Here is a 71,340-nt window from a genome sequence, read left to right on the forward strand (position 1 = left end):
CCTCAAGGATGCCCCCTTTCCCCTTGCCCTCTGTCCCCCAGCTCCCCAACTAACATCTACTGTGTGCTTCCCTCTGCTACTTTACTGCCACCCTGCTTCTGCCCTTCAGCCCTGAGGGCCCAGGGTCAGCCCAGCTGCCATCTCACCATCCAGAGGGGGACCTGCCCTAACCCCTGCCACCACACCCACACACACAGCCCTACACACACTCACGGGCTCCCCTGCCTGTAGCCTGCCTCTCAAACAGTCTCCTTCTGCCCCCTAGCCCCCTTACAGCCTGTGCCACGGCCCCCCACAGACACCTGGGCATCAGCAGCACAGACATGCAATCAGCTCCCCTCACCCCCACTCCATTTGCTCCAAGGTTGTCAAGAGTCTTTTTTTCATGCTGTAGGGGAGGGAGTTGAGACAGTCCAATGTCCTGGGGAGCAAGAACTGCAAACAGTCCATCTACAATGTAACATTTGGGTCTCCTGCCGCCCAATCCCTAGTGTGCTGTGCAGACCTTTGACTGGCAAATCACCCCATCTGAGCGTGAGATCTGGCTGGGCTAGTGGCTCTTTCTGTGGACTAAGAGACAGACAGACAGAGTTTTCAGGTTCAAAACCTATACTTTCCAGAAGATGGTCATTCACTTCGGCTTAAAAAAAAAAAAAAGAGGCTTTTTATTTTTTTCGCCCTGCCTGGGTAACCTGTCTGCTGCCTGTTTCAAAGTGAAAAAAGGGAAAAATCTTTTTTGGAGGGAAAAGGACCAAAATGCAGGCAGGTGGACTCCGTGGAGGGTGGATGAGGAGTTGCTCCTGCCCTGGCACTAGAGCCCCAGCTGCTGTTCCAGGTGCTCTCTGATACCAGACATCTCCGTGTGTCGTGTCATGACACTGTCTCCAGGACTGACCCTCAGGATAATGAGGATTCAAAACGAGGCAGGTCATATTGCCTTCAAAAGTAAATCCAGGGAGGTTTGGCGGTATGTCAGAGGGTTAAGGGCTTGTGGCGCTCACGAAAAGGGGACAGGTGGAAGGATCTGGTGTCTGGCCCCCAGACCGCCACCTGCCGGGGAGTCGCTTTACAGGGGGTGAAGCAGGTCTTTAGGAGTTCTATCTTTCTCTCCCACCCTGTATTTCCTCTGCTCTCTCCTTTTGTGTCTGTCAGATGCAAGGTCAGTAACAACAACAACAACAACAACAATAACCACCACAGTGACCAAGCAACAAGGGCAGCGAAAGGGGAACAAATGGAGTGCAGGAGCTGTGGATTATTCGTGGCGCAGGCACTCAGCTGTGGCAATAACCCCTTGAGGCAATCAATCCATAAATGAAGAAGTAATACAGGTAACAGAGACGTATATGTCCCTGTGTGTTTCCACTGAGTTAATGTAAATGCACTTTTAATTACTTCTTCATTTATTTATTACCTTGCCACGAGAATTTCTTTTCATTGCTAAAAAAAAGTGCCCCATCAAGGGTACCAGGTGGTGCCACACCCAGTTAAGCACTCATGTTACAATGCAGGAGGACTGGGCTTCAACACCCTGGTCCCCACCTGCCAGGGGAAATCTTTACAAGTGGTGCAGAAGTGCTGCAGGTGTTTCTCTCTGTGTCTCAAACTCTCTCTCCCTCCCTTCCCTCTCAATTCCTGTCTATTTATTCCAGTGAATAATCAAGAAAATAGAAAGTAAAAAAAGAAAAAGGAAAAGAAAATATTCCACGACTTCAATAGGGCTACTCAGGAAAACGCTTTCCTTCTTAAGATCCTCACAGCATTCCATATGCAGAAAGGCAAAGACACCATGTATTTTTTAACACAGATTTTATATTTATTTATTTATTTATTTATTTAGGTGCTTACTCATTTTTGTTATTGATGAATTAATTTTTTACATTTGACATTGACTAAGGATCTGACACCAGGGGTCTCCAGTACCCCTAGATGGTACTCTCCCTCTACAAAACCGATCCATTGACCTGTCCATCCATCCATCCACCCATCCATCCATCCATCCATCCATCCATCCATCCATCCATCCATCCAGCAGTCAACCAAGCTAAGTACAAAAGGAGATCTCTCCTTGAATGGTGAAGAGAATCCACGATGCACAGGTAGGTTGCAAAGGGGCCAGTTTGGCTGAATAGGGCAGAGAGGCTGAACCAGGGGATGTGTTGGGGCGTGTGGGTTTGGGTGGAGTGAGCCGGAGACCCTGTGAGCTGGGTCACATTAGGGGCAGGCAGGGGGTGGAAGGGGATGCAAACAGCTGTCACTGGAGAACCATCACAAGTGCTGGAGCTGGTGAGCAGGGCACCTGGAAGAGAGGACAGACAAAGGAGAGAAGCAAAGTGCAGAGGAGAGGAGAGGGGAGAGGATGGTGAGGACAGGAGAGGACAGGAGAGGACAGGAGTGGAGGGGACCTGAGAAACCTACCTAGACAAAGGCAGCATACAGACATCCAGGAAGGCAGGCAGGCATGCAGGCAGCTCTGGCCTGGGCTCCCTGGATCCCGGGCACACCTCCACCTGTCTTCTCTTGGCTGCCAGCCCTGAGGTCCCTCTTCGGTCAGCACTGTCTTCCCATCCTTCCGTCCCTCTGTGCCAGGGCCCAGGCGTCTGGGCGCTGTTGCCTGACCTAGTGGCAGGGCAGTTGGGCTACCCAGTGCCAGTGTGGCCAGCACAGATTGCCAGGGGCTAGGACATCACAGAGGGCTCCTGTGGTTGCTAGGCTACGGGGACCCTGCCCATCCAGTTGACCAGCAGCCATGACCCCCACGCTGAACTTGACCTGAGGGGTGGTGGCCAGCCACCAGAGCCAGAGCCCCAGGGCAAAGCAGGTGCTGGTCGGCCGGGCCAAGGGGCTATGGGCAGATTGGTGTGTGTCTGGGCATGGGGCTGGCATCTGACAGCCCAGGGCTGGGGACCAAGGTCCGCCAGGCCCCTGTCCCACCATGTGCACTGACACACAGTCTTGCTGACTGACTGACAGTTCCCGCCCCAGAGATACCCACACCAGGTCCCTGGGTGCCCTGAGCTGCCCCTGAGGGTTGGTGGGTGCCTGCCTGGACACATGCCTCCGTAATGGAGGCCTCTATTAATCCCGTTGCCTACTGACAGCTGCCCTCCTGCCCCTCCTCCTCCTCCTCCTCCTCTTCTTCCTCCTCCTCTTCTTCCTCCTCCTCCTCCTCCTCCTCCTCCTCCTCCACCTCCTCCTCTTCTTCCTCATCCTCAGAGGGACTCAATCAGGGCCCTTGGCCTAGGCAAGCCAGGGCTGCTGCTCTGGCTGCTGCAGCTTCTATCCAGTGGGTGGGTGCAGGAATCTGTTCCTGTCAGTCCCTGATTCCTGGGACCTTCCATGCCTCCAGCTCCCCCCACTCTCTAGTCCAGACCCCTCCTCAAGGATGCCCCCTTTCCCCTTGCCCTCTGTCCCCCAGCTCCCCAACTAACATCTACTGTGTGCTTCCCTCTGCTACTTTACTGCCACCCTGCTTCTGCCCTTCAGCCCTGAGGGCCCAGGGCCAGCCCAGCTGCCATCTCACCATCCAGAGGGGGACCTGCCCTAACCCCTGCCACCACACCCACACACACAGCCCTGCACACACTCACGGGCTCCCCTGCCTGTAGCCTGCCTCTCAAACAGTCTCCTTCTGCCCCCTAGCCCCCTTACAGCCTGTGCCACGGCCCCCCACAGACACCTGGGCATCAGCAGCACAGACATGCAATCAGCTCCCCTCACCCCCACTCCATTTGCTCCAAGGTTGTCAAGAGTCTTTTTTTCATGCTGTAGGGGAGGGAGTTGAGACAGTCCAATGTCCTGGGGAGCAAGAACTGCAAACAGTCCATCTACAATGTAACATTTGGGTCTCCTGCCGCCCAATCCCTAGTGTGCTGTGCAGACCTTTGACTGGCAAAAACACCCCATCTGAGCGTGAGATCTGGCTGGGCTAGTGGCTCTTTCTGTGGACTAAGAGACAGACAGACAGAGTTTTCAGGTTCAAAACCTATACTTTCCAGAAGATGGTCATTCACTTCGGCTTAAAAAAAAAAAAAAAAAAAAAGAGGCTTTTTATTTTTTTCGCCCTGCCTGGGTAACCTGTCTGCTGCCTGTTTCAAAGTGAAAAAAGGGAAAAATCTTTTTTGGAGGGAAAAGGACCAAAATGCAGGCAGGTGGACTCCGTGGAGGGTGGATGAGGAGTTGCTCCTGCCCTGGCACTAGAGCCCCAGCTGCTGTTCCAGGTGCTCTCTGATACCAGACATCTCCGTGTGTCGTGTCATGACACTGTCTCCAGGACTGACCCTCAGGATAATGAGGATTCAAAACGAGGCAGGTCATATTGCCTTCAAAAGTAAATCCAGGGAGGTTTGGCGGTATGTCAGAGGGTTAAGGGCTTGTGGCGCTCACGAAAAGGGGACAGGTGGAAGGATCTGGGGTCTGGCCCCCAGACCGCCACCTGCCGGGGAGTCGCTTTACAGGGGGTGAAGCAGGTCTTTAGGAGTTCTATCTTTCTCTCCCACCCTGTATTTCCTCTGCTCTCTCCTTTTGTGTCTGTCAGATGCAAGGTCAGTAACAACAACAACAACAACAACAACAACAATAACCACCACAGTGACCAAGCAACAAGGGCAGCGAAAGGGGAACAAATGGAGTGCAGGAGCTGTGGATTATTCGTGGCGCAGGCACTCAGCTGTGGCAATAACCCCTTGAGGCAATCAATCCATAAATGAAGAAGTAATACAGGTAACAGAGACGTATATGTCCCTGTGTGTTTCCACTGAGTTAATGTAAATGCACTTTTAATTACTTCTTCATTTATTTATTACCTTGCCACGAGAATTTCTTTTCATTGCTAAAAAAAAGTGCCCCATCAAGGGTACCAGGTGGTGCCACACCCAGTTAAGCACTCATGTTACAATGCAGGAGGACTGGGCTTCAACACCCTGGTCCCCACCTGCCAGGGGAAATCTTTACAAGTGGTGCAGAAGTGCTGCAGGTGTTTCTCTCTGTGTCTCAAACTCTCTCTCCCTCCCTTCCCTCTCAATTCCTGTCTATTTATTCCAGTGAATAATCAAGAAAATAGAAAGTAAAAAAAGAAAAAGGAAAAGAAAATATTCCACGACTTCAATAGGGCTACTCAGGAAAACGCTTTCCTTCTTAAGATCCTCACAGCATTCCATATGCAGAAAGGCAAAGACACCATGTATTTTTTAACACAGATTTTATATTTATTTATTTATTTATTTAGGTGCTTACTCATTTTTGTTATTGATGAATTAATGTTTTACATTTGACATTGACTAAGGATCTGACACCAGGGGTCTCCAGTACCCCTAGATGGTACTCTCCCTCTACAAAACCGATCCATTGACCTGTCCATCCATCCATCCACCCATCCATCCATCCATCCATCCATCCATCCAGCAGTCAACCAAGCTAAGTACAAAAGGAGATCTCTCCTTGAATGGTGAAGAGAATCCACGATGCACAGGTAGGTTGCAAAGGGGCCAGTTTGGCTGAATAGGGCAGAGAGGCTGAACCAGGGGATGTGTTGGGGCGTGTGGGTTTGGGTGGAGTGAGCCGGAGACCCTGTGAGCTGGGTCACATTAGGGGCAGGCAGGGGGTGGAAGGGGATGCAAACAGCTGTCACTGGAGAACCATCACAAGTGCTGGAGCTGGTGAGCAGGGCACCTGGAAGAGAGGACAGACAAAGGAGAGAAGCAAAGTGCAGAGGAGAGGAGAGGGGAGAGGATGGTGAGGACAGGAGAGGACAGGAGAGGACAGGAGTGGAGGGGACCTGAGAAACCTACCTAGACAAAGGCAGCATACAGACATCCAGGAAGGCAGGCAGGCATGCAGGCAGCTCTGGCCTGGGCTCCCTGGATCCCGGGCACACCTCCACCTGTCTTCTCTTGGCTGCCAGCCCTGAGGTCCCTCTTCGGTCAGCACTGTCTTCCCATCCTTCCGTCCCTCTGTGCCAGGGCCCAGGCGTCTGGGCGCTGTTGCCTGACCTAGTGGCAGGGCAGTTGGGCTACCCAGTGCCAGTGTGGCCAGCACAGATTGCCAGGGGCTAGGACATCACAGAGGGCTCCTGTGGTTGCTAGGCTACGGGGACCCTGCCCATCCAGTTGACCAGCAGCCATGACCCCCACGCTGAACTTGACCTGAGGGGTGGTGGCCAGCCACCAGAGCCAGAGCCCCAGGGCAAAGCAGGTGCTGGTCGGCCGGGCCAAGGGGCTATGGGCAGATTGGTGTGTGTCTGGGCATGGGGCTGGCATCTGACAGCCCAGGGCTGGGGACCAAGGTCCGCCAGGCCCCTGTCCCACCATGTGCACTGACACACAGTCTTGCTGACTGACTGACAGTTCCCGCCCCAGAGATACCCACACCAGGTCCCTGGGTGCCCTGAGCTGCCCCTGAGGGTTGGTGGGTGCCTGCCTGGACACATGCCTCCGTAATGGAGGCCTCTATTAATCCCGTTGCCTACTGACAGCTGCCCTCCTGCCCCTCCTCCTCCTCCTCCTCTTCTTCCTCCTCCTCTTCTTCCTCCTCCTCCTCCTCCTCCTCCTCCTCCACCTCCTCCTCTTCTTCCTCATCCTCAGAGGGACTCAATCAGGGCCCTTGGCCTAGGCAAGCCAGGGCTGCTGCTCTGGCTGCTGCAGCTTCTATCCAGTGGGTGGGTGCAGGAATCTGTTCCTGTCAGTCCCTGATTCCTGGGACCTTCCATGCCTCCAGCTCCCCCCACTCTCTAGTCCAGACCCCTCCTCAAGGATGCCCCCTTTCCCCTTGCCCTCTGTCCCCCAGCTCCCCAACTAACATCTACTGTGTGCTTCCCTCTGCTACTTTACTGCCACCCTGCTTCTGCCCTTCAGCCCTGAGGGCCCAGGGCCAGCCCAGCTGCCATCTCACCATCCAGAGGGGGACCTGCCCTAACCCCTGCCACCACACCCACACACACAGCCCTGCACACACTCACGGGCTCCCCTGCCTGTAGCCTGCCTCTCAAACAGTCTCCTTCTGCCCCCTAGCCCCCTTACAGCCTGTGCCACGGCCCCCCACAGACACCTGGGCATCAGCAGCACAGACATGCAATCAGCTCCCCTCACCCCCACTCCATTTGCTCCAAGGTTGTCAAGAGTCTTTTTTTCATGCTGTAGGGGAGGGAGTTGAGACAGTCCAATGTCCTGGGGAGCAAGAACTGCAAACAGTCCATCTACAATGTAACATTTGGGTCTCCTGCCGCCCAATCCCTAGTGTGCTGTGCAGACCTTTGACTGGCAAAAACACCCCATCTGAGCGTGAGATCTGGCTGGGCTAGTGGCTCTTTCTGTGGACTAAGAGACAGACAGACAGAGTTTTCAGGTTCAAAACCTATACTTTCCAGAAGATGGTCATTCACTTCGGCTTAAAAAAAAAAAAAAAAAAAAAGAGGCTTTTTATTTTTTTCGCCCTGCCTGGGTAACCTGTCTGCTGCCTGTTTCAAAGTGAAAAAAGGGAAAAATCTTTTTTGGAGGGAAAAGGACCAAAATGCAGGCAGGTGGACTCCGTGGAGGGTGGATGAGGAGTTGCTCCTGCCCTGGCACTAGAGCCCCAGCTGCTGTTCCAGGTGCTCTCTGATACCAGACATCTCCGTGTGTCGTGTCATGACACTGTCTCCAGGACTGACCCTCAGGATAATGAGGATTCAAAACGAGGCAGGTCATATTGCCTTCAAAAGTAAATCCAGGGAGGTTTGGCGGTATGTCAGAGGGTTAAGGGCTTGTGGCGCTCACGAAAAGGGGACAGGTGGAAGGATCTGGGGTCTGGCCCCCAGACCGCCACCTGCCGGGGAGTCGCTTTACAGGGGGTGAAGCAGGTCTTTAGGAGTTCTATCTTTCTCTCCCACCCTGTATTTCCTCTGCTCTCTCCTTTTGTGTCTGTCAGATGCAAGGTCAGTAACAACAACAACAACAACAATAACCACCACAGTGACCAAGCAACAAGGGCAGCGAAAGGGGAACAAATGGAGTGCAGGAGCTGTGGATTATTCGTGGCGCAGGCACTCAGCTGTGGCAATAACCCCTTGAGGCAATCAATCCATAAATGAAGAAGTAATACAGGTAACAGAGACGTATATGTCCCTGTGTGTTTCCACTGAGTTAATGTAAATGCACTTTTAATTACTTCTTCATTTATTTATTACCTTGCCACGAGAATTTCTTTTCATTGCTAAAAAAAAGTGCCCCATCAAGGGTACCAGGTGGTGCCACACCCAGTTAAGCACTCATGTTACAATGCAGGAGGACTGGGCTTCAACACCCTGGTCCCCACCTGCCAGGGGAAATCTTTACAAGTGGTGCAGAAGTGCTGCAGGTGTTTCTCTCTGTGTCTCAAACTCTCTCTCCCTCCCTTCCCTCTCAATTCCTGTCTATTTATTCCAGTGAATAATCAAGAAAATAGAAAGTAAAAAAAGAAAAAGGAAAAGAAAATATTCCACGACTTCAATAGGGCTACTCAGGAAAACGCTTTCCTTCTTAAGATCCTCACAGCATTCCATATGCAGAAAGGCAAAGACACCATGTATTTTTTAACACAGATTTTATATTTATTTATTTATTTATTTAGGTGCTTACTCATTTTTGTTATTGATGAATTAATGTTTTACATTTGACATTGACTAAGGATCTGACACCAGGGGTCTCCAGTACCCCTAGATGGTACTCTCCCTCTACAAAACCGATCCATTGACCTGTCCATCCATCCATCCACCCATCCATCCATCCATCCATCCATCCATCCAGCAGTCAACCAAGCTAAGTACAAAAGGAGATCTCTCCTTGAATGGTGAAGAGAATCCACGATGCACAGGTAGGTTGCAAAGGGGCCAGTTTGGCTGAATAGGGCAGAGAGGCTGAACCAGGGGATGTGTTGGGGCGTGTGGGTTTGGGTGGAGTGAGCCGGAGACCCTGTGAGCTGGGTCACATTAGGGGCAGGCAGGGGGTGGAAGGGGATGCAAACAGCTGTCACTGGAGAACCATCACAAGTGCTGGAGCTGGTGAGCAGGGCACCTGGAAGAGAGGACAGACAAAGGAGAGAAGCAAAGTGCAGAGGAGAGGAGAGGGGAGAGGATGGTGAGGACAGGAGAGGACAGGAGAGGACAGGAGTGGAGGGGACCTGAGAAACCTACCTAGACAAAGGCAGCATACAGACATCCAGGAAGGCAGGCAGGCATGCAGGCAGCTCTGGCCTGGGCTCCCTGGATCCCGGGCACACCTCCACCTGTCTTCTCTTGGCTGCCAGCCCTGAGGTCCCTCTTCGGTCAGCACTGTCTTCCCATCCTTCCGTCCCTCTGTGCCAGGGCCCAGGCGTCTGGGCGCTGTTGCCTGACCTAGTGGCAGGGCAGTTGGGCTACCCAGTGCCAGTGTGGCCAGCACAGATTGCCAGGGGCTAGGACATCACAGAGGGCTCCTGTGGTTGCTAGGCTACGGGGACCCTGCCCATCCAGTTGACCAGCAGCCATGACCCCCACGCTGAACTTGACCTGAGGGGTGGTGGCCAGCCACCAGAGCCAGAGCCCCAGGGCAAAGCAGGTGCTGGTCGGCCGGGCCAAGGGGCTATGGGCAGATTGGTGTGTGTCTGGGCATGGGGCTGGCATCTGACAGCCCAGGGCTGGGGACCAAGGTCCGCCAGGCCCCTGTCCCACCATGTGCACTGACACACAGTCTTGCTGACTGACTGACAGTTCCCGCCCCAGAGATACCCACACCAGGTCCCTGGGTGCCCTGAGCTGCCCCTGAGGGTTGGTGGGTGCCTGCCTGGACACATGCCTCCGTAATGGAGGCCTCTATTAATCCCGTTGCCTACTGACAGCTGCCCTCCTGCCCCTCCTCCTCCTCCTCCTCTTCTTCCTCCTCCTCTTCTTCCTCCTCCTCCTCCTCCTCCTCCTCCTCCACCTCCTCCTCTTCTTCCTCATCCTCAGAGGGACTCAATCAGGGCCCTTGGCCTAGGCAAGCCAGGGCTGCTGCTCTGGCTGCTGCAGCTTCTATCCAGTGGGTGGGTGCAGGAATCTGTTCCTGTCAGTCCCTGATTCCTGGGACCTTCCATGCCTCCAGCTCCCCCCACTCTCTAGTCCAGACCCCTCCTCAAGGATGCCCCCTTTCCCCTTGCCCTCTGTCCCCCAGCTCCCCAACTAACATCTACTGTGTGCTTCCCTCTGCTACTTTACTGCCACCCTGCTTCTGCCCTTCAGCCCTGAGGGCCCAGGGCCAGCCCAGCTGCCATCTCACCATCCAGAGGGGGACCTGCCCTAACCCCTGCCACCACACCCACACACACAGCCCTGCACACACTCACGGGCTCCCCTGCCTGTAGCCTGCCTCTCAAACAGTCTCCTTCTGCCCCCTAGCCCCCTTACAGCCTGTGCCACGGCCCCCCACAGACACCTGGGCATCAGCAGCACAGACATGCAATCAGCTCCCCTCACCCCCACTCCATTTGCTCCAAGGTTGTCAAGAGTCTTTTTTTCATGCTGTAGGGGAGGGAGTTGAGACAGTCCAATGTCCTGGGGAGCAAGAACTGCAAACAGTCCATCTACAATGTAACATTTGGGTCTCCTGCCGCCCAATCCCTAGTGTGCTGTGCAGACCTTTGACTGGCAAAAACACCCCATCTGAGCGTGAGATCTGGCTGGGCTAGTGGCTCTTTCTGTGGACTAAGAGACAGACAGACAGAGTTTTCAGGTTCAAAACCTATACTTTCCAGAAGATGGTCATTCACTTCGGCTTAAAAAAAAAAAAAAAAAAAAGAGGCTTTTTATTTTTTTCGCCCTGCCTGGGTAACCTGTCTGCTGCCTGTTTCAAAGTGAAAAAAGGGAAAAATCTTTTTTGGAGGGAAAAGGACCAAAATGCAGGCAGGTGGACTCCGTGGAGGGTGGATGAGGAGTTGCTCCTGCCCTGGCACTAGAGCCCCAGCTGCTGTTCCAGGTGCTCTCTGATACCAGACATCTCCGTGTGTCGTGTCATGACACTGTCTCCAGGACTGACCCTCAGGATAATGAGGATTCAAAACGAGGCAGGTCATATTGCCTTCAAAAGTAAATCCAGGGAGGTTTGGCGGTATGTCAGAGGGTTAAGGGCTTGTGGCGCTCACGAAAAGGGGACAGGTGGAAGGATCTGGGGTCTGGCCCCCAGACCGCCACCTGCCGGGGTGTCGCTTTACAGGGGGTGAAGCAGGTCTTTAGGAGTTCTATCTTTCTCTCCCACCCTGTATTTCCTCTGCTCTCTCCTTTTGTGTCTGTCAGATGCAAGGTCAGTAACAACAACAACAACAACAATAACCACCACAGTGACCAAGCAACAAGGGCAGCGAAAGGGGAACAAATGGAGTGCAGGAGCTGTGGATTATTCGTGGCGCAGGCACTCAGCTGTGGCAATAACCCCTTGAGGCAATCAATCCATAAATGAAGAAGTAATACAGGTAACAGAGACGTATATGTCCCTGTGTGTTTCCACTGAGTTAATGTAAATGCACTTTTAATTACTTCTTCATTTATTTATTACCTTGCCACGAGAATTTCTTTTCATTGCTAAAAAAAAGTGCCCCATCAAGGGTACCAGGTGGTGCCACACCCAGTTAAGCACTCATGTTACAATGCAGGAGGACTGGGCTTCAACACCCTGGTCCCCACCTGCCAGGGGAAATCTTTACAAGTGGTGCAGAAGTGCTGCAGGTGTTTCTCTCTGTGTCTCAAACTCTCTCTCCCTCCCTTCCCTCTCAATTCCTGTCTATTTATTCCAGTGAATAATCAAGAAAATAGAAAGTAAAAAAAGAAAAAGGAAAAGAAAATATTCCACGACTTCAATAGGGCTACTCAGGAAAACGCTTTCCTTCTTAAGATCCTCACAGCATTCCATATGCAGAAAGGCAAAGACACCATGTATTTTTTAACACAGATTTTATATTTATTTATTTATTTATTTAGGTGCTTACTCATTTTTGTTATTGATGAATTAATGTTTTACATTTGACATTGACTAAGGATCTGACACCAGGGGTCTCCAGTACCCCTAGATGGTACTCTCCCTCTACAAAACCGATCCATTGACCTGTCCATCCATCCATCCACCCATCCATCCATCCATCCATCCATCCATCCATCCATCCATCCATCCATCCATCCAGCAGTCAACCAAGCTAAGTACAAAAGGAGATCTCTCCTTGAATGGTGAAGAGAATCCACGATGCACAGGTAGGTTGCAAAGGGGCCAGTTTGGCTGAATAGGGCAGAGAGGCTGAACCAGGGGATGTGTTGGGGCGTGTGGGTTTGGGTGGAGTGAGCCGGAGACCCTGTGAGCTGGGTCACATTAGGGGCAGGCAGGGGGTGGAAGGGGATGCAAACAGCTGTCACTGGAGAACCATCACAAGTGCTGGAGCTGGTGAGCAGGGCACCTGGAAGAGAGGACAGACAAAGGAGAGAAGCAAAGTGCAGAGGAGAGGAGAGGGGAGAGGATGGTGAGGACAGGAGAGGACAGGAGAGGACAGGAGTGGAGGGGACCTGAGAAACCTACCTAGACAAAGGCAGCATACAGACATCCAGGAAGGCAGGCAGGCATGCAGGCAGCTCTGGCCTGGGCTCCCTGGATCCCGGGCACACCTCCACCTGTCTTCTCTTGGCTGCCAGCCCTGAGGTCCCTCTTCGGTCAGCACTGTCTTCCCATCCTTCCGTCCCTCTGTGCCAGGGCCCAGGCGTCTGGGCGCTGTTGCCTGACCTAGTGGCAGGGCAGTTGGGCTACCCAGTGCCAGTGTGGCCAGCACAGATTGCCAGGGGCTAGGACATCACAGAGGGCTCCTGTGGTTGCTAGGCTACGGGGACCCTGCCCATCCAGTTGACCAGCAGCCATGACCCCCACGCTGAACTTGACCTGAGGGGTGGTGGCCAGCCACCAGAGCCAGAGCCCCAGGGCAAAGCAGGTGCTGGTCGGCCGGGCCAAGGGGCTATGGGCAGATTGGTGTGTGTCTGGGCATGGGGCTGGCATCTGACAGCCCAGGGCTGGGGACCAAGGTCCGCCAGGCCCCTGTCCCACCATGTGCACTGACACACAGTCTTGCTGACTGACTGACAGTTCCCGCCCCAGAGATACCCACACCAGGTCCCTGGGTGCCCTGAGCTGCCCCTGAGGGTTGGTGGGTGCCTGCCTGGACACATGCCTCCGTAATGGAGGCCTCTATTAATCCCGTTGCCTACTGACAGCTGCCCTCCTGCCCCTCCTCCTCCTCCTCCTCTTCTTCCTCCTCCTCTTCTTCCTCCTCCTCCTCCTCCTCCTCCTCCTCCTCCTCCTCCACCTCCTCCTCTTCTTCCTCATCCTCAGAGGGACTCAATCAGGGCCCTTGGCCTAGGCAAGCCAGGGCTGCTGCTCTGGCTGCTGCAGCTTCTATCCAGTGGGTGGGTGCAGGAATCTGTTCCTGTCAGTCCCTGATTCCTGGGACCTTCCATGCCTCCAGCTCCCCCCACTCTCTAGTCCAGACCCCTCCTCAAGGATGCCCCCTTTCCCCTTGCCCTCTGTCCCCCAGCTCCCCAACTAACATCTACTGTGTGCTTCCCTCTGCTACTTTACTGCCACCCTGCTTCTGCCCTTCAGCCCTGAGGGCCCAGGGCCAGCCCAGCTGCCATCTCACCATCCAGAGGGGGACCTGCCCTAACCCCTGCCACCACACCCACACACACAGCCCTGCACACACTCACGGGCTCCCCTGCCTGTAGCCTGCCTCTCAAACAGTCTCCTTCTGCCCCCTAGCCCCCTTACAGCCTGTGCCACGGCCCCCCACAGACACCTGGGCATCAGCAGCACAGACATGCAATCAGCTCCCCTCACCCCCACTCCATTTGCTCCAAGGTTGTCAAGAGTCTTTTTTTCATGCTGTAGGGGAGGGAGTTGAGACAGTCCAATGTCCTGGGGAGCAAGAACTGCAAACAGTCCATCTACAATGTAACATTTGGGTCTCCTGCCGCCCAATCCCTAGTGTGCTGTGCAGACCTTTGACTGGCAAAAACACCCCATCTGAGCGTGAGATCTGGCTGGGCTAGTGGCTCTTTCTGTGGACTAAGAGACAGACAGACAGAGTTTTCAGGTTCAAAACCTATACTTTCCAGAAGATGGTCATTCACTTCGGCTTAAAAAAAAAAAAAAAAAAAGAGGCTTTTTATTTTTTTCGCCCTGCCTGGGTAACCTGTCTGCTGCCTGTTTCAAAGTGAAAAAAGGGAAAAATCTTTTTTGGAGGGAAAAGGACCAAAATGCAGGCAGGTGGACTCCGTGGAGGGTGGATGAGGAGTTGCTCCTGCCCTGGCACTAGAGCCCCAGCTGCTGTTCCAGGTGCTCTCTGATACCAGACATCTCCGTGTGTCGTGTCATGACACTGTCTCCAGGACTGACCCTCAGGATAATGAGGATTCAAAACGAGGCAGGTCATATTGCCTTCAAAAGTAAATCCAGGGAGGTTTGGCGGTATGTCAGAGGGTTAAGGGCTTGTGGCGCTCACGAAAAGGGGACAGGTGGAAGGATCTGGGGTCTGGCCCCCAGACCGCCACCTGCCGGGGAGTCGCTTTACAGGGGGTGAAGCAGGTCTTTAGGAGTTCTATCTTTCTCTCCCACCCTGTATTTCCTCTGCTCTCTCCTTTTGTGTCTGTCAGATGCAAGGTCAGTAACAACAACAACAACAACAACAATAACCACCACAGTGACCAAGCAACAAGGGCAGCGAAAGGGGAACAAATGGAGTGCAGGAGCTGTGGATTATTCGTGGCGCAGGCACTCAGCTGTGGCAATAACCCCTTGAGGCAATCAATCCATAAATGAAGAAGTAATACAGGTAACAGAGACGTATATGTCCCTGTGTGTTTCCACTGAGTTAATGTAAATGCACTTTTAATTACTTCTTCATTTATTTATTACCTTGCCACGAGAATTTCTTTTCATTGCTAAAAAAAAGTGCCCCATCAAGGGTACCAGGTGGTGCCACACCCAGTTAAGCACTCATGTTACAATGCAGGAGGACTGGGCTTCAACACCCTGGTCCCCACCTGCCAGGGGAAATCTTTACAAGTGGTGCAGAAGTGCTGCAGGTGTTTCTCTCTGTGTCTCAAACTCTCTCTCCCTCCCTTCCCTCTCAATTCCTGTCTATTTATTCCAGTGAATAATCAAGAAAATAGAAAGTAAAAAAAGAAAAAGGAAAAGAAAATATTCCACGACTTCAATAGGGCTACTCAGGAAAACGCTTTCCTTCTTAAGATCCTCACAGCATTCCATATGCAGAAAGGCAAAGACACCATGTATTTTTTAACACAGATTTTATATTTATTTATTTATTTATTTAGGTGCTTACTCATTTTTGTTATTGATGAATTAATGTTTTACATTTGACATTGACTAAGGATCTGACACCAGGGGTCTCCAGTACCCCTAGATGGTACTCTCCCTCTACAAAACCGATCCATTGACCTGTCCATCCATCCATCCACCCATCCATCCATCCATCCATCCATCCATCCAGCAGTCAACCAAGCTAAGTACAAAAGGAGATCTCTCCTTGAATGGTGAAGAGAATCCACGATGCACAGGTAGGTTGCAAAGGGGCCAGTTTGGCTGAATAGGGCAGAGAGGCTGAACCAGGGGATGTGTTGGGGCGTGTGGGTTTGGGTGGAGTGAGCCGGAGACCCTGTGAGCTGGGTCACATTAGGGGCAGGCAGGGGGTGGAAGGGGATGCAAACAGCTGTCACTGGAGAACCATCACAAGTGCTGGAGCTGGTGAGCAGGGCACCTGGAAGAGAGGACAGACAAAGGAGAGAAGCAAAGTGCAGAGGAGAGGAGAGGGGAGAGGATGGTGAGGACAGGAGAGGACAGGAGAGGACAGGAGTGGAGGGGACCTGAGAAACCTACCTAGACAAAGGCAGCATACAGACATCCAGGAAGGCAGGCAGGCATGCAGGCAGCTCTGGCCTGGGCTCCCTGGATCCCGGGCACACCTCCACCTGTCTTCTCTTGGCTGCCAGCCCTGAGGTCCCTCTTCGGTCAGCACTGTCTTCCCATCCTTCAGTCCCTCTGTGCCAGGGCCCAGGCGTCTGGGCGCTGTTGCCTGACCTAGTGGCAGGGCAGTTGGGCTACCCAGTGCCAGTGTGGCCAGCACAGATTGCCAGGGGCTAGGACATCACAGAGGGCTCCTGTGGTTGCTAGGCTACGGGGACCCTGCCCATCCAGTTGACCAGCAGCCATGACCCCCACGCTGAACTTGACCTGAGGGGTGGTGGCCAGCCACCAGAGCCAGAGCCCCAGGGCAAAGCAGGTGCTGGTCGGCCGGGCCAAGGGGCTATGGGCAGATTGGTGTGTGTCTGGGCATGGGGCTGGCATCTGACAGCCCAGGGCTGGGGACCAAGGTCCGCCAGGCCCCTGTCCCACCATGTGCACTGACACACAGTCTTGCTGACTGACTGACAGTTCCCGCCCCAGAGATACCCACACCAGGTCCCTGGGTGCCCTGAGCTGCCCCTGAGTGTTGGTGGGTGCCTACCTGGACACATGCCTCCGTAATGGAGGCCTCTATTAATCCCGTTGCCTACTGACAGCTGCCCTCCTGCCCCTCCTCCTCCTCCTCCTCTTCTTCCTCCTCCTCTTCTTCCTCCTCCTCCTCCTCCTACTCCTCCTCCACCTCCTCCTCTTCTTCCTCATCCTCAGAGGGACTCAATCAGGGCCCTTGGCCTAGGCAAGCCAGGGCTGCTGCTCTGGCTGCTGCAGCTTCTATCCAGTGGGTGGGTGCAGGAATCTGTTCCTGTCAGTCCCTGATTCCTGGGACCTTCCATGCCTCCAGCTCCCCCCACTCTCTAGTCCAGACCCCTCCTCAAGGATGCCCCCTTTCCCCTTGCCCTCTGTCCCCCAGCTCCCCAACTAACATCTACTGTGTGCTTCCCTCTGCTACTTTACTGCCACCCTGCTTCTGCCCTTCAGCCCTGAGGGCCCAGGGCCAGCCCAGCTGCCATCTCACCATCCAGAGGGGGACCTGCCCTAACCCCTGCCACCACACCCACACACACAGCCCTGCACACACTCACGGGCTCCCCTGCCTGTAGCCTGCCTCTCAAACAGTCTCCTTCTGCCCCCTAGCCCCCTTACAGCCTGTGCCACGGCCCCCCACAGACACCTGGGCATCAGCAGCACAGACATGCAATCAGCTCCCCTCACCCCCACTCCATTTGCTCCAAGGTTGTCAAGAGTCTTTTTTTCATGCTGTAGGGGAGGGAGTTGAGACAGTCCAATGTCCTGGGGAGCAAGAACTGCAAACAGTCCATCTACAATGTAACATTTGGGTCTCCTGCCGCCCAATCCCTAGTGTGCTGTGCAGACCTTTGACTGGCAAAAACACCCCATCTGAGCGTGAGATCTGGCTGGGCTAGTGGCTCTTTCTGTGGACTAAGAGCCAGACAGACAGAGTTTTCAGGTTCAAAACCTATACTTTCCAGAAGATGGTCATTCACTTCGGCTTAAAAAAAAAAAAAAAAAAAAAAGAGGCTTTTTATTTTTTTCGCCCTGCCTGGGTAACCTGTCTGCTGCCTGTTTCAAAGTGAAAAAAGGGAAAAATCTTTTTTGGAGGGAAAAGGACCAAAATGCAGGCAGGTGGACTCCGTGGAGGGTGGATGAGGAGTTGCTCCTGCCCTGGCACTAGAGCCCCAGCTGCTGTTCCAGGTGCTCTCTGATACCAGACATCTCCGTGTGTCGTGTCATGACACTGTCTCCAGGACTGACCCTCAGGATAATGAGGATTCAAAACGAGGCAGGTCATATTGCCTTCAAAAGTAAATCCAGGGAGGTTTGGCGGTATGTCAGAGGGTTAAGGGCTTGTGGCGCTCACGAAAAGGGGACAGGTGGAAGGATCTGGGGTCTGGCCCCCAGACCGCCACCTGCCGGGGAGTCGCTTTACAGGGGGTGAAGCAGGTCTTTAGGAGTTCTATCTTTCTCTCCCACCCTGTATTTCCTCTGCTCTCTCCTTTTGTGTCTGTCAGATGCAAGGTCAGTAACAACAACAACAACAACAATAACCACCACAGTGACCAAGCAACAAGGGCAGCGAAAGGGGAACAAATGGAGTGCAGGAGCTGTGGATTATTCGTGGCGCAGGCACTCAGCTGTGGCAATAACCCCTTGAGGCAATCAATCCATAAATGAAGAAGTAATACAGGTAACAGAGACGTATATGTCCCTGTGTGTTTCCACTGAGTTAATGTAAATGCACTTTTAATTACTTCTTCATTTATTTATTACCTTGCCACGAGAATTTCTTTTCATTGCTAAAAAAAAGTGCCCCATCAAGGGTACCAGGTGGTGCCACACCCAGTTAAGCACTCATGTTACAATGCAGGAGGACTGGGCTTCAACACCCTGGTCCCCACCTGCCAGGGGAAATCTTTACAAGTGGTGCAGAAGTGCTGCAGGTGTTTCTCTCTGTGTCTCAAACTCTCTCTCCCTCCCTTCCCTCTCAATTCCTGTCTATTTATTCCAGTGAATAATCAAGAAAATAGAAAGTAAAAAAAGAAAAAGGAAAAGAAAATATTCCACGACTTCAATAGGGCTACTCAGGAAAACGCTTTCCTTCTTAAGATCCTCACAGCATTCCATATGCAGAAAGGCAAAGACACCATGTATTTTTTAACACAGATTTTATATTTATTTATTTATTTATTTAGGTGCTTACTCATTTTTGTTATTGATGAATTAATGTTTTACATATGACATTGACTAAGGATCTGACACCAGGGGTCTCCAGTACCCCTAGATGGTACTCTCCCTCTACAAAACCGATCCATTGACCTGTCCATCCATCCATCCACCCATCCATCCATCCATCCATCCATCATCCAGCAGTCAACCAAGCTAAGTACAAAAGGAGATCTCTCCTTGAATGGTGAAGAGAATCCACGATGCACAGGTAGGTTGCAAAGGGGCCAGTTTGGCTGAATAGGGCAGAGAGGCTGAACCAGGGGATGTGTTGGGGCGTGTGGGTTTGGGTGGAGTGAGCCGGAGACCCTGTGAGCTGGGTCACATTAGGGGCAGGCAGGGGGTGGAAGGGGATGCAAACAGCTGTCACTGGAGAACCATCACAAGTGCTGGAGCTGGTGAGCAGGGCACCTGGAAGAGAGGACAGACAAAGGAGAGAAGCAAAGTGCAGAGGAGAGGAGAGGGGAGAGGATGGTGAGGACAGGAGAGGACAGGAGAGGACAGGAGTGGAGGGGACCTGAGAGACCTACCTAGACAAAGGCAGCATACAGACATCCAGGAAGGCAGGCAGGCATGCAGGCAGCTCTGGCCTGGGCTCCCTGGATCCCGGGCACACCTCCACCTGTCTTCTCTTGGCTTCCAGCCCTGAGGTCCCTCTTCGGTCAGCACTGTCTTCCCATCCTTCCGTCCCTCTGTGCCAGGGCCCAGGCGTCTGGGCGCTGTTGCCTGACCTAGTGGCAGGGCAGTTGGGCTACCCAGTGCCAGTGTGGCCAGCACAGATTGCCAGGGGCTAGGACATCACAGAGGGCTCCTGTGGTTGCTAGGCTACGGGGACCCTGCCCATCCAGTTGACCAGCAGCCATGAACCCCACGCTGAACTTGACCTGAGGGGTGGTGGCCAGCCACCAGAGCCAGAGCCCCAGGGCAAAGCAGGTGCTGGTCGGCCGGGCCAAGGGGCTATGGGCAGATTGGTGTGTGTCTGGGCATGGGGCTGGCATCTGACAGCCCAGGGCTGGGGACCAAGGTCCGCCAGGCCCCTGTCCCACCATGTGCACTGACACACAGTCTTGCTGACTGACTGACAGTTCCCTCCCCAGAGATACCCACACCAGGTCCCTGGGTGCCCTGAGCTGCCCCTGAGGGTTGGTGGGTGCCTGCCTGGACACATGCCTCCGTAATGGAGGCCTCTATTAATCCCGTTGCCTACTGACAGCTGCCCTCCTGCCCCTCCTCCTCCTCCTCTTCTTCCTCCTCCTCTTCTTCCTCCTCCTCCTCCTCCTCCTCCTCCTCCTCCTCCTCCACCTCCTCCTCTTCTTCCTCATCCTCAGAGGGACTCAATCAGGGCCCTTGGCCTAGGCAAGCCAGGGCTGCTGCTCTGGCTGCTGCAGCTTCTATCCAGTGGGTGGGTGCAGGAATCTGTTCCTGTCAGTCCCTGATTCCTGGGACCTTCCATGCCTCCAGCTCCCCCCACTCTCTAGTCCAGACCCCTCCTCAAGGATGCCCCCTTTCCCCTTGCCCTCTGTCCCCCAGCTCCCCAACTAACATCTACTGTGTGCTTCCCTCTGCTACTTTACTGCCACCCTGCTTCTGCCCTTCAGCCCTGAGGGCCCAGGGCCAGCCCAGCTGCCATCTCACCATCCAGAGGGGGACCTGCCCTAACCCCTGCCACCACACCCACACACACAGCCCTGCACACACTCACGGGCTCCCCTGCCTGTAGCCTGCCTCTCAAACAGTCTCCTTCTGCCCCCTAGCCCCCTTACAGCCTGTGCCACGGCCCCCCACAGACACCTGGGCATCAGCAGCACAGACATGCAATCAGCTCCCCTCACCCCCACTCCATTTGCTCCAAGGTTGTCAAGAGTCTTTTTTTCATGCTGTAGGGGAGGGAGTTGAGACAGTCCAATGTCCTGGGGAGCAAGAACTGCAAACAGTCCATCTACAATGTAACATTTGGGTCTCCTGCCGCCCAATCCCTAGTGTGCTGTGCAGACCTTTGACTGGCAAAAACACCCCATCTGAGCGTGAGATCTGGCTGGGCTAGTGGCTCTTTCTGTGGACTAAGAGACAGACAGACAGAGTTTTCAGGTTCAAAACCTATACTTTCCAGAAGATGGTCATTCACTTCGGCTTAAAAAAAAAAAAAAAAAAAAAGAGGCTTTTTATTTTTTTCGCCCTGCCTGGGTAACCTGTCTGCTGCCTGTTTCAAAGTGAAAAAAGGGAAAAATCTTTTTTGGAGGGAAAAGGACCAAAATGCAGGCAGGTGGACTCCGTGGAGGGTGGATGAGGAGTTGCTCCTGCCCTGGCACTAGAGCCCCAGCTGCTGTTCCAGGTGCTCTCTGATACCAGACATCTCCGTGTGTCGTGTCATGACACTGTCTCCAGGACTGACCCTCAGGATAATGAGGATTCAAAACGAGGCAGGTCATATTGCCTTCAAAAGTAAATCCAGGGAGGTTTGGCGGTATGTCAGAGGGTTAAGGGCTTGTGGCGCTCACGAAAAGGGGACAGGTGGAAGGATCTGGGGTCTGGCCCCCAGACCGCCACCTGCCGGGGAGTCGCTTTACAGGGGGTGAAGCAGGTCTTTAGGAGTTCTATCTTTCTCTCCCACCCTGTATTTCCTCTGCTCTCTCCTTTTGTGTCTGTCAGATGCAAGGTCAGTAACAACAACAACAACAACAATAACCACCACAGTGACCAAGCAACAAGGGCAGCGAAAGGGGAACAAATGGAGTGCAGGAGCTGTGGATTATTCGTGGCGCAGGCACTCAGCTGTGGCAATAACCCCTTGAGGCAATCAATCCATAAATGAAGAAGTAATACAGGTAACAGAGACGTATATGTCCCTGTGTGTTTCCACTGAGTTAATGTAAATGCACTTTTAATTACTTCTTCATTTATTTATTACCTTGCCACGAGAATTTCTTTTCATTGCTAAAAAAAAGTGCCCCATCAAGGGTACCAGGTGGTGCCACACCCAGTTAAGCACTCATGTTACAATGCAGGAGGACTGGGCTTCAACACCCTGGTCCCCACCTGCCAGGGGAAATCTTTACAAGTGGTGCAGAAGTGCTGCAGGTGTTTCTCTCTGTGTCTCAAACTCTCTCTCCCTCCCTTCCCTCTCAATTCCTGTCTATTTATTCCAGTGAATAATCAAGAAAATAGAAAGTAAAAAAAGAAAAAGGAAAAGAAAATATTCCACGACTTCAATAGGGCTACTCAGGAAAACGCTTTCCTTCTTAAGATCCTCACAGCATTCCATATGCAGAAAGGCAAAGACACCATGTATTTTTTAACACAGATTTTATATTTATTTATTTATTTATTTAGGTGCTTACTCATTTTTGTTATTGATGAATTAATGTTTTACATATGACATTGACTAAGGATCTGACACCAGGGGTCTCCAGTACCCCTAGATGGTACTCTCCCTCTACAAAACCGATCCATTGACCTGTCCATCCATCCATCCACCCATCCATCCATCCATCCATCCATCATCCAGCAGTCAACCAAGCTAAGTACAAAAGGAGATCTCTCCTTGAATGGTGAAGAGAATCCACGATGCACAGGTAGGTTGCAAAGGGGCCAGTTTGGCTGAATAGGGCAGAGAGGCTGAACCAGGGGATGTGTTGGGGCGTGTGGGTTTGGGTGGAGTGAGCCGGAGACCCTGTGAGCTGGGTCACATTAGGGGCAGGCAGGGGGTGGAAGGGGATGCAAACAGCTGTCACTGGAGAACCATCACAAGTGCTGGAGCTGGTGAGCAGGGCACCTGGAAGAGAGGACAGACAAAGGAGAGAAGCAAAGTGCAGAGGAGAGGAGAGGGGAGAGGATGGTGAGGACAGGAGAGGACAGGAGAGGACAGGAGTGGAGGGGACCTGAGAGACCTACCTAGACAAAGGCAGCATACAGACATCCAGGAAGGCAGGCAGGCATGCAGGCAGCTCTGGCCTGGGCTCCCTGGATCCCGGGCACACCTCCACCTGTCTTCTCTTGGCTTCCAGCCCTGAGGTCCCTCTTCGGTCAGCACTGTCTTCCCATCCTTCCGTCCCTCTGTGCCAGGGCCCAGGCGTCTGGGCGCTGTTGCCTGACCTAGTGGCAGGGCAGTTGGGCTACCCAGTGCCAGTGTGGCCAGCACAGATTGCCAGGGGCTAGGACATCACAGAGGGCTCCTGTGGTTGCTAGGCTACGGGGACCCTGCCCATCCAGTTGACCAGCAGCCATGACCCCCACGCTGAACTTGACCTGAGGGGTGGTGGCCAGCCACCAGAGCCAGAGCCCCAGGGCAAAGCAGGTGCTGGTCGGCCGGGCCAAGGGGCTATGGGCAGATTGGTGTGTGTCTGGGCATGGGGCTGGCATCTGACAGCCCAGGGCTGGGGACCAAGGTCCGCCAGGCCCCTGTCCCACCATGTGCACTGACACACAGTCTTGCTGACTGACTGACAGTTCCCTCCCCAGAGATACCCACACCAGGTCCCTGGGTGCCCTGAGCTGCCCCTGAGGGTTGGTGGGTGCCTGCCTGGACACATGCCTCCGTAATGGAGGCCTCTATTAATCCCGTTGCCTACTGACAGCTGCCCTCCTGCCCCTCCTCCTCCTCCTCTTCTTCCTCCTCCTCTTCTTCCTCCTCCTCCTCCTCCTCCTCCTCCTCCTCCTCCTCCTCCACCTCCTCCTCTTCTTCCTCATCCTCAGAGGGACTCAATCAGGGCCCTTGGACTAGGCAAGCCAGGGCTGCTGCTCTGGCTGCTGCAGCTTCTATCCAGTGGGTGGGTGCAGGAATCTGTTCCTGTCAGTCCCTGATTCCTGGGACCTTCCATGCCTCCAGCTCCCCCCACTCTCTAGTCCAGACCCCTCCTCAAGGATGCCCCCTTTCCCCTTGCCCTCTGTCCCCCAGCTCCCCAACTAACATCTACTGTGTGCTTCCCTCTGCTACTTTACTGCCACCCTGCTTCTGCCCTTCAGCCCTGAGGGCCCAGGGCCAGCCCAGCTGCCATCTCACCATCCAGAGGGGGACCTGCCCTAACCCCTGCCACCACACCCACACACACAGCCCTGCACACACTCACGGGCTCCCCTGCCTGTAGCCTGCCTCTCAAACAGTCTCCTTCTGCCCCCTAGCCCCCTTACAGCCTGTGCCACGGCCCCCCACAGACACCTGGGCATCAGCAGCACAGACATGCAATCAGCTCCCCTCACCCCCACTCCATTTGCTCCAAGGTTGTCAAGAGTCTTTTTTTCATGCTGTAGGGGAGGGAGTTGAGACAGTCCAATGTCCTGGGGAGCAAGAACTGCAAACAGTCCATCTACAATGTAACATTTGGGTCTCCTGCCGCCCAATCCCTAGTGTGCTGTGCAGACCTTTGACTGGCAAAAACACCCCATCTGAGCGTGAGATCTGGCTGGGCTAGTGGCTCTTTCTGTGGACTAAGAGACAGACAGACAGAGTTTTCAGGTTCAAAACCTATACTTTCCAGAAGATGGTCATTCACTTCGGCTTAAAAAAAAAAAAAAAAGAGGCTTTTTATTTTTTTCGCCCTGCCTGGGTAACCTGTCTGCTGCCTGTTTCAAAGTGAAAAAAGGGAAAAATCTTTTTTGGAGGGAAAAGGACCAAAATGCAGGCAGGTGGACTCCGTGGAGGGTGGATGAGGAGTTGCTCCTGCCCTGGCACTAGAGCCCCAGCTGCTGTTCCAGGTGCTCTCTGATACCAGACATCTCCGTGTGTCGTGTCATGACACTGTCTCCAGGACTGACCCTCAGGATAATGAGGATTCAAAACGAGGCAGGTCATATTGCCTTCAAAAGTAAATCCAGGGAGGTTTGGCGGTATGTCAGAGGGTTAAGGGCTTGTGGCGCTCACGAAAAGGGGACAGGTGGAAGGATCTGGGGTCTGGCCCCCAGACCGCCACCTGCCGGGGAGTCGCTTTACAGGGGGTGAAGCAGGTCTTTAGGAGTTCTATCTTTCTCTCCCACCCTGTATTTCCTCTGCTCTCTCCTTTTGTGTCTGTCAGATGCAAGGTCAGTAACAACAACAACAACAACAATAACCACCACAGTGACCAAGCAACAAGGGCAGCGAAAGGGGAACAAATGGAGTGCAGGAGCTGTGGATTATTCGTGGCGCAGGCACTCAGCTGTGGCAATAACCCCTTGAGGCAATCAATCCATAAATGAAGAAGTAATACAGGTAACAGAGACGTATATGTCCCTGTGTGTTTCCACTGAGTTAATGTAAATGCACTTTTAATTACTTCTTCATTTATTTATTACCTTGCCACGAGAATTTCTTTTCATTGCTAAAAAAAAGTGCCCCATCAAGGGTACCAGGTGGTGCCACACCCAGTTAAGCACTCATGTTACAATGCAGGAGGACTGGGCTTCAACACCCTGGTCCCCACCTGCCAGGGGAAATCTTTACAAGTGGTGCAGAAGTGCTGCAGGTGTTTCTCTCTGTGTCTCAAACTCTCTCTCCCTCCCTTCCCTCTCAATTCCTGTCTATTTATTCCAGTGAATAATCAAGAAAATAGAAAGTAAAAAAAGAAAAAGGAAAAGAAAATATTCCACGACTTCAATAGGGCTACTCAGGAAAACGCTTTCCTTCTTAAGATCCTCACAGCATTCCATATGCAGAAAGGCAAAGACACCATGTATTTTTTAACACAGATTTTATATTTATTTATTTATTTATTTATTTAGGTGCTTACTCATTTTTGTTATTGATGAATTAATGTTTTACATTTGACATTGACTAAGGATCTGACACCAGGGGTCTCCAGTACCCCTAGATGGTACTCTCCCTCTACAAAACCGATCCATTGACCTGTCCATCCATCCATCCACCCATCCATCCATCCATCCATCCATCCAGCAGTCAACCAAGCTAAGTACAAAAGGAGATCTCTCCTTGAATGGTGAAGAGAATCCACGATGCACAGGTAGGTTGCAAAGGGGCCAGTTTGGCTGAATAGGGCAGAGAGGCTGAACCAGGGGATGTGTTGGGGCGTGTGGGTTTGGGTGGAGTGAGCCGGAGACCCTGTGAGCTGGGTCACATTAGGGGCAGGCAGGGGGTGGAAGGGGATGCAAACAGCTGTCACTGGAGAACCATCACAAGTGCTGGAGCTGGTGAGCAGGGCACCTGGAAGAGAGGACAGACAAAGGAGAGAAGCAAAGTGCAGAGGAGAGGAGAGGGGAGAGGATGGTGAGGACAGGAGAGGACAGGAGAGGACAGGAGTGGAGGGGACCTGAGAAACCTACCTAGACAAAGGCAGCATACAGACATCCAGGAAGGCAGGCAGGCATGCAGGCAGCTCTGGCCTGGGCTCCCTGGATCCCGGGCACACCTCCACCTGTCTTCTCTTGGCTTCCAGCCCTGAGGTCCCTCTTCGGTCAGCACTGTCTTCCCATCCTTCCGTCCCTCTGTGCCAGGGCCCAGGCGTCTGGGCGCTGTTGCCTGACCTAGTGGCAGGGCAGTTGGGCTACCCAGTGCCAGTGTGGCCAGCACAGATTGCCAGGGGCTAGGACATCACAGAGGGCTCCTGTGGTTGCTAGGCTACGGGGACCCTGCCCATCCAGTTGACCAGCAGCCATGACCCCCACGCTGAACTTGACCTGAGGGGTGGTGGCCAGCCACCAGAGCCAGAGCCCCAGGGCAAAGCAGGTGCTGGTCGGCCGGGCCAAGGGGCTATGGGCAGATTGGTGTGTGTCTGGGCATGGGGCTGGCATCTGACAGCCCAGGGCTGGGGACCAAGGTCCGCCAGGCCCCTGTCCCACCATGTGCACTGACACACAGTCTTGCTGACTGACTGACAGTTCCCTCCCCAGAGATACCCACACCAGGTCCCTGGGTGCCCTGAGCTGCCCCTGAGGGTTGGTGGGTGCCTGCCTGGACACATGCCTCCGTAATGGAGGCCTCTATTAATCCCGTTGCCTACTGACAGCTGCCCTCCTGCCCCTCCTCCTCCTCCTCTTCTTCCTCCTCCTCTTCTTCCTCCTCCTCCTCCTCCTCCTCCTCCTCCTCCTCCTCCTCCACCTCCTCCTCTTCTTCCTCATCCTCAGAGGGACTCAATCAGGGCCCTTGGACTAGGCAAGCCAGGGCTGCTGCTCTGGCTGCTGCAGCTTCTATCCAGTGGGTGGGTGCAGGAATCTGTTCCTGTCAGTCCCTGATTCCTGGGACCTTCCATGCCTCCAGCTCCCCCCACTCTCTAGTCCAGACCCCTCCTCAAGGATGCCCCCTTTCCCCTTGCCCTCTGTCCCCCAGCTCCCCAACTAACATCTACTGTGTGCTTCCCTCTGCTACTTTACTGCCACCCTGCTTCTGCCCTTCAGCCCTGAGGGCCCAGGGCCAGCCCAGCTGCCATCTCACCATCCAGAGGGGGACCTGCCCTAACCCCTGCCACCACACCCACACACACAGCCCTGCACACACTCACGGGCTCCCCTGCCTGTAGCCTGCCTCTCAAACAGTCTCCTTCTGCCCCCTAGCCCCCTTACAGCCTGTGCCACGGCCCCCCACAGACACCTGGGCATCAGCAGCACAGACATGCAATCAGCTCCCCTCACCCCCACTCCATTTGCTCCAAGGTTGTCAAGAGTCTTTTTTTCATGCTGTAGGGGAGGGAGTTGAGACAGTCCAATGTCCTGGGGAGCAAGAACTGCAAACAGTCCATCTACAATGTAACATTTGGGTCTCCTGCCGCCCAATCCCTAGTGTGCTGTGCAGACCTTTGACTGGCAAAAACACCCCATCTGAGCGTGAGATCTGGCTGGGCTAGTGGCTCTTTCTGTGGACTAAGAGACAGACAGACAGAGTTTTCAGGTTCAAAACCTATACTTTCCAGAAGATGGTCATTCACTTCGGCTTAAAAAAAAAAAAAAAAAGAGGCTTTTTATTTTTTTCGCCCTGCCTGGGTAACCTGTCTGCTGCCTGTTTCAAAGTGAAAAAAGGGAAAAATCTTTTTTGGAGGGAAAAGGACCAAAATGCAGGCAGGTGGACTCCGTGGAGGGTGGATGAGGAGTTGCTCCTGCCCTGGCACTAGAGCCCCAGCTGCTGTTCCAGGTGCTCTCTGATACCAGACATCTCCGTGTGTCGTGTCATGACACTGTCTCCAGGACTGACCCTCAGGATAATGAGGATTCAAAACGAGGCAGGTCATATTGCCTTCAAAAGTAAATCCAGGGAGGTTTGGCGGTATGTCAGAGGGTTAAGGGCTTGTGGCGCTCACGAAAAGGGGACAGGTGGAAGGATCTGGGGTCTGGCCCCCAGACCGCCACCTGCCGGGGAGTCGCTTTACAGGGGGTGAAGCAGGTCTTTAGGAGTTCTATCTTTCTCTCCCACCCTGTATTTCCTCTGCTCTCTCCTTTTGTGTCTGTCAGATGCAAGGTCAGTAACAACAACAACAACAACAATAACCACCACAGTGACCAAGCAACAAGGGCAGCGAAAGGGGAACAAATGGAGTGCAGGAGCTGTGGATTATTCGTGGCGCAGGCACTCAGCTGTGGCAATAACCCCTTGAGGCAATCAATCCATAAATGAAGAAGTAATACAGGTAACAGAGACGTATATGTCCCTGTGTGTTTCCACTGAGTTAATGTAAATGCACTTTTAATTACTTCTTCATTTATTTATTACCTTGCCACGAGAATTTCTTTTCATTGCTAAAAAAAAGTGCCCCATCAAGGGTACCAGGTGGTGCCACACCCAGTTAAGCACTCATGTTACAATGCAGGAGGACTGGGCTTCAACACCCTGGTCCCCACCTGCCAGGGGAAATCTTTACAAGTGGTGCAGAAGTGCTGCAGGTGTTTCTCTCTGTGTCTCAAACTCTCTCTCCCTCCCTTCCCTCTCAATTCCTGTCTATTTATTCCAGTGAATAATCAAGAAAATAGAAAGTAAAAAAAGAAAAAGGAAAAGAAAATATTCCACGACTTCAATAGGGCTACTCAGGAAAACGCTTTCCTTCTTAAGATCCTCACAGCATTCCATATGCAGAAAGGCAAAGACACCATGTATTTTTTAACACAGATTTTATATTTATTTATTTATTTATTTAGGTGCTTACTCATTTTTGTTATTGATGAATTAATGTTTTACATTTGACATTGACTAAGGATCTGACACCAGGGGTCTCCAGTACCCCTAGATGGTACTCTCCCTCTACAAAACCGATCCATTGACCTGTCCATCCATCCATCCACCCATCCATCCATCCATCCATCCATCCATCCATCCAGCAGTCAACCAAGCTAAGTACAAAAGGAGATCTCTCCTTGAATGGTGAAGAGAATCCACGATGCACAGGTAGGTTGCAAAGGGGCCAGTTTGGCTGAATAGGGCAGAGAGGCTGAACCAGGGGATGTGTTGGGGCGTGTGGGTTTGGGTGGAGTGAGCCGGAGACCCTGTGAGCTGGGTCACATTAGGGGCAGGCAGGGGGTGGAAGGGGATGCAAACAGCTGTCACTGGAGAACCATCACAAGTGCTGGAGCTGGTGAGCAGGGCACCTGGAAGAGAGGACAGACAAAGGAGAGAAGCAAAGTGCAGAGGAGAGGAGAGGGGAGAGGATGGTGAGGACAGGAGAGGACAGGAGAGGACAGGAGTGGAGGGGACCTGAGAAACCTACCTAGACAAAGGCAGCATACAGACATCCAGGAAGGCAGGCAGGCATGCAGGCAGCTCTGGCCTGGGCTCCCTGGATCCCGGGCACACCTCCACCTGTCTTCTCTTGGCTGCCAGCCCTGAGGTCCCTCTTCGGTCAGCACTGTCTTCCCATCCTTCCGTCCCTCTGTGCCAGGGCCCAGGCGTCTGGGCGCTGTTGCCTGACCTAGTGGCAGGGCAGTTGGGCTACCCAGTGCCAGTGTGGCCAGCACAGATTGCCAGGGGCTAGGACATCACAGAGGGCTCCTGTGGTTGCTAGGCTACGGGGACCCTGCCCATCCAGTTGACCAGCAGCCATGACCCCCACGCTGAACTTGACCTGAGGGGTGGTGGCCAGCCACCAGAGCCAGAGCCCCAGGGCAAAGCAGGTGCTGGTCGGCCGGGCCAAGGGGCTATGGGCAGATTGGTGTGTGTCTGGGCATGGGGCTGGCATCTGACAGCCCAGGGCTGGGGACCAAGGTCCGCCAGGCCCCTGTCCCACCATGTGCACTGACACACAGTCTTGCTGACTGACTGACAGTTCCCGCCCCAGAGATACCCACACCAGGTCCCTGGGTGCCCTGAGCTGCCCCTGAGGGTTGGTGGGTGCCTGCCTGGACACATGCCTCCGTAATGGAGGCCTCTATTAATCCCGTTGCCTACTGACAGCTGCCCTCCTGCCCCTCCTCCTCCTCCTCCTCCTCTTCTTCCTCCTCCTCTTCTTCCTCCTCCTCCTCCTCCTCCTCCTCCTCCTCCACCTCCTCCTCTTCTTCCTCATCCTCAGAGGGACTCAATCAGGGCCCTTGGCCTAGGCAAGCCAGGGCTGCTGCTCTGGCTGCTGCAGCTTCTATCCAGTGGGTGGGTGCAGGAATCTGTTCCTGTCAGTCCCTGATTCCTGGGACCTTCCATGCCTCCAGCTCCCCCCACTCTCTAGTCCAGACCCCTCCTCAAGGATACCCCCTTTCCCCTTGCCCTCTGTCCCCCAGCTCCCCAACTAACATCTACTGTGTGCTTCCCTCTGCTACTTTACTGCCACCCTGCTTCTGCCCTTCAGCCCTGAGGGCCCAGGGCCAGCCCAGCTGCCATCTCACCATCCAGAGGGGGACCTGCCCTAACCCCTGCCACCACACCCACACACACAGCCCTACACACACTCACGGGCTCCCCTGCCTGTAGCCTGCCTCTCAAACAGTCTCCTTCTGCCCCCTAGCCCCCTTACAGCCTGTGCCACGGCCCCCCACAGACACCTGGGCATCAGCAGCACAGACATGCAATCAGCTCCCCTCACCCCCACTCCATTTGCTCCAAGGTTGTCAAGAGTCTTTTTTTCATGCTGTAGGGGAGGGAGTTGAGACAGTCCAATGTCCTGGGGAGCAAGAACTGCAAACAGTCCATCTACAATGTAACATTTGGGTCTCCTGCCGCCCAATCCCTAGTGTGCTGTGCAGACCTTTGACTGGCAAAAACACCCCATCTGAGCGTGAGATCTGGCTGGGCTAGTGGCTCTTTCTGTGGACTAAGAGACAGACAGACAGAGTTTTCAGGTTCAAAACCTATACTTTCCAGAAGATGGTCATTCACTTCGGCTTAAAAAAAAAAAAAAAAAAAAGGGCTTTTTATTTTTTTCGCCCTGCCTGGGTAACCTGTCTGCTGCCTGTTTCAAAGTGAAAAAAGGGAAAAATCTTTTTTGGAGGGAAAAGGACCAAAATGCAGGCAGGTGGACTCCGTGGAGGGTGGATGAGGAGTTGCTCCTGCCCTGGCACTAGAGCCCCAGCTGCTGTTCCAGGTGCTCTCTGATACCAGACATCTCCGTGTGTCGTGTCATGACACTGTCTCCAGGACTGACCCTCAGGATAATGAGGATTCAAAACGAGGCAGGTCATATTGCCTTCAAAAGTAAATCCAGGGAGGTTTGGCGGTATGTCAGAGGGTTAAGGGCTTGTGGCGCTCACGAAAAGGGGACAGGTGGAAGGATCTGGGGTCTGGCCCCCAGACCGCCACCTGCCGGGGAGTCGCTTTACAGGGGGTGAAGCAGGTCTTTAGGAGTTCTATCTTTCTCTCCCACCCTGTATTTCCTCTGCTCTCTCCTTTTGTGTCTGTCAGATGCAAGGTCAGTAACAACAACAACAACAACAACAATAACCACCACAGTGACCAAGCAACAAGGGCAGCGAAAGGGGAACAAATGGAGTGCAGGAGCTGTGGATTATTCGTGGCGCAGGCACTCAGCTGTGGCAATAACCCCTTGAGGCAATCAATCCATAAATGAAGAAGTAATACAGGTAACAGAGACGTACATGTCCCTGTGTGTTTCCACTGAGTTAATGTAAATGCACTTTTAATTACTTCTTCATTTATTTATTACCTTGCCACGAGAATTTCTTTTCATTGCTAAAAAAAAGTGCCCCATCAAGGGTACCAGGTGGTGCCACACCCAGTTAAGCACTCATGTTACAATGCAGGAGGACTGGGCTTCAACACCCTGGTCCCCACCTGCCAGGGGAAATCTTTACAAGTGGTGCAGAAGTGCTGCAGGTGTTTCTCTCTGTGTCTCAAACTCTCCCTCCCTTCCCTCTCAATTCCTGTCTATTTATTCCAGTGAATAATCAAGAAAATAGAAAGTAAAAAAAGAAAAAGGAAAAGAAAATATTCCACGACTTCAATAGGGCTACTCAGGAAAACGCTTTCCTTCTTAAGATCCTCACAGCATTCCATATGCAGAAAGGCAAAGACACCATGTATTTTTTAACACAGATTTTATATTTATTTATTTATTTATTTAGGTGCTTACTCATTTTTGTTATTGATGAATTAATGTTTTACATTTGACATTGACTAAGGATCTGACACCAGGGGTCTCCAGTACCCCTAGATGGTACTCTCCCTCTACAAAACCGATCCATTGACCTGTCCATCCATCCATCCACCCATCCATCCATCCATCCATCCATCCATCCATCCATCCAGCAGTCAACCAAGCTAAGTACAAAAGGAGATCTCTCCTTGAATGGTGAAGAGAATCCACGATGCACAGGTAGGTTGCAAAGGGGCCAGTTTGGCTGAATAGGGCAGAGAGGCTGAACCAGGGGATGTGTTGGGGCGTGTGGGTTTGGGTGGAGTGAGCCGGAGACCCTGTGAGCTGGGTCACATTAGGGGCAGGCAGGGGGTGGAAGGGGATGCAAACAGCTGTCACTGGAGAACCATCACAAGTGCTGGAGCTGGTGAGCAGGGCACCTGGAAGAGAGGACAGACAAAGGAGAGAAGCAAAGTGCAGAGGAGAGGAGAGGGGAGAGGATGGTGAGGACAGGAGAGGACAGGAGAGGACAGGAGTGGAGGGGACCTGAGAAACCTACCTAGACAAAGGCAGCATACAGACATCCAGGAAGGCAGGCAGGCATGCAGGCAGCTCTGGCCTGGGCTCCCTGGATCCTGGGCACACCTCCACCTGTCTTCTCTTGGCTGCCAGCCCTGAGGTCCCTCTTCGGTCAGCACTGTCTTCCCATCCTTCCGTCCCTCTGTGCCAGGGCCCAGGCGTCTGGGCGCTGTTGCCTGACCTAGTGGCAGGGCAGTTGGGCTACCCAGTGCCAGTGTGGCCAGCACAGATTGCCAGGGGCTAGGACATCACAGAGGGCTCCTGTGGTTGCTAGGCTACGGGGACCCTGCCCATCCAGTTGACCAGCAGCCATGACCCCCACGCTGAACTTGACCTGAGGGGTGGTGGCCAGCCACCAGAGCCAGAGCCCCAGGGCAAAGCAGGTGCTGGTCGGCCGGGCCAAGGGGCTATGGGCAGATTGGTGTGTGTCTGGGCATGGGGCTGGCATCTGACAGCCCAGGGCTGGGGACCAAGGTCCGCCAGGCCCCTGTCCCACCATGTGCACTGACACACAGTCTTGCTGACTGACTGACAGTTCCCGCCCCAGAGATACCCACACCAGGTCCCTGGGTGCCCTGAGCTGCCCCTGAGGGTTGGTGGGTGCCTGCCTGGACACATGCCTCCGTAATGGAGGCCTCTATTAATCCCGTTGCCTACTGACAGCTGCCCTCCTGCCCCTCCTCCTCCTCCTCCTCCTCTTCTTCCTCCTCCTCTTCTTCCTCCTCCTCCTCCTCCTCCTCCTCCTCCTCCACCTCCTCCTCTTCTTCCTCATCCTCAGAGGGACTCAATCAGGGCCCTTGGCCTAGGCAAGCCAGGGCTGCTGCTCTGGCTGCTGCAGCTTCTATCCAGTGGGTGGGTGCAGGAATCTGTTCCTGTCAGTCCCTGATTCCTGGGACCTTCCATGCCTCCAGCTCCCCCCACTCTCTAGTCCAGACCCCTCCTCAAGGATGCCCCCTTTCCCCTTGCCCTCTGTCCCCCAGCTCCCCAACTAACATCTACTGTGTGCTTCCCTCTGCTACTTTACTGCCACCCTGCTTCTGCCCTTCAGCCCTGAGGGCCCAGGGCCAGCCCAGCTGCCATCTCACCATCCAGAGGGGGACCTGCCCTAACCCCTGCCACCACACCCACACACACAGCCCTACACACACTCACGGGCTCCCCTGCCTGTAGCCTGCCTCTCAAACAGTCTCCTTCTGCCCCCTAGCCCCATTACAGCCTGTGCCACGGCCCCCCACAGACACCTGGGCATCAGCAGCACAGACATGCAATCAGCTCCCCTCACCCCCACTCCATTTGCTCCAAGGTTGTCAAGAGTCTTTTTTTCATGCTGTAGGGGAGGGAGTTGAGACAGTCCAATGTCCTGGGGAGCAAGAACTGCAAACAGTCCATCTACAATGTAACATTTGGGTCTCCTGCCGCCCAATCCCTAGTGTGCTGTGCAGACCTTTGACTGGCAAAAACACCCCATCTGAGCGTGAGATCTGGCTGGGCTAGTGGCTCTTTCTGTGGACTAAGAGACAGACAGACAGAGTTTTCAGGTTCAAAACCTATACTTTCCAGAAGATGGTCATTCACTTCGGCTTAAAAAAAAAAAAAAAAAAAGGGCTTTTTATTTTTTTCGCCCTGCCTGGGTAACCTGTCTGCTGCCTGTTTCAAAGTGAAAAAAGGGAAAAATCTTTTTTGGAGGGAAAAGGACCAAAATGCAGGCAGGTGGACTCCGTGGAGGGTGGATGAGGAGTTGCTCCTGCCCTGGCACTAGAGCCCCAGCTGCTGTTCCAGGTGCTCTCTGATACCAGACATCTCCGTGTGTCGTGTCATGACACTGTCTCCAGGACTGACCCTCAGGATAATGAGGATTCAAAACGAGGCAGGTCATATTGCCTCCAAAAAGTAAATCCAGGGAGGTTTGGCGGTATGTCAGAGAGTTAAGGGCTTGTGGCGCTCACGAAAAGGGGACAGGTGGAAGGATCTGGTGTCTGGCCCCCAGACCGCCACCTGCCGGGGAGTCGCTTTACAGGGGGTGAAGCAGGTCTTTAGGAGTTCTATCTTTCTCTCCCACCCTGTATTTCCTCTGCTCTCTCCTTCTGTGTCTGTCAGATGCAAGGTCAGTAACAACAACAACAACAACAATAACCACCACAGTGACCAAGCAAGAAGGGCAGCGAAAGGGGAACAAATGGAGTGCAGGAGCTGTGGATTATTCGTGGCGCAGGCACTCAGCTGTGGCAATAACCCCTTGAGGCAATCAATCCATAAATGAAGAAGTAATACAGGTAACAGAGACGTATATGTCCCTGTGTGTTTCCACTGAGTTAATGTAAATGCACTTTTAATTACTTCTTCATTTATTTATTACCTTGCCACGAGAATTTCTTTTCATTGCTAAAAAAAAGTGCCCCATCAAGGGTACCAGGTGGTGCCACACCCAGTTAAGCACTCATGTTACAATGCAGGAGGACTGGGCTTCAACACCCTGGTCCCCACCTGCCAGGGGAAATCTTTACAAGTGGTGCAGAAGTGCTGCAGGTGTTTCTCTCTGTGTCTCAAACTCTCTCTCCCTCCCTTCCCTCTCAATTCCTGTCTATTTATTCCAGTGAATAATCAAGAAAATAGAAAGTAAAAAAAGAAAAAGGAAAAGAAAATATTCCACGACTTCAATAGGGCTACTCAGGAAAACGCTTTCCTTCTTAAGATCCTCACAGCATTCCATATGCGGAAAGGCAAAGACACCATGTATTTTTTAACACAGATTTTATATTTATTTATTTATTTATTTAGGTGCTTACTCATTTTTGTTATTGATGAATTAATGTTTTACATTTGACATTGACTAAGGATCTGACACCAGGGGTCTCCAGTACCCCTAGATGGTACTCTCCCTCTACAAAACCGATCCATTGACCTGTCCATCCATCCATCCACCCATCCATCCATCCATCCATCCATCCATCCATCCATCCATCCATCCAGCAGTCAACCAAGCTAAGTACAAAAGGAGATCTCTCCTTGAATGGTGAAGAGAATCCACGATGCACAGGTAGGTTGCAAAGGGGCCAGTTTGGCTGAATAGGGCAGAGAGGCTGAACCAGGGGATGTGTTGGGGCGTGTGGGTTTGGGTGGAGTGAGCCGGAGACCCTGTGAGCTGGGTCACATTAGGGGCAGGCAGGGGGTGGAAGGGGATGCAAACAGCTGTCACTGGAGAACCATCACAAGTGCTGGAGCTGGTGAGCAGGGCACCTGGAAGAGAGGACAGACAAAGGAGAGAAGCAAAGTGCAGAGGAGAGGAGAGGGGAGAGGATGGTGAGGACAGGAGAGGACAGGAGAGGACAGGAGTGGAGGGGACCTGAGAAACCTACCTAGACAAAGGCAGCATACAGACATCCAGGAAGGCAGGCAGGCATGCAGGCAGCTCTGGCCTGGGCTCCCTGGATCCCGGGCACACCTCCACCTGTCTTCTCTTGGCTGCCAGCCCTGAGGTCCCTCTTCGGTCAGCACTGTCTTCCCATCCTTCCGTCCCTCTGTGCCAGGGCCCAGGCGTCTGGGCGCTGTTGCCTGACCTAGTGGCAGGGCAGTTGGGCTACCCAGTGCCAGTGTGGCCAGCACAGATTGCCAGGGGCTAGGACATCACAGAGGGCTCCTGTGGTTGCTAGGCTACGGGGACCCTGCCCATCCAGTTGACCAGCAGCCATGACCCCCACGCTGAACTTGACCTGAGGGGTGGTGGCCAGCCACCAGAGCCAGAGCCCCAGGGCAAAGCAGGTGCTGGTCGGCCGGGCCAAGGGGCTATGGGCAGATTGGTGTGTGTCTGGGCATGGGGCTGGCATCTGACAGCCCAGGGCTGGGGACCAAGGTCCGCCAGGCCCCTGTCCCACCATGTGCACTGACACACAGTCTTGCTGACTGACTGACAGTTCCCGCCCCAGAGATACCCACACCAGGTCCCTGGGTGCCCTGAGCTGCCCCTGAGGGTTGGTGGGTGCCTGCCTGGACACATGCCTCCGTAATGGAGGCCTCTATTAATCCCGTTGCCTACTGACAGCTGCCCTCCTGCCCCTCCTCCTCCTCCTCCTCCTCTTCTTCCTCCTCCTCTTCTTCCTCCTCCTCCTCCTCCTCCTCCTCCTCCACCTCCTCCTCTTCTTCCTCATCCTCAGAGGGACTCAATCAGGGCCCTTGGCCTAGGCAAGCCAGGGCTGCTGCTCTGGCTGCTGCAGCTTCTATCCAGTGGGTGGGTGCAGGAATCTGTTCCTGTCAGTCCCTGATTCCTGGGACCTTCCATGCCTCCAGCTCCCCCCACTCTCTAGTCCAGACCCCTCCTCAAGGATGCCCCCTTTCCCCTTGCCCTCTGTCCCCCAGCTCCCCAACTAACATCTACTGTGTGCTTCCCTCTGCTACTTTACTGCCACCCTGCTTCTGCCCTTCAGCCCTGAGGGCCCAGGGCCAGCCCAGCTGCCATCTCACCATCCAGAGGGGGACCTGCCCTAACCCCTGCCACCACACCCACACACACAGCCCTACACACACTCACGGGCTCCCCTGCCTGTAGCCTGCCTCTCAAACAGTCTCCTTCTGCCCCCTAGCCCCCTTACAGCCTGTGCCACGGCCCCCCACAGACACCTGGGCATCAGCAGCACAGACATGCAATCAGCTCCCCTCACCCCCACTCCATTTGCTCCAAGGTTGTCAAGAGTCTTTTTTTCATGCTGTAGGGGAGGGAGTTGAGACAGTCCAATGTCCTGGGGAGCAAGAACTGCAAACAGTCCATCTACAATGTAACATTTGGGTCTCCTGCCGCCCAATCCCTAGTGTGCTGTGCAGACCTTTGACTGGCAAAAACACCCCATCTGAGCGTGAGATCTGGCTGGGCTAGTGGCTCTTTCTGTGGACTAAGAGACAGACAGACAGAGTTTTCAGGTTCAAAACCTATACTTTCCAGAAGATGGTCATTCACTTCGGCTTAAAAAAAAAAAAAAAAAAGGGGCTTTTTATTTTTTTCGCCCTGCCTGGGTAACCTGTCTGCTGCCTGTTTCAAAGTGAAAAAAGGGAAAAATCTTTTTTGGAGGGAAAAGGACCAAAATGCAGGCAGGTGGACTCCGTGGAGGGTGGATGAGGAGTTGCTCCTGCCCTGGCACTAGAGCCCCAGCTGCTGTTCCAGGTGCTCTCTGATACCAGACATCTCCGTGTGTCGTGTCATGACACTGTCTCCAGGACTGACCCTCAGGATAATGAGGATTCAAAACGAGGCAGGTCATATTGCCTTCAAAAGTAAATCCAGGGAGGTTTGGCGGTATGTCAGAGGGTTAAGGGCTTGTGGCGCTCACGAAAAGGGGACAGGTGGAAGGATCTGGGGTCTGGCCCCCAGACCGCCACCTGCCGGGGAGTCGCTTTACAGGGGGTGAAGCAGGTCTTTAGGAGTTCTATCTTTCTCTCCCACCCTGTATTTCCTCTGCTCTCTCCTTTTGTGTCTGTCAGATGCAAGGTCAGTAACAACAACAACAACAACAATAACCACCACAGTGACCAAGCAACAAGGGCAGCGAAAGGGGAACAAATGGAGTGCAGGAGCTGTGGATTATTCGTGGCGCAGGCACTCAGCTGTGGCAATAACCCCTTGAGGCAATCAATCCATAAATGAAGAAGTAATACAGGTAACAGAGACGTATATGTCCCTGTGTGTTTCCACTGAGTTAATGTAAATGCACTTTTAATTACTTCTTCATTTATTTATTACCTTGCCACGAGAATTTCTTTTCATTGCTAAAAAAAAGTGCCCCATCAAGGGTACCAGGTGGTGCCACACCCAGTTAAGCACTCATGTTACAATGCAGGAGGACTGGGCTTCAACACCCTGGTCCCCACCTGCCAGGGGAAATCTTTACAAGTGGTGCAGAAGTGCTGCAGGTGTTTCTCTCTGTGTCTCAAACTCTCTCTCCCTCCCTTCCCTCTCAATTCCTGTCTATTTATTCCAGTGAATAATCAAGAAAATAGAAAGTAAAAAAAGAAAAAGGAAAAGAAAATATTCCACGACTTCAATAGGGCTACTCAGGAAAACGCTTTCCTTCTTAAGATCCTCACAGCATTCCATATGCGGAAAGGCAAAGACACCATGTATTTTTTAACACAGATTTTATATTTATTTATTTATTTATTTAGGTGCTTACTCATTTTTGTTATTGATGAATTAATGTTTTACATTTGACATTGACTAAGGATCTGACACCAGGGGTCTCCAGTACCCCTAGATGGTACTCTCCCTCTACAAAACCGATCCATTGACCTGTCCATCCATCCATCCACCCATCCATCCATCCATCCATCCATCCATCCATCCAGCAGTCAACCAAGCTAAGTACAAAAGGAGATCTCTCCTTGAATGGTGAAGAGAATCCACGATGCACAGGTAGGTTGCAAAGGGGCCAGTTTGGCTGAATAGGGCAGAGAGGCTGAACCAGGGGATGTGTTGGGGCGTGTGGGTTTGGGTGGAGTGAGCCGGAGACCCTGTGAGCTGGGTCACATTAGGGGCAGGCAGGGGGTGGAAGGGGATGCAAACAGCTGTCACTGGAGAACCATCACAAGTGCTGGAGCTGGTGAGCAGGGCACCTGGAAGAGAGGACAGACAAAGGAGAGAAGCAAAGTGCAGAGGAGAGGAGAGGGGAGAGGATGGTGAGGACAGGAGAGGACAGGAGAGGACAGGAGTGGAGGGGACCTGAGAAACCTACCTAGACAAAGGCAGCATACAGACATCCAGGAAGGCAGGCAGGCATGCAGGCAGCTCTGGCCTGGGCTCCCTGGATCCCGGGCACACCTCCACCTGTCTTCTCTTGGCTGCCAGCCCTGAGGTCCCTCTTCGGTCAGCACTGTCTTCCCATCCTTCCGTCCCTCTGTGCCAGGGCCCAGGCGTCTGGGCGCTGTTGCCTGACCTAGTGGCAGGGCAGTTGGGCTACCCAGTGCCAGTGTGGCCAGCACAGATTGCCAGGGGCTAGGACATCACAGAGGGCTCCTGTGGTTGCTAGGCTACGGGGACCCTGCCCATCCAGTTGACCAGCAGCCATGACCCCCACGCTGAACTTGACCTGAGGGGTGGTGGCCAGCCACCAGAGCCAGAGCCCCAGGGCAAAGCAGGTGCTGGTCGGCCGGGCCAAGGGGCTATGGGCAGATTGGTGTGTGTCTGGGCATGGGGCTGGCATCTGACAGCCCAGGGCTGGGGACCAAGGTCCGCCAGGCCCCTGTCCCACCATGTGCACTGACACACAGTCTTGCTGACTGACTGACAGTTCTCGCCCCAGAGATACCCACACCAGGTCCCTGGGTGCCCTGAGCTGCCCCTGAGGGTTGGTGGGTGCCTGCCTGGACACATGCCTCCGTAATGGAGGCCTCTATTAATCCCGTTGCCTACTGACAGCTGCCCTCCTGCCCCTCCTCCTCCTCCTCCTCCTCTTCCTCCTCCTCTTCCTCCTCCTCCTCCTCCTCCTCCTCCTCCTCCTCCACCTCCTCCTCTTCTTCCTCATCCTCAGAGGGACTCAATCAGGGCCCTTGGCCTAGGCAAGCCAGGGCTGCTGCTCTGGCTGCTGCAGCTTCTATCCAGTGGGTGGGTGCAGGAATCTGTTCCTGTCAGTCCCTGATTCCTTGGACCTTCCATGCCTCCAGCTCCCCCCACTCTCTAGTCCAGACCCCTCCTCAAGGATGCCCCCTTTCCCCTTGCCCTCTGTCCCCCAGCTCCCCAACTAACATCTACTGTGTGCTTCCCTCTGCTACTTTACTGCCACCCTGCTTCTGCCCTTCAGCCCTGAGGGCCCAGGGCCAGCCCAGCTGCCATCTCACCATCCAGAGGGGGACCTGCCCTAACCCCTGCCACCACACCCACACACACAGCCCTGCACACACTCACGGGCTCCCCTGCCTGTAGCCTGCCTCTCAAACAGTCTCCTTCTGCCCCCTAGCCCCCTTACAGCCTGTGCCACGGCCCCCCACAGACACCTGGGCATCAGCAGCACAGACATGCAATCAGCTCCCCTCACCCCCACTCCATTTGCTCCAAGGTTGTCAAGAGTCTTTTTTTCATGCTGTAGGGGAGGGAGTTGAGACAGTCCAATGTCCTGGGGAGCAAGAACTGCAAACAGTCCATCTACAATGTAACATTTGGGTCTCCTGCCGCCCAATCCCTAGTGTGCTGTGCAGACCTTTGACTGGCAAAAACACCCCATCTGAGCGTGAGATCTGGCTGGGCTAGTGGCTCTTTCTGTGGACTAAGAGACAGACAGACAGAGTTTTCAGGTTCAAAACCTATACTTTCCAGAAGATGGTCATTCACTTCGGCTTAAAAAAAAAAAAAAAAAAAGAGGCTTTTTATTTTTTTCGCCCTGCCTGGGTAACCTGTCTGCTGCCTGTTTCAAAGTGAAAAAAGGGAAAAATCTTTTTTGGAGGGAAAAGGACCAAAATGCAGGCAGGTGGACTCCGTGGAGGGTGGATGAGGAGTTGCTCCTGCCCTGGCACTAGAGCCCCAGCTGCTGTTCCAGGTGCTCTCTGATACCAGACATCTCCGTGTGTCATGTCATGACACTGTCTCCAGGACTGACCCTCAGGATAATGAGGATTCAAAACGAGGCAGGTCATATTGCCTTCAAAAGTAAATCCAGGGAGGTTTGGCGGTATGTCAGAGGGTTAAGGGCTTGTGGCGCTCACGAAAAGGGGACAGGTGGAAGGATCTGGGGTCTGGCCCCCAGACCGCCACCTGCCGGGGAGTCGCTTTACAGGGGGTGAAGCAGGTCTTTAGGAGTTCTATCTTTCTCTCCCACCCTGTATTTCCTCTGCTCTCTCCTTTTGTGTCTGTCAGATGCAAGGTCAGTAACAACAACAACAACAACAATAACCACCACAGTGACCAAGCAACAAGGGCAGCGAAAGGGGAACAAATGGAGTGCAGGAGCTGTGGATTATTCGTGGCGCAGGCACTCAGCTGTGGCAATAACCCCTTGAGGCAATCAATCCATAAATGAAGAAGTAATACAGGTAACAGAGACGTATATGTCCCTGTGTGTTTCCACTGAGTTAATGTAAATGCACTTTTAATTACTTCTTCATTTATTTATTACCTTGCCACGAGAATTTCTTTTCATTGCTAAAAAAAAGTGCCCCATCAAGGGTACCAGGTGGTGCCACACCCAGTTAAGCACTCATGTTACAATGCAGGAGGACTGGGCTTCAACACCCTGGTCCCCACCCGCCAGGGGAAATCTTTACAAGTGGTGCAGAAGTGCTGCAGGTGTTTCTCTCTGTGTCTCAAACTCTCTCTCCCTCCCTTCCCTCTCAATTCCTGTCTATTTATTCCAGTGAATAATCAAGAAAATAGAAAGTAAAAAAAGAAAAAGGAAAAGAAAATATTCCACGACTTCAATAGGGCTACTCAGGAAAACGCTTTCCTTCTTAAGATCCTCACAGCATTCCATATGCGGAAAGGCAAAGACACCATGTATTTTTTAACACAGATTTTATATTTATTTATTTATTTATTTAGGTGCTTACTCATTTTTGTTATTGATGAATTAATGTTTTACATTTGACATTGACTAAGGATCTGACACCAGGGGTCTCCAGTACCCCTAGATGGTACTCTCCCTCTACAAAACCGATCCATTGACCTGTCCATCCATCCATCCACCCATCCATCCATCCATCCATCCATCCATCCATCCAGCAGTCAACCAAGCTAAGTACAAAAGGAGATCTCTCCTTGAATGGTGAAGAGAATCCACGATGCACAGGTAGGTTGCAAAGGGGCCAGTTTGGCTGAATAGGGCAGAGAGGCTGAACCAGGGGATGTGTTGGGGCGTGTGGGTTTGGGTGGAGTGAGCCGGAGACCCTGTGAGCTGGGTCACATTAGGGGCAGGCAGGGGGTGGAAGGGGATGCAAACAGCTGTCACTGGAGAACCATCACAAGTGCTGGAGCTGGTGAGCAGGGCACCTGGAAGAGAGGACAGACAAAGGAGAGAAGCAAAGTGCAGAGGAGAGGAGAGGGGAGAGGATGGTGAGGACAGGAGAGGACAGGAGAGGACAGGAGTGGAGGGGACCTGAGAAACCTACCTAGACAAAGGCAGCATACAGACATCCAGGAAGGCAGGCAGGCATGCAGGCAGCTCTGGCCTGGGCTCCCTGGATCCCGGGCACACCTCCACCTGTCTTCTCTTGGCAGCCAGCCCTGAGGTCCCTCTTCGGTCAGCACTGTCTTCCCATCCTTCCGTCCCTCTGTGCCAGGGCCCAGGCGTCTGGGCGCTGTTGCCTGACCTAGTGGCAGGGCAGTTGGGCTACCCAGTGCCAGTGTGGCCAGCACAGATTGCCAGGGGCTAGGACATCACAGAGGGCTCCTGTGGTTGCTAGGCTACGGGGACCCTGCCCATCCAGTTGACCAGCAGCCATGACCCCCACGCTGAACTTGACCTGAGGGGTGGTGGCCAGCCACCAGAGCCAGAGCCCCAGGGCAAAGCAGGTGCTGGTCGGCCGGGCCAAGGGGCTATGGGCAGATTGGTGTGTGTCTGGGCATGGGGCTGGCATCTGACAGCCCAGGGCTGGGGACCAAGGTCCGCCAGGCCCCTGTCCCACCATGTGCACTGACACACAGTCTTGCTGACTGACTGACAGTTCTCGCCCCAGAGATACCCACACCAGGTCCCTGGGTGCCCTGAGCTGCCCCTGAGGGTTGGTGGGTGCCTGCCTGGACACATGCCTCCGTAATGGAGGCCTCTATTAATCCCGTTGCCTACTGACAGCTGCCCTCCTGCCCCTCCTCCTCCTCCTCCTCTTCTTCCTCCTCCTCTTCCTCCTCCTCCTCCTCCTCCTCCTCCTCCTCCACCTCCTCCTCTTCTTCCTCATCCTCAGAGGGACTCAATCAGGGCCCTTGGCCTAGGCAAGCCAGGGCTGCTGCTCTGGCTGCTGCAGCTTCTATCCAGTGGGTGGGTGCAGGAATCTGTTCCTGTCAGTCCCTGATTCCTGGGACCTTCCATGCCTCCAGCTCCCCCCACTCTCTAGTCCAGACCCCTCCTCAAGGATGCCCCCTTTCCCCTTGCCCTCTGTCCCCCAGCTCCCCAACTAACATCTACTGTGTGCTTCCCTCTGCTACTTTACTGCCACCCTGCTTCTGCCCTTCAGCCCTGAGGGCCCAGGGCCAGCCCAGCTGCCATCTCACCATCCAGAGGGGGACCTGCCCTAACCCCTGCCACCACACCCACACACACAGCCCTGCACACACTCACGGGCTCCCCTGCCTGTAGCCTGCCTCTCAAACAGTCTCCTTCTGCCCCCTAGCCCCCTTACAGCCTGTGCCACGGCCCCCCACAGACACCTGGGCATCAGCAGCACAGACATGCAATCAGCTCCCCTCACCCCCACTCCATTTGCTCCAAGGTTGTCAAGAGTCTTTTTTTCATGCTGTAGGGGAGGGAGTTGAGACAGTCCAATGTCCTGGGGAGCAAGAACTGCAAACAGTCCATCTACAATGTAACATTTGGGTCTCCTGCCGCCCAATCCCTAGTGTGCTGTGCAGACCTTTGACTGGCAAAAACACCCCATCTGAGCGTGAGATCTGGCTGGGCTAGTGGCTCTTTCTGTGGACTAAGAGACAGACAGACAGAGTTTTCAGGTTCAAAACCTATACTTTCCAGAAGATGGTCATTCACTTCGGCTTAAAAAAAAAAAAAAAAAAAGAGGCTTTTTATTTTTTTCGCCCTGCCTGGGTAACCTGTCTGCTGCCTGTTTCAAAGTGAAAAAAGGGAAAAATCTTTTTTGGAGGGAAAAGGACCAAAATGCAGGCAGGTGGACTCCGTGGAGGGTGGATGAGGAGTTGCTCCTGCCCTGGCACTAGAGCCCCAGCTGCTGTTCCAGGTGCTCTCTGATACCAGACATCTCCGTGTGTCGTGTCATGACACTGTCTCCAGGACTGACCCTCAGGATAATGAGGATTCAAAACGAGGCAGGTCATATTGCCTTCAAAAGTAAATCCAGGGAGGTTTGGCGGTATGTCAGAGGGTTAAGGGCTTGTGGCGCTCACGAAAAGGGGACAGGTGGAAGGATCTGGGGTCTGGCCCCCAGACCGCCACCTGCCGGGGAGTCGCTTTACAGGGGGTGAAGCAGGTCTTTAGGAGTTCTATCTTTCTCTCCCACCCTGTATTTCCTCTGCTCTCTCCTTTTGTGTCTGTCAGATGCAAGGTCAGTAACAACAACAACAACAACAATAACCACCACAGTGACCAAGCAACAAGGGCAGCGAAAGGGGAACAAATGGAGTGCAGGAGCTGTGGATTATTCGTGGCGCAGGCACTCAGCTGTGGCAATAACCCCTTGAGGCAATCAATCCATAAATGAAGAAGTAATACAGGTAACAGAGACGTATATGTCCCTGTGTGTTTCCACTGAGTTAATGTAAATGCACTTTTAATTACTTCTTCATTTATTTATTACCTTGCCACGAGAATTTCTTTTCATTGCTAAAAAAAAGTGCCCCATCAAGGGTACCAGGTGGTGCCACACCCAGTTAAGCACTCATGTTACAATGCAGGAGGACTGGGCTTCAACACCCTGGTCCCCACCTGCCAGGGGAAATCTTTACAAGTGGTGCAGAAGTGCTGCAGGTGTTTCTCTCTGTGTCTCAAACTCTCTCTCCCTCCCTTCCCTCTCAATTCCTGTCTATTTATTCCAGTGAATAATCAAGAAAATAGAAAGTAAAAAAAGAAAAAGGAAAAGAAAATATTCCACGACTTCAATAGGGCTACTCAGGAAAACGCTTTCCTTCTTAAGATCCTCACAGCATTCCATATGCAGAAAGGCAAAGACACCATGTATTTTTTAACACAGATTTTATATTTATTTATTTATTTATTTAGGTGCTTACTCATTTTTGTTATTGATGAATTAATGTTTTACATTTGACATTGACTAAGGATCTGACACCAGGGGTCTCCAGTACCCCTAGATGGTACTCTCCCTCTACAAAACCGATCCATTGACCTGTCCATCCATCCATCCACCCATCCATCCATCCATCCATCCATCCATCCATCCAGCAGTCAACCAAGCTAAGTACAAAAGGAGATCTCTCCTTGAATGGTGAAGAGAATCCACGATGCACAGGTAGGTTGCAAAGGGGCCAGTTTGGCTGAATAGGGCAGAGAGGCTGAACCAGGGGATGTGTTGGGGCGTGTGGGTTTGGGTGGAGTGAGCCGGAGACCCTGTGAGCTGGGTCACATTAGGGGCAGGCAGGGGGTGGAAGGGGATGCAAACAGCTGTCACTGGAGAACCATCACAAGTGCTGGAGCTGGTGAGCAGGGCACCTGGAAGAGAGGACAGACAAAGGAGAGAAGCAAAGTGCAGAGGAGAGGAGAGGGGAGAGGATGGTGAGGACAGGAGAGGACAGGAGAGGACAGGAGTGGAGGGGACCTGAGAAACCTACCTAGACAAAGGCAGCATACAGACATCCAGGAAGGCAGGCAGGCATGCAGGCAGCTCTGGCCTGGGCTCCCTGGATCCCGGGCACACCTCCACCTGTCTTCTCTTGGCTGCCAGCCCTGAGGTCCCTCTTCGGTCAGCACTGTCTTCCCATCCTTCCGTCCCTCTGTGCCAGGGCCCAGGCGTCTGGGCGCTGTTGCCTGACCTAGTGGCAGGGCAGTTGGGCTACCCAGTGCCAGTGTGGCCAGCACAGATTGCCAGGGGCTAGGACATCACAGAGGGCTCCTGTGGTTGCTAGGCTACGGGGACCCTGCCCATCCAGTTGACCAGCAGCCATGACCCCCACGCTGAACTTGACCTGAGGGGTGGTGGCCAGCCACCAGAGCCAGAGCCCCAGGGCAAAGCAGGTGCTGGTCGGCCGGGCCAAGGGGCTATGGGCAGATTGGTGTGTGTCTGGGCATGGGGCTGGCATCTGACAGCCCAGGGCTGGGGACCAAGGTCCGCCAGGCCCCTGTCCCACCATGTGCACTGACACACAGTCTTGCTGACTGACTGACAGTTCTCGCCCCAGAGATACCCACACCAGGTCCCTGGGTGCCCTGAGCTGCCCCTGAGGGTTGGTGGGTGCCTGCCTGGACACATGCCTCCGTAATGGAGGCCTCTATTAATCCCGTTGCCTACTGACAGCTGCCCTCCTGCCCCTCCTCCTCCTCCTCCTCTTCTTCCTCCTCCTCTTCCTCCTCCTCCTCCTCCTCCTCCTCCTCCTCCTCCACCTCCTCCTCTTCTTCCTCATCCTCAGAGGGACTCAATCAGGGCCCTTGGCCTAGGCAAGCCAGGGCTGCTGCTCTGGCTGCTGCAGCTTCTATCCAGTGGGTGGGTGCAGGAATCTGTTCCTGTCAGTCCCTGATTCCTGGGACCTTCCATGCCTCCAGCTCCCCCCACTCTCTAGTCCAGACCCCTCCTCAAGGATGCCCCCTTTCCCCTTGCCCTCTGTCCCCCAGCTCCCCAACTAACATCTACTGTGTGCTTCCCTCTGCTACTTTACTGCCACCCTGCTTCTGCCCTTCAGCCCTGAGGGCCCAGGGCCAGCCCAGCTGCCATCTCACCATCCAGAGGGGGACCTGCCCTAACCCCTGCCACCACACCCACACACACAGCCCTACACACACTCACGGGCTCCCCTGCCTGTAGCCTGCCTCTCAAACAGTCTCCTTCTGCCCCCTAGCCCCCTTACAGCCTGTGCCACGGCCCCCCACAGACACCTGGGCATCAGCAGCACAGACATGCAATCAGCTCCCCTCACCCCCACTCCATTTGCTCCAAGGTTGTCAAGAGTCTTTTTTTCATGCTGTAGGGGAGGGAGTTGAGACAGTCCAATGTCCTGGGGAGCAAGAACTGCAAACAGTCCATCTACAATGTAACATTTGGGTCTCCTGCCGCCCAATCCCTAGTGTGCTGTGCAGACCTTTGACTGGCAAAAACACCCCATCTGAGCGTGAGATCTGGCTGGGCTAGTGGCTCTTTCTGTGGACTAAGAGACAGACAGACAGAGTTTTCAGGTTCAAAACCTATACTTTCCAGAAGATGGTCATTCACTTCGGCTTAAAAAAAAAAAAAAAAAAAGGGCTTTTTATTTTTTTCGCCCTGCCTGGGTAACCTGTCTGCTGCCTGTTTCAAAGTGAAAAAAGGGAAAAATCTTTTTTGGAGGGAAAAGGACCAAAATGCAGGCAGGTGGACTCCGTGGAGGGTGGATGAGGAGTTGCTCCTGCCCTGGCACTAGAGCCCCAGCTGCTGTTCCAGGTGCTCTCTGATACCAGACATCTCCGTGTGTCGTGTCATGACACTGTCTCCAGGACTGACCCTCAGGATAATGAGGATTCAAAACGAGGCAGGTCATATTGCCTTCAAAAGTAAATCCAGGGAGGTTTGGCGGTATGTCAGAGGGTTAAGGGCTTGTGGCGCTCACGAAAAGGGGACAGGTGGAAGGATCTGGGGTCTGGCCCCCAGACCGCCACCTGCCGGGGAGTCGCTTTACAGGGGGTGAAGCAGGTCTTTAGGAGTTCTATCTTTCTCTCCCACCCTGTATTTCCTCTGCTCTCTCCTTTTGTGTCTGTCAGATGCAAGGTCAGTAACAACAACAACAACAACAATAACCACCACAGTGACCAAGCAACAAGGGCAGCGAAAGGGGAACAAATGGAGTGCAGGAGCTGTGGATTATTCGTGGCGCAGGCACTCAGCTGTGGCAATAACCCCTTGAGGCAATCAATCCATAAATGAAGAAGTAATACAGGTAACAGAGACGTATATGTCCCTGTGTGTTTCCACTGAGTTAATGTAAATGCACTTTTAATTACTTCTTCATTTATTTATTACCTTGCCACGAGAATTTCTTTTCATTGCTAAAAAAAAGTGCCCCATCAAGGGTACCAGGTGGTGCCACACCCAGTTAAGCACTCATGTTACAATGCAGGAGGACTGGGCTTCAACACCCTGGTCCCCACCCGCCAGGGGAAATCTTTACAAGTGGTGCAGAAGTGCTGCAGGTGTTTCTCTCTGTGTCTCAAACTCTCTCTCCCTCCCTTCCCTCTCAATTCCTGTCTATTTATTCCAGTGAATAATCAAGAAAATAGAAAGTAAAAAAAGAAAAAGGAAAAGAAAATATTCCACGACTTCAATAGGGCTACTCAGGAAAACGCTTTCCTTCTTAAGATCCTCACAGCATTCCATATGCAGAAAGGCAAAGACACCATGTATTTTTTAACACAGATTTTATATTTATTTATTTATTTATTTAGGTGCTTACTCATTTTTGTTATTGATGAATTAATGTTTTACATTTGACATTGACTAAGGATCTGACACCAGGGGTCTCCAGTACCCCTAGATGGTACTCTCCCTCTACAAAACCGATCCATTGACCTGTCCATCCATCCATCCACCCATCCATCCATCCATCCATCCATCCATCCATCCAGCAGTCAACCAAGCTAAGTACAAAAGGAGATCTCTCCTTGAATGGTGAAGAGAATCCACGATGCACAGGTAGGTTGCAAAGGGGCCAGTTTGGCTGAATAGGGCAGAGAGGCTGAACCAGGGGATGTGTTGGGGCGTGTGGGTTTGGGTGGAGTGAGCCGGAGACCCTGTGAGCTGGGTCACATTAGGGGCAGGCAGGGGGTGGAAGGGGATGCAAACAGCTGTCACTGGAGAACCATCACAAGTGCTGGAGCTGGTGAGCAGGGCACCTGGAAGAGAGGACAGACAAAGGAGAGAAGCAAAGTGCAGAGGAGAGGAGAGGGGAGAGGATGGTGAGGACAGGAGAGGACAGGAGAGGACAGGAGTGGAGGGGACCTGAGAAACCTACCTAGACAAAGGCAGCATACAGACATCCAGGAAGGCAGGCAGGCATGCAGGCAGCTCTGGCCTGGGCTCCCTGGATCCCGGGCACACCTCCACCTGTCTTCTCTTGGCTGCCAGCCCTGAGGTCCCTCTTCGGTCAGCACTGTCTTCCCATCCTTCCGTCCCTCTGTGCCAGGGCCCAGGCGTCTGGGCGCTGTTGCCTGACCTAGTGGCAGGGCAGTTGGGCTACCCAGTGCCAGTGTGGCCAGCACAGATTGCCAGGGGCTAGGACATCACAGAGGGCTCCTGTGGTTGCTAGGCTACGGGGACCCTGCCCATCCAGTTGACCAGCAGCCATGACCCCACGCTGAACTTGACCTGAGGGGTGGTGGCCAGCCACCAGAGCCAGAGCCCCAGGGCAAAGCAGGTGCTGGTCGGCCGGGCCAAGGGGCTATGGGCAGATTGGTGTGTGTCTGGGCATGGGGCTGGCATCTGACAGCCCAGGGCTGGGGACCAAGGTCCGCCAGGCCCCTGTCCCACCATGTGCACTGACACACAGTCTTGCTGACTGACTGACAGTTCCCTCCCCAGAGATACCCACACCAGGTCCCTGGGTGCCCTGAGCTGCCCCTGAGGGTTGGTGGGTGCCTGCCTGGACACATGCCTCCGTAATGGAGGCCTCTATTAATCCCGTTGACTTCTGACAGCTGCCCTCCTGCCCCTCCTCCTCCTCCTCCTCTTCTTCCTCCTCCTCTTCTTCCTCCTCCTCCTCCTCCTCCTCCTCCTCCACCTCCTCCTCTTCTTCCTCATCCTCAGAGGGACTCAATCAGGGCCCTTGGCCTAGGCAAGCCAGGGCTGCTGCTCTGGCTGCTGCAGCTTCTATCCAGTGGGTGGGTGCAGGAATCTGTTCCTGTCAGTCCCTGATTCCTGGGACCTTCCATGCCTCCAGCTCCCCCCACTCTCTAGTCCAGACCCCTCCTCAAGGATGCCCCCTTTCCCCTTGCCCTCTGTCCCCCAGCTCCCCAACTAACATCTACTGTGTGCTTCCCTCTGCTACTTTACTGCCACCCTGCTTCTGCCCTTCAGCCCTGAGGGCCCAGGGCCAGCCCAGCTGCCATCTCACCATCCAGAGGGGGACCTGCCCTAACCCCTGCCACCACACCCACACACACAGCCCTGCACACACTCACGGGCTCCCCTGCCTGTAGCCTGCCTCTCAAACAGTCTCCTTCTGCCCCCTAGCCCCCTTACAGCCTGTGCCACGGCCCCCCACAGACACCTGGGCATCAGCAGCACAGACATGCAATCAGCTCCCCTCACCCCCACTCCATTTGCTCCAAGGTTGTCAAGAGTCTTTTTTTCATGCTGTAGGGGAGGGAGTTGAGACAGTCCAATGTCCTGGGGAGCAAGAACTGCAAACAGTCCATCTACAATGTAACATTTGGGTCTCCTGCCGCCCAATCCCTAGTGTGCTGTGCAGACCTTTGACTGGCAAAAACACCCCATCTGAGCGTGAGATCTGGCTGGGCTAGTGGCTCTTTCTGTGGACTAAGAGACAGACAGACAGAGTTTTCAGGTTCAAAACCTATACTTTCCAGAAGATGGTCATTCACTTCGGCTTAAAAAAAAAAAAAAAAAAAGAGGCTTTTTATTTTTTTCGCCCTGCCTGGGTAACCTGTCTGCTGCCTGTTTCAAAGTGAAAAAAGGGAAAAATCTTTTTTGGAGGGAAAAGGACCAAAATGCAGGCAGGTGGACTCCGTGGAGGGTGGATGAGGAGTTGCTCCTGCCCTGGCACTAGAGCCCCAGCTGCTGTTCCAGGTGCTCTCTGATACCAGACATCTCCGTGTGTCGTGTCATGACACTGTCTCCAGGACTGACCCTCAGGATAATGAGGATTCAAAACGAGGCAGGTCATATTGCCTTCAAAAGTAAATCCAGGGAGGTTTGGCGGTATGTCAGAGGGTTAAGGGCTTGTGGCGCTCACGAAAAGGGGACAGGTGGAAGGATCTGGGGTCTGGCCCCCAGACCGCCACCTGCCGGGGAGTCGCTTTACAGGGGGTGAAGCAGGTCTTTAGGAGTTCTATCTTTCTCTCCCACCCTGTATTTCCTCTGCTCTCTCCTTTTGTGTCTGTCAGATGCAAGGTCAGTAACAACAACAACAACAACAATAACCACCACAGTGACCAAGCAACAAGGGCAGCGAAAGGGGAACAAATGGAGTGCAGGAGCTGTGGATTATTCGTGGCGCAGGCACTCAGCTGTGGCAATAACCCCTTGAGGCAATCAATCCATAAATGAAGAAGTAATACAGGTAACAGAGACGTATATGTCCCTGTGTGTTTCCACTGAGTTAATGTAAATGCACTTTTAATTACTTCTTCATTTATTTATTACCTTGCCACGAGAATTTCTTTTCATTGCTAAAAAAAAGTGCCCCATCAAGGGTACCAGGTGGTGCCACACCCAGTTAAGCACTCATGTTACAATGCAGGAGGACTGGGCTTCAACACCCTGGTCCCCACCCGCCAGGGGAAATCTTTACAAGTGGTGCAGAAGTGCTGCAGGTGTTTCTCTCTGTGTCTCAAACTCTCTCTCCCTCCCTTCCCTCTCAATTCCTGTCTATTTATTCCAGTGAATAATCAAGAAAATAGAAAGTAAAAAAAGAAAAAGGAAAAGAAAATATTCCACGACTTCAATAGGGCTACTCAGGAAAACGCTTTCCTTCTTAAGATCCTCACAGCATTCCATATGCAGAAAGGCAAAGACACCATGTATTTTTTAACACAGATTTTATATTTATTTATTTATTTATTTAGGTGCTTACTCATTTTTGTTATTGATGAATTAATGTTTTACATTTGACATTGACTAAGGATCTGACACCAGGGGTCTCCAGTACCCCTAGATGGTACTCTCCCTCTACAAAACCGATCCATTGACCTGTCCATCCATCCATCCACCCATCCATCCATCCATCCATCCATCCATCCATCCAGCAGTCAACCAAGCTAAGTACAAAAGGAGATCTCTCCTTGAATGGTGAAGAGAATCCACGATGCACAGGTAGGTTGCAAAGGGGCCAGTTTGGCTGAATAGGGCAGAGAGGCTGAACCAGGGGATGTGTTGGGGCGTGTGGGTTTGGGTGGAGTGAGCCGGAGACCCTGTGAGCTGGGTCACATTAGGGGCAGGCAGGGGGTGGAAGGGGATGCAAACAGCTGTCACTGGAGAACCATCACAAGTGCTGGAGCTGGTGAGCAGGGCACCTGGAAGAGAGGACAGACAAAGGAGAGAAGCAAAGTGCAGAGGAGAGGAGAGGGGAGAGGGTGGAGAGGACAGGAGAGGACAGGAGAGGACAGGAGTGGAGGGGACCTGAGAAACCTACCTAGACAAAGGCAGCATACAGACATCCAGGAAGGCAGGCAGGCATGCAGGCAGCTCTGGCCTGGGCTCCCTGGATCCCGGGCACACCTCCACCTGTCTTCTCTTGGCTGCCAGCCCTGAGGTCCCTCTTCGGTCAGCACTGTCTTCCCATCCTTCCGTCCCTCTGTGCCAGGGCCCAGGCGTCTGGGCGCTGTTGCCTGACCTAGTGGCAGGGCAGTTGGGCTACCCAGTGCCAGTGTGGCCAGCACAGATTGCCAGGGGCTAGGACATCACAGAGGGCTCCTGTGGTTGCTAGGCTACGGGGACCCTGCCCATCCAGTTGACCAGCAGCCATGACCCCCACGCTGAACTTGACCTGAGGGGTGGTGGCCAGCCACCAGAGCCAGAGCCCCAGGGCAAAGCAGGTGCTGGTCGGCCGGGCCAAGGGGCTATGGGCAGATTGGTGTGTGTCTGGGCATGGGGCTGGCATCTGACAGCCCAGGGCTGGGGACCAAGGTCCGCCAGGCCCCTGTCCCACCATGTGCACTGACACACAGTCTTGCTGACTGACTGACAGTTCCCTCCCCAGAGATAACCACACCAGGTCCCTGGGTGCCCTGAGCTGCCCCTGAGGGTTGGTGGGTGCCTGCCTGGACACATGCCTCCGTAATGGAGGCCTCTATTAATCCCGTTGCCTTCTGACAGCTGCCCTCCTGCCCCTCCTCCTCCTCCTCCTCTTCTTCCTCCTCCTCCTCCTCCTCCTCCTCCTCCTCCACCTCCTCCTCTTCTTCCTCATCCTCAGAGGGACTCAATCAGGGCCCTTGGCCTAGGCAAGCCAGGGCTGCTGCTCTGGCTGCTGCAGCTTCTATCCAGTGGGTGGGTGCAGGAATCTGTTCCTGTCAGTCCCTGATTCCTGGGACCTTCCATGCCTCCAGCTCCCCCCACTCTCTAGTCCAGACCCCTCCTCAAGGATGCCCCCTTTCCCCTTGCCCTCTGTCCCCCAGCTCCCCAACTAACATCTACTGTGTGCTTCCCTCTGCTACTTTACTGCCACCCTGCTTCTGCCCTTCAGCCCTGAGGGCCCAGGGCCAGCCCAGCTGCCATCTCACCATCCAGAGGGGGACCTGCCCTAACCCCTGCCACCACACCCACACACACAGCCCTGCACACACTCACGGGCTCCCCTGCCTGTAGCCTGCCTCTCAAACAGTCTCCTTCTGCCCCCTAGCCCCCTTACAGCCTGTGCCACGGCCCCCCACAGACACCTGGGCATCAGCAGCACAGACATGCAATCAGCTCCCCTCACCCCCACTCCATTTGCTCCAAGGTTGTCAAGAGTCTTTTTTTCACGCTGTAGGGGAGGGAGTTGAGACAGTCCAATGTCCTGGGGAGCAAGAACTGCAAACAGTCCATCTACAATGTAACATTTGGGTCTCCTGCCGCCCAATCCCTAGTGTGCTGTGCAGACCTTTGACTGGCAAAAACACCCCATCTGAGCGTGAGATCTGGCTGGGCTAGTGGCTCTTTCTGTGGACTAAGAGACAGACAGACAGAGTTTTCAGGTTCAAAACCTATACTTTCCAGAAGATGGTCATTCACTTCGGCTTAAAAAAAAAAAAAAAAAAAAGGGCTTTTTATTTTTTTCGCCCTGCCTGGGTAACCTGTCTGCTGCCTGTTTCAAAGTGAAAAAAGGGAAAAATCTTTTTTGGAGGGAAAAGGACCAAAATGCAGGCAGGTGGACTCCGTGGAGGGTGGATGAGGAGTTGCTCCTGCCCTGGCACTAGAGCCCCAGCTGCTGTTCCAGGTGCTCTCTGATACCAGACATCTCCGTGTGTCGTGTCATGACACTGTCTCCAGGACTGACCCTCAGGATAATGAGGATTCAAAACGGGGCAGGTCATATTGCCTTCAAAAGTAAATCCAGGGAGGTTTGGCGGTATGTCAGAGGGTTAAGGGCTTGTGGCGCTCACGAAAAGGGGACAGGTGGAAGGATCTGGGGTCTGGCCCCCAGACCGCCACCTGCCGGGGAGTCGCTTTACAGGGGGTGAAGCAGGTCTTTAGGAGTTCTATCTTTCTCTCCCACCCTGTATTTCCTCTGCTCTCTCCTTTTGTGTCTGTCAGATGCAAGGTCAGTAACAACAACAACAACAACAATAACCACCACAGTGACCAAGCAACAAGGGCAGCGAAAGGGGAACAAATGGAGTGCAGGAGCTGTGGATTATTCGTGGCGCAGGCACTCAGCTGTGGCAATAACCCCTTGAGGCAATCAATCCATAAATGAAGAAGTAATACAGGTAACAGAGACGTATATGTCCCTGTGTGTTTCCACTGAGTTAATGTAAATGCACTTTTAATTACTTCTTCATTTATTTATTACCTTGCCACGAGAATTTCTTTTCATTGCTAAAAAAAAGTGCCCCATCAAGGGTACCAGGTGGTGCCACACCCAGTTAAGCACTCATGTTACAATGCAGGAGGACTGGGCTTCAACACCCTGGTCCCCACCCGCCAGGGGAAATCTTTACAAGTGGTGCAGAAGTGCTGCAGGTGTTTCTCTCTGTGTCTCAAACTCTCTCTCCCTCCCTTCCCTCTCAATTCCTGTCTATTTATTCCAGTGAATAATCAAGAAAATAGAAAGTAAAAAAAGAAAAAGGAAAAGAAAATATTCCACGACTTCAATAGGGCTACTCAGGAAAACGCTTTCCTTCTTAAGATCCTCACAGCATTCCATATGCAGAAAGGCAAAGACACCATGTATTTTTTAACACAGATTTTATATTTATTTATTTATTTATTTAGGTGCTTACTCATTTTTGTTATTGATGAATTAATGTTTTACATTTGACATTGACTAAGGATCTGACACCAGGGGTCTCCAGTACCCCTAGATGGTACTCTCCCTCTACAAAACCGATCCATTGACCTGTCCATCCATCCATCCACCCATCCATCCATCCATCCATCCATCCATCCAGCAGTCAACCAAGCTAAGTACAAAAGGAGATCTCTCCTTGAATGGTGAAGAGAATCCACGATGCACAGGTAGGTTGCAAAGGGGCCAGTTTGGCTGAATAGGGCAGAGAGGCTGAACCAGGGGATGTGTTGGGGCGTGTGGGTTTGGGTGGAGTGAGCCGGAGACCCTGTGAGCTGGGTCACATTAGGGGCAGGCAGGGGGTGGAAGGGGATGCAAACAGCTGTCACTGGAGAACCATCACAAGTGCTGGAGCTGGTGAGCAGGGCACCTGGAAGAGAGGACAGACAAAGGAGAGAAGCAAAGTGCAGAGGAGAGGAGAGGGGAGAGGATGGTGAGGACAGGAGAGGACAGGAGAGGACAGGAGTGGAGGGGACCTGAGAAACCTACCTAGACAAAGGCAGCATACAGACATCCAGGAAGGCAGGCAGGCATGCAGGCAGCTCTGGCCTGGGCTCCCTGGATCCCGGGCACACCTCCACCTGTCTTCTCTTGGCTGCCAGCCCTGAGGTCCCTCTTCGGTCAGCACTGTCTTCCCATCCTTCCGTCCCTCTGTGCCAGGGCCCAGGCGTCTGGGCGCTGTTGCCTGACCTAGTGGCAGGGCAGTTGGGCTACCCAGTGCCAGTATGGCCAGCACAGATTGCCAGGGGCTAGGACATCACAGAGGGCTCCTGTGGTTGCTAGGCTACGGGGACCCTGCCCATCCAGTTGACCAGCAGCCATGACCCCACGCTGAACTTGACCTGAGGGGTGGTGGCCAGCCACCAGAGCCAGAGCCCCAGGGCAAAGCAGGTGCTGGTCGGCCGGGCCAAGGGGCTATGGGCAGATTGGTGTGTGTCTGGGCATGGGGCTGGCATCTGACAGCCCAGGGCTGGGGACCAAGGTCCGCCAGGCCCCTGTCCCACCATGTGCACTGACACACAGTCTTGCTGACTGACTGACAGTTCCCTCCCCAGAGATACCCACACCAGGTCCCTGGGTGCCCTGAGCTGCCCCTGAGGGTTGGTGGGTGCCTGCCTGGACACATGCCTCCGTAATGGAGGCCTCTATTAATCCCGTTGACTTCTGACAGCTGCCCTCCTGCCCCTCCTCCTCCTCCTCCTCTTCTTCCTCCTCCTCTTCTTCCTCCTCCTCCTCCTCCTCCTCCTCCTCCACCTCCTCCTCTTCTTCCTCATCCTCAGAGGGACTCAATCAGGGCCCTTGGCCTAGGCAAGCCAGGGCTGCTGCTCTGGCTGCTGCAGCTTCTATCCAGTGGGTGGGTGCAGGAATCTGTTCCTGTCAGTCCCTGATTCCTGGGACCTTCCATGCCTCCAGCTCCCCCCACTCTCTAGTCCAGACCCCTCCTCAAGGATGCCCCCTTTCCCCTTGCCCTCTGTCCCCCAGCTCCCCAACTAACATCTACTGTGTGCTTCCCTCTGCTACTTTACTGCCACCCTGCTTCTGCCCTTCAGCCCTGAGGGCCCAGGGCCAGCCCAGCTGCCATCTCACCATCCAGAGGGGGACCTGCCCTAACCCCTGCCACCACACCCACACACACAGCCCTGCACACACTCACGGGCTCCCCTGCCTGTAGCCTGCCTCTCAAACAGTCTCCTTCTGCCCCCTAGCCCCCTTACAGCCTGTGACACGGCCCCCCACAGACACCTGGGCATCAGCAGCACAGACATGCAATCAGCTCCCCTCACCCCCACTCCATTTGCTCCAAGGTTGTCAAGAGTCTTTTTTTCATGCTGTAGGGGAGGGAGTTGAGACAGTCCAATGTCCTGGGGAGCAAGAACTGCAAACAGTCCATCTACAATGTAACATTTGGGTCTCCTGCCGCCCAATCCCTAGTGTGCTGTGCAGACCTTTGACTGGCAAAAACACCCCATCTGAGCGTGAGATCTGGCTGGGCTAGTGGCTCTTTCTGTGGACTAAGAGACAGACAGACAGAGTTTTCAGGTTCAAAACCTATACTTTCCAGAAGATGGTCATTCACTTCGGCTTAAAAAAAAAAAAAAAAAAAGGGCTTTTTATTTTTTTCGCCCTGCCTGGGTAACCTGTCTGCTGCCTGTTTCAAAGTGAAAAAAGGGAAAAATCTTTTTTGGAGGGAAAAGGACCAAAATGCAGGCAGGTGGACTCCGTGGAGGGTGGATGAGGAGTTGCTCCTGCCCTGGCACTAGAGCCCCAGCTGCTGTTCCAGGTGCTCTCTGATACCAGACATCTCCGTGTGTCGTGTCATGACACTGTCTCCAGGACTGACCCTCAGGATAATGAGGATTCAAAACGAGGCAGGTCATATTGCCTTCAAAAGTAAATCCAGGGAGGTTTGGCGGTATGTCAGAGGGTTAAGGGCTTGTGGCGCTCACGAAAAGGGGACAGGTGGAAGGATCTGGGGTCTGGCCCCCAGACCGCCACCTGCCGGGGAGTCGCTTTACAGGGGGTGAAGCAGGTCTTTAGGAGTTCTATCTTTCTCTCCCACCCTGTATTTCCTCTGCTCTCTCCTTTTGTGTCTGTCAGATGCAAGGTCAGTAACAACAACAACAACAACAATAACCACCACAGTGACCAAGCAACAAGGGCAGCGAAAGGGGAACAAATGGAGTGCAGGAGCTGTGGATTATTCGTGGCGCAGGCACTCAGCTGTGGCAATAACCCCTTGAGGCAATCAATCCATAAATGAAGAAGTAATACAGGTAACAGAGACGTATATGTCCCTGTGTGTTTCCACTGAGTTAATGTAAATGCACTTTTAATTACTTCTTCATTTATTTATTACCTTGCCACGAGAATTTCTTTTCATTGCTAAAAAAAAGTGCCCCATCAAGGGTACCAGGTGGTGCCACACCCAGTTAAGCACTCATGTTACAATGCAGGAGGACTGGGCTTCAACACCCTGGTCCCCACCCGCCAGGGGAAATCTTTACAAGTGGTGCAGAAGTGGTGCAGGTGTTTCTCTCTGTGTCTCAAACTCTCTCTCCCTCCCTTCCCTCTCAATTCCTGTCTATTTATTCCAGTGAATAATCAAGAAAATAGAAAGTAAAAAAAGAAAAAGGAAAAGAAAATATTCCACGACTTCAATAGGGCTACTCAGGAAAACGCTTTCCTTCTTAAGATCCTCACAGCATTCCATATGCAGAAAGGCAAAGACACCATGTATTTTTTAACACAGATTTTATATTTATTTATTTATTTATTTAGGTGCTTACTCATTTTTGTTATTGATGAATTAATGTTTTACATTTGACATTGACTAAGGATCTGACACCAGGGGTCTCCAGTACCCCTAGATGGTACTCTCCCTCTACAAAACCGATCCATTGACCTGTCCATCCATCCATCCACCCATCCATCCATCCATCCATCCATCCATCCATCCAGCAGTCAACCAAGCTAAGTACAAAAGGAGATCTCTCCTTGAATGGTGAAGAGAATCCACGATGCACAGGTAGGTTGCAAAGGGGCCAGTTTGGCTGAATAGGGCAGAGAGGCTGAACCAGGGGATGTGTTGGGGCGTGTGGGTTTGGGTGGAGTGAGCCGGAGACCCTGTGAGCTGGGTCACATTAGGGGCAGGCAGGGGGTGGAAGGGGATGCAAACAGCTGTCACTGGAGAACCATCACAAGTGCTGGAGCTGGTGAGCAGGGCACCTGGAAGAGAGGACAGACAAAGGAGAGAAGCAAAGTGCAGAGGAGAGGAGAGGGGAGAGGATGGAGAGGACAGGAGAGGACAGGAGAGGACAGGAGTGGAGGGGACCTGAGAAACCTACCTAGACAAAGGCAGCATACAGACATCCAGGAAGGCAGGCAGGCATGCAGGCAGCTCTGGCCTGGGCTCCCTGGATCCCGGGCACACCTCCACCTGTCTTCTCTTGGCTGCCAGCCCTGAGGTCCCTCTTCGGTCAGCACTGTCTTCCCATCCTTCCGTCCCTCTGTGCCAGGGCCCAGGCGTCTGGGCGCTGTTGCCTGACCTAGTGGCAGGGCAGTTGGGCTACCCAGTGCCAGTGTGGCCAGCACAGATTGCCAGGGGCTAGGACATCACAGAGGGCTCCTGTGGTTGCTAGGCTACGGGGACCCTGCCCATCCAGTTGACCAGCAGCCATGACCCCCACGCTGAACTTGACCTGAGGGGTGGTGGCCAGCCACCAGAGCCAGAGCCCCAGGGCAAAGCAGGTGCTGGTCGGCCGGGCCAAGGGGCTATGGGCAGATTGGTGTGTGTCTGGGCATGGGGCTGGCATCTGACAGCCCAGGGCTGGGGACCAAGGTCCGCCAGGCCCCTGTCCCACCATGTGCACTGACACACAGTCTTGCTGACTGACTGACAGTTCCCTCACCAGAGATAACCACACCAGGTCCCTGGGTGCCCTGAGCTGCCCCTGAGGGTTGGTGGGTGCCTGCCTGGACACATGCCTCCGTAATGGAGGCCTCTATTAATCCCGTTGCCTTCTGACAGCTGCCCTCCTGCCCCTCCTCCTCCTCCTCCTCTTCTTCCTCCTCCTCCTCCTCCTCCTCCTCCTCCTCCTCCACCTCCTCCTCTTCTTCCTCATCCTCAGAGGGACTCAATCAGGGCCCTTGGCCTAGGCAAGCCAGGGCTGCTGCTCTGGCTGCTGCAGCTTCTATCCAGTGGGTGGGTGCAGGAATCTGTTCCTGTCAGTCCCTGATTCCTGGGACCTTCCATGCCTCCAGCTCCCCCCACTCTCTAGTCCAGACCCCTCCTCAAGGATGCCCCCTTTCCCCTTGCCCTCTGTCCCCCAGCTCCCCAACTAACATCTACTGTGTGCTTCCCTCTGCTACTTTACTGCCACCCTGCTTCTGCCCTTCAGCCCTGAGGGCCCAGGGCCAGCCCAGCTGCCATCTCACCATCCAGAGGGGGACCTGCCCTAACCCCTGCCACCACACCCACACACACAGCCCTGCACACACTCACGGGCTCCCCTGCCTGTAGCCTGCCTCTCAAACAGTCTCCTTCTGCCCCCTAGCCCCCTTACAGCCTGTGCCACGGCCCCCCACAGACACCTGGGCATCAGCAGCACAGACATGCAATCAGCTCCCCTCACCCCCACTCCATTTGCTCCAAGGTTGTCAAGAGTCTTTTTTTCACGCTGTAGGGGAGGGAGTTGAGACAGTCCAATGTCCTGGGGAGCAAGAACTGCAAACAGTCCATCTACAATGTAACATTTGGGTCTCCTGCCGCCCAATCCCTAGTGTGCTGTGCAGACCTTTGACTGGCAAAAACACCCCATCTGAGCGTGAGATCTGGCTGGGCTAGTGGCTCTTTCTGTGGACTAAGAGACAGACAGACAGAGTTTTCAGGTTCAAAACCTATACTTTCCAGAAGATGGTCATTCACTTCGGCTTAAAAAAAAAAAAAAAAAGAGGCTTTTTATTTTTTTCGCCCTGCCTGGGTAACCTGTCTGCTGCCTGTTTCAAAGTGAAAAAAGGGAAAAATCTTTTTTGGAGGGAAAAGGACCAAAATGCAGGCAGGTGGACTCCGTGGAGGGTGGATGAGGAGTTGCTCCTGCCCTGGCACTAGAGCCCCAGCTGCTGTTCCAGGTGCTCTCTGATACCAGACATCTCCGTGTGTTGTGTCATGACACTGTCTCCAGGACTGACCCTCAGGATAATGAGGATTCAAAACGAGGCAGGTCATATTGCCTTCAAAAGTAAATCCAGGGAGGTTTGGCGGTATGTCAGAGGGTTAAGGGCTTGTGGCGCTCACGAAAAGGGGACAGGTGGAAGGATCTGGGGTCTGGCCCCCAGACCGCCACCTGCCGGGGAGTCGCTTTACAGGGGGTGAAGCAGGTCTTTAGGAGTTCTATCTTTCTCTCCCACCCTGTATTTCCTCTGCTCTCTCCTTTTGTGTCTGTCAGATGCAAGGTCAGTAACAACAACAACAACAACAACAACAACAATAACCACCACAGTGACCAAGCAACAAGGGCAGCGAAAGGGGAACAAATGGAGTGCAGGAGCTGTGGATTATTCGTGGCGCAGGCACTCAGCTGTGGCAATAACCCCTTGAGGCAATCAATCCATAAATGAAGAAGTAATACAGGTAACAGAGACGTATATGTCCCTGTGTGTTTCCACTGAGTTAATGTAAATGCACTTTTAATTACTTCTTCATTTATTTATTACCTTGCCACGAGAATTTCTTTTCATTGCTAAAAAAAAGTGCCCCATCAAGGGTACCAGGTGGTGCCACACCCAGTTAAGCACTCATGTTACAATGCAGGAGGACTGGGCTTCAACACCCTGGTCCCCACCTGCCAGGGGAAATCTTTACAAGTGGTGCAGAAGTGCTGCAGGTGTTTCTCTCTGTGTCTCAAACTCTCTCTCCCTCCCTTCCCTCTCAATTCCTGTCTATTTATTCCAGTGAATAATCAAGAAAATAGAAAGTAAAAAAAGAAAAAGGAAAAGAAAATATTCCACGACTTCAATAGGGCTACTCAGGAAAACGCTTTCCTTCTTAAGATCCTCACAGCATTCCATATGCAGAAAGGCAAAGACACCATGTATTTTTTAACACAGTTTTTATATTTATTTATATGTTTATTTATTTATTTATTTAGGTGCTTATTCATTTTTGTTATTGATGAATTAATGTTTTACATTTGACATAGACTCTGGCTCTGACCAACGGTCTCAAGTAACCCTAGATGGTACTCTGCCTCTACAAAACCAATCCATTGAGCTCTCCATGCATCCATCCATCCACCCATCAATCTATACATCCATCCATCCATCCATCCATGCATCCATCCATCCATCCATCCATCCATCCATCAATCATCCACCAGTCAACCAAGCTAAGTACAAAAGGAGATCTCTCCTTGAATGTTGAAGACAAACCAAGATGCATAGGTAGGTTGCAAAGGGACGAGTTCGGCTGAATAGGGCAGAGGGGCTGAACCAGGGAATGTGTTTGGGGGTGTGGGTGTGGGTGGGGTGAGCCGGATACCTGTGAGTTGGGTCACCTCAGGTGCAGGAGGGGGTGGAAGGGGTTGGAACAGCTGTCATGGAGAACCATCACAGGTGCTGGAGCAGTTGAGCAGGGCACCCGCAATAGAAGACAGTCAAAGGAGAGAAGCAAAGTGCAGAGGAGAGGAGAGGGGAGAGGATTATGAGGGCAGGAAAGGACAGGAGAGGACAGGAGAGGACAGCAGTGGAGGGGACCTGAGAAACCTACCTGGACAAAGGCAGCATACAGACATCTAGGAGGGCAGGCAGGCATGCAGGCAGCTCTGGCCTGGGCTCCCTGGATCCCGGGCACACCTCCACCTGTCTTCTCTTGGCTGCAAGCCCTGAGGTCCCTTGTCGGTAAGCACTGGCTTCCCATCCTTCCGTCCCTCTGTGCCAGGGCCCAGGCGTCTGGGCGCTGCTGGCTGACCTAGTGGCAGGGAAGTTGGGCTGCCCAGTGCCAGTGTAGCCAGCACAGAATGCCAGGGGCTAGGACATCACAGAGGGCTCCTGTGGTTGCTCGGCCACGGGGACCCCGCCCATCCAGTTGACCAGCAGCCATGACCCCCACCCTGAACTTGACCTTGAGGGGTGGTGGCCAGCTACCAGAGCCAGAGCCCCAGTCCAAAGCAGGTGCAGGTCAGCCGGGCCAAGGGGCTATGGGCAGATTGGTGTGTGTCTGGGCATTGGGCTGGCATCTGAGAGCCCAGGGCTGGGGACCAAGTTCTGCCAGGCCCCTGTCCCACCATTTGCACTGACACGCAGTCTTGCTGACTGACTGACAGTCCCCGCCCCAGAGATACCCACACCAGGTCCCTGGGTGCCCTGAGCTGCCCCTGAGGATTGGTGGGTGCCTGCCTGGACACATGCCTCCTTAATGGAGGCCTCTATTAATCCCATTGCCTACTGATAGCTGCCCTCCTGCCCCTCCTCCTTCTCCTCCTCCTCTTCTTCTTCCACCTCTTCCTCATACTCCTCATCCTCCTCCACCTCCTCCTCCTTCTCTTCCTCATCCTCAGAGGGACTCACTCAGGGCCCTTGGTCTAGGCAAGCCAGGGCTGCTGCTCTGGCTGCTGCAGCTTCTATCCAGTGGGTGGGTGCAGGAATCTGTTCCTGTCTATCCCTGGTTCCTGGGACCTTCCATGCCTCCAGCTCCCCCCACTCTCTACTCCAGACCCCTCCTCAAGGATGCCACCTTCCCCCTTGCCCTCTGTCCCCCAGCTCCCCAACTAACATCTACTGTGTGCCTCCCTGCACTACTTTACTGCCACCCTGCTTCTGCGCTTCAGCCCTGGGGGCCCAGAGCCAGCCCAGCTGCCATCTCACCATCCAGCAGGGGGACCTTCCCTAATCCCCTGCCACCACACCCACACACACTGCCCTGCACACACTCACGGGCTCCCCTGCCTGCAGCCTGCCTCTCAAACAGTCTCCTTCTGCCCCCTAGCCCCCTTACAGCCTCTGCCATGGCCCCCCACAGACACCTGGGCATGAGCAGCGCAGACATGCTACAAGGTCCACTCGCCCCTACTCCATTTGCTCTATGATTGGTCAAGAACCTTTTTTTCATGCTGTAGGGGAGCGAGTTGAGAAAGTCCAATGTCCTGGGGAGCAAGAACTGCAAACAGTCCATCTACAATGTAACATTTGGGTCTCAGGCCGCCCAATCCCTAGTGCGCTGTGCAGACTTTTCACTGGCAAAAACACCCCATCTGAGCGTGAGATCTGGCTGGGCTAGTGGCTCTTTCTGTGGACTAGGACACAGACAGACAGAGTTTTCAAGTTCAAAACCTGTACTTCCCAGAAGATGGTCATTCGCTACAGTTAAAAAAAAAAAAAGGCTTTTTATTTATTTTTTTCCCCCTGCCTGGGTAACCTGTCTGCTGCTTGTTTCTCAGTGAAAAAAGGGAAAGATCTTTTTTGGAGGAAAAAGGACCGAAATGCAGGCAGGTTGACTCTGTGGATGGTGGATGGGGAGTTGCTCCTGCCCTGGCACTAGAGCCCCAGCTGCTGTTCCAGGTGCTCTCTGATACCAGAGATCTCCGTGTGTCCTGTCATGACACTGTCTCCAGGACTGACCCTCAGGATAATGAGATTCAAAATGAGGCAGGTCATATTGCCTTCAAAAGTAAATCCAGGGAGGTTTGGCGGTATCTCAGAGGGTTAAGGCCTTGTGGTGCTCACAAAAAGAGGGGACAGGTGGAAGTGTCTGGGGTCTGGCGCCCAGACCCCCACCTGCAGGGGAGTCGCTTTACAGGGTGTGAAGCAGGTCTTTTAGGGGCTCTATCTTTCTCTCCCACTCTGTATTTCCCCTGCTCTCTCCTTTTCTCTCTGTCTGATGCAAGGTCAAAACAACAACGACAACCACAACAATAACCACCTCAGTGACCAAGCAAGAAGGGCAGCGAAAGGGGAACAAATGGAGTGCAGGGGCTGTGGATTATTCTTGGCGCAGGCACTGAGCTGAGGCAATAACCCCTTTAGGCAATCAATCAATCAATCAATCAACGAATAAGTAATACAGGTAACAGAGATGTATATGTCCCTGTGTGTTTCCAGAGTTAATGTAAATGCACTTTTGTATATTTCTTCATTTATTTATTACCTTGCCACGAGAATTTCTTTTCATTGCTAAAAAAAAAGTGTCCCATCAAGGGTACCAGGTGGTGCCACACCCAGTTAAGCACTCATGTTACAATGCAGGAGGACTGGGCTTCAAGACCTTGGTCCCCCACTGCCGGGGGAAATCTTTACAAGTGGTGCTGAAGTGCTGCAGGTGACTCTCTCTGTGTCACAAACTCTCTATCCCTCCCTTACCTCTCAATTCCTGTCTATTTATTCCAATAAGTAATCAAGAAAATTGAAAGTAAAAAAAGAAAAAGGAAAAGGAAATATTCCACTAGTTCAATGGGGCTACTCAGGGCAATGCTTTCCTTGTTAAGATCCTCACAGCATACCATATGCAGAAAGGCAAAGACGCATTGTATTTTTTAACCCAGTTTTTATATTTATTTATTTATTTAGGTGCTTATTCATTTTTGTTATTGATGAATTAATGTTTTACATTTGACATAGACTCTGGCTCTGACACCAGCGGTCTCAAGTACCCCTAGATGGTACTCTGCCTCTACAAAACCAATCCATTGAGCTGTCCATGCATCCATCCATCCACCCATCAATCTATACATACATACATACATACATACATCCATGCATCAATCCATCCATCCATCCATCCATCCACCAGTCACCCAAGCTAAGTACAAAAGGAGATCTCTCCTTGAATGGTGAAGACAAACCAGGATGCATAGGTAGGTTGCAAACTGGCGAGTTCGGCTGAATAGGGCAGAGGGGCTGAACCAGGGAATATGTTGGTGGGTGTGGGTGTGGGTGGGGTGAGCCGGAGACCTGTGAGTTGGGTCACCTCAGGGGCAGGAAGGGGGTGGAAGGGGTTGGGAATAGCTGTCACTGGAGAACCATCACAAGTGCTGGAGCTGTTGAGCAGGGCACCCGCAATAGAAGACAGTCAAAGGAGAGAAGCAAAGTGCAGAGGAGAGGAGAGGGGAGAGGATGGTGAGGGCAGGAGAGGACAGGAGAGGACAGGAGTGGAGGGGACCTGAGAAACCTAACTGGACAAAGGCAGCATACAGACATCCAGGAGGGCAGGCAGGCATGCAGGCAGCTCTGGCCTTGGCTCCCTGGATCCCGGGCACACCTCCACCTGTCTTCTCTTGGCTGCCAGCCCTGAGGTCCCTTGTCGGTCAGCACTGGCTTCCCATCCTTCCATCCCTCTTGCCAGGGCCCAGGCGTCTGGGTGCTGCTGGCTGACCTAGTGGCAGGGCAGTTGGGCTGCCCAGTGCCAGTGTGGCCAGCACAGAATGCCAGGGGCTAGGACATCACAGAGGGCTCCTATGGTTGCTAGGCCACGGGGACCCCGCCCTTTCCAGTTGACCAGCAGTCATGACCACCACCCTGAACTTGACCTTGAGGGGTGGTGGCCAGCCACCAGAGCCAGAGCCCCAGGCTAAAGCAGGGGCAGGACGGCCGGGCCAAGGGGCTATGGGCAGATCGGTGTGTGTCTGGGCATGGGGCTGGCATCTGAGAGCCCAGGGCTGGGGACCAAGGTCCGTCAGGCCCCTGTCCCACCATTGGCACTGACACACAGTCTTGCTGACTGACTGACAGTCCCCGCCCCAGAGATACCCACACCAAGTCCCTGGGTGACCTGAGCTGCCCCTTAGGATTGGTGGGTTCCTGCCTGGACACATGCCTCCATAATGGAAGCCTCTATTAATCCCATTGCCTACTGATAGCTGCCCTGCGGTCCCTCCTCCTCCTCCTCCTCTTCTTCTTCCTCCTCCTCTTCCTCCTCCTCCTCCTCCGCCACCTCCTCCTCCTTCTCTTCCTCATCCTCAGAGGGACTCACTCAGGGCCCTTGGTCTAGGCAAGCCAGGGCTGCTGCTCTGGCTGCTGCAGCTTCTATCCAGTGGGTGGGTGCAGGAATCTGTTCCTGTCAATCCCTGGTTCCTCGGACCTTCCATGCCTCCAGCTCCCCCCAGTCTCTACTCCAGAACCCTCCTCAAGGATGCCACCTTTACCCTTGCCCTCTGTGACTCAGCTCCCCAACTAACATCTACTGTGTGCCTCCCTGAACTACTTTACTGCCACCCTGCTTCTGCGCTTCAGCCCTGGGGGCCCAGAGCCAGCCCAGCTGCCATCTCACCATCCAGCAGGGGGACCTGCCCTAACCCCCTGCCACCACACCCACACACACTTCCCTGCACACACTCACGGGCTCCCCTGCCTGCAGCCTGCCTCTCAAACAGTCTCCTTCTGCCCCCTAGCCCCCTTACAGCCTCTGCTATGGCCCCCCACAGACACCTGGGCATGAGCAGCACAGACATACAAGAAGCTCCACTCACCCTTACTCCATTTGCTCTATGGTTGGTCAAGAACCTTTTTGTCATGCTGTAGGGGAGGGAGTTGAGAAAGTCCAATGTCCTGGGGAGCAAGAATTGCAAACAGTCCATCTACAATGTAACATTTGGGTCTCAGGCCGCCCAATCCCTAGTGCGCTGTGCAGACTTTTCACTGGCAAAAACACCCCATCTGAGCGTGAGATCTGACTGGGCTAGTGGCTCTTTCTGTGGACTATGATACAGACAGACAGAGTTTTCAGGTTCAAAACCTGTACTTCCCAGAAGATGGTCATTCGCTACGGTTAATAAAAAAATGGCTTTTTATTTATTTTTTCCCCCTGCCTGGGTAACCTGTCTGCTGCTTGTTTCTCAGTAAAAAAAGGGAAAGATCTTTTTTGGAGGGAAAAGGACCAAAATGCAGGCAGGTGGACTCCGTGGAGGGTGGATAGGGAGTTGCTCCTGCCCTGGCACTAGAGCCCCAGCTGCTGTTCCAGGTGCTCTCTGATACCAGAGATCTCCGTGTGTCGTGTCATGACACTGTCTCCAGGACTGACCCTCAAGATAATGAGATTCAAAACGAGGCAGGTCATATTGCCTTCAAAAGTAAATCCAAGGAGGTTTGGCCGTATGTCAGAGGGTTAAGGGCTTGTGGAGCTCACGAAAAGAGGGGACAGGTGGAAGGATCTGGGGTCTGGCCCCCAGACCGCCACCTGCAGGGGAGTCGCTTTACAGAGGGTTAAGCAGGTCTTTAGGAGCTCTATCTTTCTCTCCCACCGTGTTTTTCCTCTGCTCTCTCCTTTTGTGTCTATCAGATGCAAGGTCAGTAACAACAACAACAACAACAACAACAACAACAACAATAACCACCACAGTGACCAAGCAACAAGGGCAGGAAAGGGGAACAAATGGAGTGCAGGAGCTGTGGATTATTCGTGGCGCAGGCACTCAGCTGTGGCAATAACCCCTTGAGGCAATCAATCCATATATGAAGAAGTAATACAGGTAACAGAGACTTATATGTCCCTGTGTGTTTACACTGAGTTAATGTCAATGCACTTTTATTTACTTCTTCATTTATTCATTACCTTGCTACGAGAATTTCTTTTCATTGCTAAAAAAAAGTGTCCCATCAAGGGTACCATGTGGTGCCACAGCCAGTTAAGCACTCATGTTACAATGCAGGAGGACTGGGCTTCAACACCCTGGTCCCCACCTGCCAGGGGAAATGTTTACAAGTGGTGCAGAAGTTCTGCAGATGTCTCTCTCTGTGTCTCAAACTCCTCTCCGTCCCTTCCCTCTTAATTCCTGTCTATTTATTCCAGTGAATCATCAAGAAAATAGAAAGTAAAAAAAAAAAAAGGAAAAGGAAATATTCCACAACTTCAAATGGGCTACTCAGGACAATGCTTTCCTTGTTAAGATCCTCACAGCATTCCATATGCAGAAAGGCAAAGAAGCCATGTATTTTTAACCCAGTTTATATATTTATTTATTTATTTAGGTGCTTATTCATTTTTGTTATTGATGAATTAATGTTTTACTTTTGACATTGACTAAGGATCGGACACCAGCGTTCTCCAGTACCCCTAGATGTTACTCTCCCTTTACAAAACCGATCCATTGACCTGTCCATCCATCCATCCACCCATCGATCTATCCATCCATCCATTCATCCATCCATACATCCATCCACCAGTCAACCAAGCTAAGTACAAAAGGAGATCTCTCCTTGAATGGTGAAGACAATCAACGATGCACAGGGTGGTTGCAAAGGGGCCAGTTTGGCGGAATAGGGCAGAGGGGATGAACCAGGGAATGTGTTGAGGCGTGTGGGTGTGGGTGTGGGTGGGGTGAGCCGGAGACCATGTGAGCTGGGTCACGTCAGGGGCAGGCAGGGGGTGGAAGGGGTTGCGAACAGCTGTCACTGGAGAACCATCACAACTGCTGGAGCTGGTGAGCAGGGCACCAGAAGAGAGGACAGACAAAGGAGAGAAGCAAAGTGTAGAGGAGAGGAGAGGGGAGAGGATGGTGAGGACAAGAGAGGACAGGAGAGGACAGGAGTGGAGGGGACCTGAGAAACCTACCTGGACAAAGGCAGCATACAGACATCCAGGAAGGCAGGCAGGCATGCAGGCAGCTCTGGCCTGGGCTCCCTGGATCCCGGGCGCACCTCCACCTTATTCTCTTGGCTGCCAGCCCTGAGGTCCCTCGTAGGTCAGCAGTGTCTTCCCATCCTTCCATCCCTCTGTGCCAGGGCCCAGGCGTCTGGGCGCTGTTGCCTGACCGAGTGGCAGGGCAGTTGGGCAGCCCAGTGCCAGTGTGGCCAGCACAGAATGCCAGGGGCTAGGACATCACAGAGGGCTCCTGTGGTTGCTAGGCAATGGGGACCCTGCCCATCCAGTTGACCAGCAGCCATGACCCCCACCCTGAACTTGACCTGAGGGGTGGTGGACAGCCACTAGAGCAAGATACCCAGGCCAAAGCAGGTGCTGGTCGGTCTGCCGGGCCAAGGGGCTATGGGCAGATTGGTGTGTGTCTGGGCATGTGGCTGGCATCTGAGAACCCATGGCTGGAGACCAAGGTCCACCAGGCCCCTGTCCCACCATGTGCAATGACACATAGTCTTGCTAACTGACTGACAGTCCCCGCCCCAGAAATACCCACACCAGGTCCCAGGGTGCCCTGAGCTGCCCCTGAGGGTTGGTGGGTGCCTGCCTGGACACATGCCTCCGTAATGGAGGCCTCTATTAATGGCCTTGCCTACTGACAGCACTCCTCCTGCCCCTCCTCCTCCTCCTCCTCTTCTTATTCCTCCTCCTCTTCCTCCTTCTCCTCCTCCTCCTTCTCCTCCTCCACCTCCTCCTCCTCTTCCACATCCTCAGAGGGACTCAATCAGGGCCCTTGGCCTAGGCAAGCCAGGGCTGCTGCTCTGCCTGCTGCAGCTTCTATCCAGTGGGTGGGTGCAGGAATCTGTTCCTGTCAGTACCTGATTCCTGGGATCTTCCATGCCTCCAGCCCCCCACACTCTCTACTCCAGACCCCTCCTCAAGGATGCCCCTTTCCCCTTGCCCTCTGTCCCCCAGTTCCCCAACTAACATCTACTGTGTGCCTCCCTGCGCTACTTTACTGCCACCCTGCTTCTGCCCTTCAGCCCTGAGGGCCCAGGGCAAGCACAGCTGCCATCTCACCATACAGTAGGGCGACATCCCCAAACCCCCTGCCACCACACCCACAAACACAGCGCTGAACACACTCATGGGCTCCCCTGCCTGCAGCCTGCCTCTCAAATAGTCTCCTTCTGCCCCCCAGACCCCTTACAGCCTCTGCCACGGCTCCCCACAGACACCTGGGCATGAGCAGCGCAGATATGCAAAAAGCTCCCCTTGCCCCCACTCCTTTTGCTCCAAGGTTGTCAAGAGTATTTTTTTTCATGCTGTAGGGGAGGGAGTTGAGACAGTCCAATGTCCTGGAGAGGAAGAACTGCAAACAGTCCATCTACAATGTATCATTTGGGTCTCAGGCCGTCCAATCCGTAGTGCGCTGTGCAGACATTTGACTGGCAAAAACACCCCATCTGAGCGTGAGATCTGGCTGGGCTAGTGGCTCTTTCTGTGGACGAGGAGACAGACAGACAGAGTTTTCAGGTTCAAACCTGTAATCCC

The sequence above is a fragment of the Erinaceus europaeus genome (genome assembly GCF_950295315.1).
Source record: "Erinaceus europaeus chromosome 6 unlocalized genomic scaffold, mEriEur2.1 SUPER_6_unloc_5, whole genome shotgun sequence".
NCBI classification, from domain to species: Eukaryota; Metazoa; Chordata; class Mammalia; order Eulipotyphla; family Erinaceidae; genus Erinaceus; species Erinaceus europaeus.